The sequence below is a fragment of the Atractosteus spatula genome, chromosome 27, assembly GCF_055471065.1.
Source record: "Atractosteus spatula isolate fAtrSpa1 chromosome 27, fAtrSpa1.hap1, whole genome shotgun sequence".
NCBI classification, from domain to species: Eukaryota; Metazoa; Chordata; class Actinopteri; order Semionotiformes; family Lepisosteidae; genus Atractosteus; species Atractosteus spatula.
Genome location: NC_142732.1, coordinates 13,201,505 through 13,267,717, shown reverse-complemented (window position 1 = coordinate 13,267,717; position 66,213 = coordinate 13,201,505). Strand labels below are relative to the sequence as shown.

The following is a 66,213-nucleotide window of genomic DNA, read 5'->3' as shown; positions in this document are numbered from 1 at the left end:
TCAATCACAGACCATGTGACAAGGGAGTCAGGAAACTACTCTAACACACAGCGCCACCGGATTTAATAACGCAATAAAAACGCTATAAAATAATGTGACTAGGCACAGAAAAAGTTTACAGCACAGTACAATAATAAATGCTGACCATGACTTTAGAAGCATAAATTACCTTACACTCAATTTAAACACAAGCTGTCTTTCTGTATGAACCTCTAAGCTGGTTCATACAGAAAATGTAGAAATGCATTAGCCTGATTATGATTAAAAAACACATAATTAAACACGCGTTTGCGATTTAAATCAGAACACGATTTAAATCAATATAAATGTTTATATTGTAACGCATACTGTCCAGCCTCCATTTCTCTATAAAAATTTACTCTGTTGCACACACACACACAATAGAAGGAGGAACCGCTGTCAGAAGGGAAGATATGTTCAAAATATCGCAAATATCGTTCATGTTGCGATATTTTGAAATATAAAAGTCAATTTATTGTCCATAATATCGCTATTCTATTTTTTCGAAGAAATGTTTGTTAAAAGAAAAGTCCGGCACCAGCTGGATTCGATCACACAACCTCCCAGTTGCTAGTCACGCACCTAGACCAGTCGGCTAGAAGACAGCTCGCATGAACAGGCAGGCGAAAAAGCCCTACACAGCCCTGTCGCAGCACACGAATACCGTTATTAAATTCTTTAGATACGCGATTCCATATTATATTCCCTTTTAATCAAATTCTAAAAGTATGCTTGTTGACTCCGGTATCATGTTAGTTAAAGACTTCAAAGCTTAAAATGTTTAGGGAGAAATGGAATACTGGTGTGTATTTTTTTCTTTAAAGTACCAAGACCAGCTACAGTATATACTGTATGTTTATGTTCCAAAATTAATATCGTTTATGGCCTTCACACGCGTTACAGTATGCTCCTATTCTTTTTATGCTCAGCTACTAAGATTTCCCTTCAGTGGTAAAATTCAATATCTACAACGGGCACAGCAAAGACGTTTTTACTGTAAGTCTTTCTACGACAGACCAACGGACCACGAGTGCCCCTGTCGGTCAACCAATCACGTACTGCGGTGCCACGCGTCATCTTGCGTCATACTGAGCGACGTCACCTGCGGTACGTGTCTGTGACGCGCACTTTGAATGGCTGCATCTGTAGCTGATGCTGATCCACAGAGCCAGCATCTTAAGATGTTTATATTTAGAGGCAATTTGATTAAATAACTAACTAGTTATGGATACTGATGTGCAAGACAGACGGAAAGGCTGTTTCCTTAAGCCAGCACTATAAAATAATTTATCCTCAGTGAGATGCTTGCATGCATCTCATAGTGGGTTTCTAACACTGTGTATAGTTACACAGTGCCTTTAGTTCCATCCCTTTTCTAAACTCTTTATCCAGTACAGAGGATTTGGAGCCTATCCCAGCAAGCAAGTGAGGCAAGTCAGAATACACCCTGGACATAGAGGGTGAAAGAAAATTATTTATGTTGTTTAATTTTAAACACGAAGTTATAAATGCAGATGCAATGGGTGCCATTCGCACTCTGCGCTAGAGAACACTCATTGTTTATTGCTCCTTCTCCCTCTCTTGGTTCTGCCTCCTTCTCTGACGGAGCGCAGTGGGTGGTGCACTATATTTCCAGCCTCTGATTGGAAAAAAAGACCTGCTGATCTGCTTGACAGCACAGGAAGAGAAAAGAATGTGATTTTTCTGTATGAGACGCGTGTATTGTTTATGAAATTCAAGTATTTTAAATGTTTAATTAAAAAGTAAAAAATTTCCAGCTTACACAAAGATTCTAAGCTGAAGAAAATTTACCCATTTACATAGTTAAAAAAATTGTTTTTTAACTATGTAAAAAAATTGTTTTTTAACTATGTAAACCCATTTTTTTTATAGCTTTTAAAGTCATGCAATATCTAAGTTAGGCATGAACAGGTCATTGTATCTTATTTCGATTTATTTTTTAAAAATAAAAATGCTTGCCCAGCATACTTTCGGTGGTGCACCTATAGAAGTTGGTCAGGAAATGTGATGGCATGCTGAACTTTTTCAGTCTGCGAAGAAAGAATAGGCGCTGCAGTGCTGTCTTGGCTACGCAGCTGGTGTGGTGGGACCAGGTTAGGTCTTCTGTGATGTTAGCACCTAGGAATTTAAAACTTCTGACCCTCTCCACTGCAGACCTGCTGATGTAAATGGGTGCATGGTCTGCTCTCAGGTTTTCTGTTGTCCACAATCAAATCCTTGGTCTTACTGGTGTTCAGAGAGAGGTTGTTGTCCTGGCACCATGCTGTCAGGATTTCAACATCCTGCCTGTACGTAGTCTCATCGCCGTTTGTGAGCAAGCCGATGACCGTCTGCAAACTTAATGGTGGGGGTTGTTTTGTTCTTGGCAACACAATTGTGAGTGAATAAGGAGTAGGGGAGAGGGCTTGTCACTAACTGCACACAGGCACGCAGACACCGTCGCATTCCCATGAGCACCCGATCACTCACTAATTAACTTCACTCACCTTGTCTATTTAAACTCCCACTCTGCAACTTGTCCTTGCTCACTATTGAGGTTTCCTCAGCCAGTGCTATGTTTCCAGTTCGTGACTTTGTCCGACCTCTTGTTTTTCTTGTAACCCTCTGGATTTCTGACCCTTTGCTCCTGATCTCTGACCTCGCTCTAGCTTGACAATTTGGATTACGTTCACCTTAGGAATTCAGTTTTGTCGCCCTCTGACTCTGCACAGGGTCTATTTCCCTACCTTTTCACTCGGCACACAGCCTTGGGGGGCACTGATGTTCAGAGTCAGGGTGGAGGATGAATTGGCGCCTAACCTTACCACCTGCGGACAACCCGTCAGAAATTTCAGGATCCAATTGCAGAGAGGGGAGCTTAGTTCTAGGACCTGGAGCTTGGTGACAAGCCTTAAGGGTAAAATGGTGTTGAATGCTGAGCTGTAATCAACAAACAGCATTCTCACATAAGTTCGTTTTTTGTCTAGGTGTGAGAGGGGGGTAGTGTGTAGAGCAGTGGCGATGGCATCCTCAGCTGATCTGTTCTGTCGGTATGCAAACTGCAGTGCGTCCAAGGTGTCAGGCAGTGAAGAGGTGATGTGTGCTTTGATCAGCGGCTCGAAGCACTTCATGACGACTGATGTGAGTGCAACGGGGCAGTAATCGGCTAACTCTGGTTTTCCTGGGGATCGGAACAATGTTGGTTTTCTTGAAGCAAAATGGGACTGTGTATTGAGTAAGGGAAAGATTGAATATGTCCATGAAGACGTCTGCCAGCTGGTCTGTGTAAGCCTTTAGAACTTGGCCAGGGATAGTGTCAGAGCCAGGAGCTTTGCGTGGATTTGTCTTCCTAAAAACTTGATACACATCAGCTCTGGAGACAGACAGTTGGTATTCCCCCTGGTTTACGGGGATTTTCTTAGCTGGTTCTGTGGTATGGACTCGAACCGAGCATATAATGAGTTTAGTTCATCAGGGAGAAAGGTGGTTTATGTCGTATTGCTGTGTTGCGCTTCATCGTCTGTGATGGTGCAAATTCTGTTCCACATATTCTGGGTGTCTCAGGCAACATTCTGGTTTCGCTCTATAGTTATGTTAAGCTCTTTTGATGGCTTTTCTGAGGTCAGATCTGGATTTTATGTACATGTTCATGTCTCCGGAGTTGAAAGCGATTGTTCTTGCTTTGAGCTTAGCACGTATTTCAACATTTACCCATGGTTTTTGATTTGGGTATGTGCGAACTGTAATCCTGGTGGCAACATCTTCTATGCATTTAGTGATATAGCTAGTAGCATATTCCGCGTACAGGTTAATGTCATTCTGGGCAGCGGCCGCTTTCCTCCAGGAACAGGTACAAGACTCCATAGTCCAGTGTAGCGGCAATGCTTGTTAATAAGACAGAATTAAGTGTTGCTGTGCAGCCACAGAGAAGCTATTCATGCAGGCTGATTTAAAGATGTTTTCTTTTGATAAGGTACAGCTCCCAAATGGGGATGCACTTAGCTAAGCCTGGCTATCATGATCAATGGTCATCCATTGGGGCCTAAAGGTCTGCAAGATTCCAAGGGAGAGCCTCATCCAAGTGGTTTACAACCCCAAGTTCAGAGGGCATGGTTACTCATCATCAGCCAATCAGGAACTGGTAGGGCCGAGTAACCCACGTGGGTCTCTGATGCCCATGAAACTTTCAGCCAATGAACAACCTGAAGTTCCTCCAGGTAAAAACAGGCAACACAGAGAGCCTGAAAGGGAATTCCAGAGAAGGAGAATTCCAGGGGTGCGAGACAATTCCAGGGCAGGCCAGAGAGTAACCAAAAGATCCACCCGAGGTTAGCATCAGCAGCAAGCCTCGTGAACAGGTCGGAACTGTGGACAGCTGAATCAGTATTCAGAACTAGCGCTTCATCAGGAACGAACCGGTCTTCTTCCTGACCTGCTGGGACCCACAGTCACTATTCTCCTGTGCACAAACTTCGCTAGTTAAAGCCAACACTAACTAGCAGGTCTTCAGAGAGCATCAGCAGCGCACCGTCGCAAGCCGCACAGCACAGCCTGGCATGGAGCCAGAGAGCGCGGATTAAACAGCAACAAGCCTGCAACTGTTTCTTTGCTTGTGCCCGCAGGAGATCAGTATCCCCAGAGATTGGATGAGTTTTCAACTTCACTGCATTACTGCTCAAGAATTCAATTTTTATCCCAACCAGTTGATATCAATTTAATTCCTAAGAGTTATGTACTTGTTTGAGTATCTAAGGTAGAAGTTGTAACCAAGTTCAATTACGAAACGGTCTAAATGAATGATATACCGAACGTATGTCCTCTTGATATGTGTAACTCTTTGTAACTGAATGAATATATATCTTTTGTATTCTGATAACCCTCACGATAAGATCTGTTAGGTTTACATGCATATTCTATGTATTAATAAATGTATCCTCGTGTATTAGTACCTGTGTGTGTGCGTTGTTTGAGTTATATCGCATGGTTGGATTCTAAGGCCATTAAAAGAATCAATTTTGTGATTTCCTGCCACAATTAATAATTGTCCCAGTAAATGCCCAAACCCCTACAGAACTGGTGCCTCGTGAGAGCACACTACACCAGGTAGTCTAGGTAATCCATCATTATTTTTCGTGCAAATCTAATTGTGCCGATAGACGATCTTATGTCCATTTGCATTTGTCGGTCATAGCTGATCACCCAACAAGCGGTATGTACAGTTAGCAGTACGGAAAACAACATAAAGTAGAGAAATAGAATAACAGCAACACTGAGCCCTCAGCACCATACTGAGCACACGTCCATCTGCTCTCCAGCTTTGTTTCGTTGCAATTCAGCACAGAGCTGAAGATTATCTCTAGATAGAACCGTGTTAAATAGTCTGCAGACCAGTAGCAATTTTTAAAGTTAATTGCAATTGACCACAGGTGTTTTTCTATAGCTGTCAGGTGCAGTTCATTTACATGAAGGAAATCTCTTACCGAGTAAGATTACAGTGCATTAAGTAGTAGAGGATACTTACTGAGTAACCTGATGCGTTTAAAAGCAGCACAACTGGGCAGGAGTCAAACTTGCAACCTTCTGGTTTGTAGTCAGATGTGTTATCCATTGTACCACTGGCGTGATGCTGTTGAACTGTAACACAGTGAGCTTAGTGCTGCTACTAGCAATGCGTTACCCTGGTCCATTATTTTCCAAAAGTGAGAAACACTTGTTTTCTAAGTTTTGTCTGTTTTAAAACATCATCTCTCAAACCAAGAGTTTATCCTTTGCCCTGCAAGTCCGATTCATTTGGATTTCAAAGAAAAAAAATGTTTTCTTCCAAAACATCATAAAATCGTCACTTCATCCAGACTCTACCTCTCTCTTGAAGTGGTACAGCAGACCTTTCCAGGTGAGCAGATCACAGAGTCCGAAATGAGCTTCCTCCATCAAGCAAAGTACCTGAACTTGACTCTGTCATCATAAAAGCACCCCTGTAATAAAGCAATTAAATCCGAAATCAAGAGGGGAATTACCTACTGAAGTTCAAGAAGTCATCAATTTTAACCTAGCAAACACATTAAAGGCTGCATCTATACAAGTACGATTCTAGAAATGCTCACCAGATTATGTTTTAAGAAGGAGCTGCGGCTCAGGTTCCACCGAGATATAAACTCAGATGGCTGGATTCAGAATGCAGACTGATGGCATATAGATCCCTCGGTGATCTTCTGCATGTTCAAACCACCAGCATGTGACGACTCTGTGTCACCGAGCCCGACTCATGGTAAAGTGAAAAAAAAATGCCCTCAACATTGCTGACATTTTTTTGCCAGCTGGGAATATTTCTTCAGCATTGATAAGCAAGGTTTGTATTTCATCTTTCGCAAGTTTTATCAATTTCAAGAAAAACAAGTTGTTCAAGAAAGGAAATTAATATATGCATTCAACTACAGTGGTGTGAAAAAGTGTTTGCCCCCTTCCTGATTTCTTATTTTTTTGCATGTTTGTCACACTGAAATGTTTCAGATCATCAAACAAATTGAAATATTAGACAAAGATAACACAAGTAAACACAAAATGCAGTTTTTAAATGAAGGTTTTTATTATTAAGAGAAAAAAAAAAATCCAAACCTACATGGCCCTGTGTGAAAAAGTGATTGCCCCCTAAACCTAATAACTGGTTGGGCCACCCTTAGCAGCAACAACAGCAATCAAGCATTTGCGATAACTGGCAATGAGTCTTTTACAGCGCTGTGGAGGAATTTTGGCCCACTCATCTTTGCAGAACTGTTGTAATTCAGCCACATTGGAGGGTTTTCGAGCCTTAACCGCTTTTTAAGGTCATGCCACAACATCTCAATTGGATTCAGGTCAGGACTTTGACTAGGCCACTCCAAAGTCTTCATTTTGTTTTTCTTAAGCCATTAAGAGGTGGACTTGCTGGTGTGTTTTGGATCATTGTCCTGCTGCAGAACCCAAGTGCGCTTCAGCTTGAGGTCACGAACAGATTGCCGGACATTCTCCTTCAGGATTTTTTGGTAGACAGCAGAATTCATGGTTCCATTTACCACAGCAAGTCTTCCAGGTCCTGAAGCAGCAAAACAGCCCCAGACCATCACACTACCACCACCATATTTTACTGTTGGTATGATGTTCCTTTTCTGAAATGCTGTGTTACTTTTACACCAGATGTAATGGGACACACACCTTCCAAAAAGTTCAACTTTTGTCTCGTCAGTCCACAGAGTATTTTCCCAAAAGTCTTGGGGATCATCAAGATGTTTTCTGGCTAAACTGAGACGAGCCTTTTTTGTTCTTTTTGCTCAGCAGTGGTTTTTGTCTTGGAACTCTGCCATGCAGGCCATTTTTGCCCAGTCTCTTTCTTATGGTGAAGTCATGAACACTGACCTTAACTGAGGCAAGTGAAGCCTGCAGTTCTTTGGATGTTGTTGTGGGGCTTTTTCTGACCTCTTGGATGAGTCGTCGCTGTGCTCTTGGGGTAATTTTGGTCGGCCGGCCACTCCTGGGAAGGTTCACCACTGTTCCATGTTTTCGCCATTTGTGGATAATGGCTCTCACTGTGGTTCGCTGGAGTACCAAAGCTTTATAAATGGCTTTATAACCTTTTCCAGACTGATAAATCTCAATTACTCTGTTTCTCATTTGTTCCTGAATTTCTTTGGATCGCAGCATGATGTCTAGCTTTTGAGGATCTTTAGGTCTACTTCACTTTGTCAGACAGGTCCTATTTAAGTGATTTCTTCATTGAGAACAAGTGTGGCAGTAATCAGGCCTGGGTGTGGCTAGAGAAATTGAACTCAGCTTTCCAAAGATGTGATAAACCACAGTTGATTTATGTTTTAACAGGGGGGGCAATCACTTTTTCACACAGGGCCATGTAGGTTTGGATTTTTTTTTTCCCTTAATAATAAAAACCTTCATTTAAAAACTGCATTTTGTGTTTACTTGTGTTATCTTTGTCTAATATTTCAATTTGTTTGATGATCTGAAACATTTCAGTGTGACAAACATGCAAAAAAATAAGAAATCAGGAAGGGGGCAAACACTTTTTCACACCACTGTATATCAAGCCGTAGGTGGTTGTCCATAATGATCAATTCTATACAACAAGACAGGAAGAAATGCATTGCTGGAAATTGGACCCATAATCTCCTGTTTATTAGACAGGTGCTTTAACCAAGTAAGCCACAGCACCAACAGAGCACTCCACTTTTACAGCCACTTGGACTTATCGTTCTGAGACATCTGCATTCAGTGTGTGCTGAGCGTGCTCGCTGAGTAAGTTGCCACCTTTACATGCAATTGCAGCAACGGCACCAAGAGAAAGGATGAGAAATGGCTTTTATCTGGAACTTTTCATGTCCAAGGAGCTCAATGTGTTTTCCATATACAGCAGGGTGTCCTTTACACTGGCCACTGAAGCACAGCGTAGGCTTGGTGGTTTGACATCTCCCAAGGAAAATTTTGAAATCGCATGCGGAACAGGAAAATTCCCCTCGATGATCTGCTTATCTGTTGTGTTCTTCATGCATGGGTTCAAATCCCATACTTGTCAATCTCAACATCTGACACATGTGCCATTTCTAAGTTGAGCTTGTGTTCTTTTGTTCTTTTGCTCTGGTACAGCAAAAGAGCAATAATATTTCTAGCGGTGGCTGAACATGGTATAGTAGGCTAACATCAGTATCAAGCAGTGACAGTATCAGTATCAGATGAGGCTGCAGTACTTTGGTTTAGGAGCAGCAATATCTTTCTTGTGGAAAGAGGTATGACTGCAGTAATACAGCTCTTTGGAGCGAAAAAGTATCAACTATGGACATAAAGTCAACAGTTACGTTTAGAAGCTAAAGACATAGGCGCCAATGCTCCAGGTAAAACTGGAGCTCACAATCTCTGCATGACTCCATTGTGCACTGCTGTATACATACCACACACTAACTGACTGTGCTATTGGAGCTGCACAACCTGCTCTCCTCACACAGACTGGCACTGCACAAACACAGGGTGAAATGTACCCTTGCTGAAGAACCACACCCTGAGAGAGGAAACACCTCAGAAAATGGAGGTGCAGTCCGAAATGGAAATCTAATGGGTAAATTGATTCTTAGATGTAACTGCTGTGCTGCGTGCAGGTTGTCAGAAGACAGTTTGTTAAGACAGGACATAACTCTCTAAATTACCAAATTAGCCAAGTGCAATTGCTAAACTTTGCAGAATATGTATTGGCGCTTCTTCTTTCGTTTCTATGTTGTAATCTTTCTTGTCCTAAGGAAAGGGGAAGTATTAGAAAAGGGACTAAGTGCTGTATTTTTCCACTGCATCCAACATCTTTATAAAAAGCCTGTACTGTCTGTAGCAAGTGGAGTCTCTGATGCACTCTGCAGAGTGACAGCAGGGCTCCCAATATTGCAATATTGAAATAAAGACCTTACTCAGGTGAGAACTCTCTCTTGTGGCTTCCTTGATAGGTATATTTCCATGACAATTTGGCGACGAGGATGGGATCACAAACCTGAGTGTGGACGGCTGCTGAAACTCCATCCGGACCCGGACAATTTTAGTAAATTGGACAAACCTCATGGAATAAACTGCTTATCTTTTCCAGAGCGTCAGGATAATTCACGGCCGCCTGACGTCAGTAAGTGATCCTTTTAAAGAACCTTTTGTTTTAGACTGTAGAAGTAATCTTACTATAAGCCTGGGGCTTCAGTAAGCAGGTCTGGGACCTGGTGAGTCTGGGACTCAAGTAAAAAGAAGGTTGACAATATTTCCTGTGGTTTTGTTGCAGAGAAATAGGAGGCCGGTGAGGGTGTTCTCACACGGGTTTGATGAGTCTGGGACTCATATAAAGAACTTATATTAACACAGACATGTGGTTAGTGCTATGTGGGGTAGTTAATGTGGTAAAGTTCTAAGTAAGGCACCGATCGGTAAAATGGGGAATGAAAATTCAAAGATGAAAACGGGACCAAGTGGTCCAGCAAAATACATGTATGATAAGTTTGGAGAAATGGGAATAAAGTAAGTTAGGTTTTCCAGAAAAAGGTAGTTTTAGTACCAGACAGATACAACAACTAGAAGAACAGTTAAAAGAAAAGGAGAAAAAGGGAAATAAGAAAGTCGACTGGAAGTGTTTTGAGCCGTGGAAAACTGAGGCGCAAGTTAGAGAAAGATGAAGTAAACTGGGCAATAGTGGGAAGCAAACTGAAACACCCATGAACATAGTGGGAAGAGAATATGGATTAATATACTGTCAACCTTTTACTGATAATATGTCAGGGTGGACAAGTGAACGATGGCCCCGTGACGGTAGTTTTCAGCCATGGGCCATACGATTAATACACGAAATGACAGATTTGCCTAACCCAGGGGGAGATCCTTTGTGGGATTATGAGTATATGTGTAAATGTGTAAGTGTGTGGGATGAATGTGCTAAAAGGTATGAGCCACGATGGGGTAAGAAACCTGAACAGATGATGTTGAGCACTACTAAAGTGTACCCCGAATTGGATTGTTTTGCAGTAGCTACTGCTCCTGTAATTGACCCTCCGTCACCTCCACCATATGGGGGAGATAGGCGACCGACCTCGCCATATAATAGAATACGGAAAGGGGGACAGGGTGACCCTAGAGGGGCGCTCTCGCCATCCCGCACCAGAAGAGGGGTGCGGTATGATGGGGGTCCCTCCACCAACCCTTCCGCTGTTCTGCATCCCCTGTCCAGGGATGGGGAGGAGGTGGTGCCCCATATGCCAATGATTGAATGTCCTAATCCCCGCACTGGTGAGGATGAAGAACCTACTGTCCTCGTTTTCCGCCCATGGAAATTAACTGAGTTGGCGGCAGTTTTTGGGGAGCTGCCAAACCCCAAAACCAATGGGCGCAAGTACACGACAGCCCTGAGACGGCTGGTAGCGCAGTGCAGACCCACGAGCGGAGAGCTAGAGACTATTTTTCAAAAGACTTTGAAGCTTGATTACGGCGACATAAGGGGAGACGGTCAAAATGAGTTTAGCCCTGACCACCCATACAGCAGCATGCTGGCAGTGACTATCAGACCCAGCTTAATGCCATATGTCGCAGAATAGAGAAAAAATACCCGGGGAAAGTGGATTGGGTGGTGCTGAGGTAAATTAAGCAGAAACCCGGAGAAACCTGCAATTACTTTTTGGAGAGACTGACTCCTCTCTTCAGTAATCTTAGTGGCCTGCCTGAATCCCCAGCAGGAGGGGAAGGGTCAGTTTATGAAACCCAACTCACTTAACTTTTTGTAGAGGGACTGCTTTCAGAAATAGGCGGCATGGTAAAAACTACCTGTATCGGCTGGGACACCACCTGATTAGCAGAAGTATGTCGCCATGCTTATCATGCTGAATGACAGCTCACAGACAAAAGGGAGCGGAAAGCCCGAAAGGACAGTCATCAGCTTTACCAACTGCAAATGGCTCAGCTGCAGTTTTACCAGGGTAACCACAGTAGAGGCCGAGGGCAAGGGCAGCGCGGCCGTGGAGGATGGAGAGGAAGAGGCAGAGGCCCGAGAGGGGACTCCCAGGCTTGCTTCAAGTGTGGACGGAAGGGACACTGGGCTCGTGACTGCCCTGAACAAAACACAGCAGAAGGCAGAGACGACGGTGACAACTGGGATCCACCACCACCCCCTCCAGCCGAGGTAACCATGAGCTCACCCTGGCAAAGGGAGCAATGGGACTGACTTTCATCGCAAGCTGAGGTAGGGATACCGGAGCCACACACTCGTTACTCAGGGATAATATCCATAGGTTCAACCCTACCTCAAAGTCCATTTTAACAGTAGGAGTAACGGGACATCCGACAAAATCTTATTTTTCTGCACCCCTCACAGTAGAATGCCAACAGCATGGGTTTGGGCCGGGTAATCACTCGTTCCTTCTTTCTAAAGGGTGCCCTGTTAATTTGTGTGGCAGAGATTTACTCTGCAAAATGGGCCTCACCATCGTCTGTTCAGAACAGGGGCTTGAGCTAATCTGCAATGAAGACTGCTTGCCACGCACCATGTTAGTACAACACTCATCCATGATCCCTGACTGCTATTACAGTTGGGACTTAGTGCAGGATGAGGAACAAACACCACAACTCCTTTTACAGGAGGTTAAAAGACTGTGGCCAGGCCATGGTGATTTTCAGGATGGGAGTAATTTACATTGTACTGCAGAGGTTAGTTTTGGAGGTCCAGCTGAGGAATTTGAGACGGCGTGGTTCGGTGATGGACAGTGTAGTGACCCTAACCCTAACCCTAACCCCTAACTGGCAATGGGTATTTAATTTCGGCAGACTTTGCAGCACTAGCTATAACCTTAACAGAAAAGCAGAAAACACTTTATCGAGCGGGAATGCACCCTCATGTTTCCCTTGCTAAAGCATCAGGTTTTCTCTGGCAGGACGTGGGTGTCTTTGTCCGGCGGTGTGTTGAAAGCTGCTCGTGGTCAGCTCCGGATTCAAAGGGAGTTAGATACAATGCCACACTCCAGGCTAGTTGGTACCCATGCTCAGTGATCCTTCAAACCTGGAGGACCATGCACCTTACAGCTCCAGATGACCAAATGGGTGCATTATTTGTGTCTACCCCTGTTGATACTTCCCATCCTGCCCTAGAGGGGGTGCCTAGTTCCCTCTGGGCAGCCCACAAATATGATGTGGGACTAATGAAAGGCGCTTCCCCGCTCGAAGTGAAACCCAAGTCCACCTATAGGCCGAATAAGCCCCAGTATCCGCTCAGGCCAGATGCTGAAGTTGGGCTCCAACCCGTGGTTAACCAGTTGGTCACTGCAGGAATCTTGATTCCCTGCCCAACATCTCCCTGTAACACCCCACTGTTCCCCATTAAAAAAGCTGATGGGGAATCCTGGCGCCCGGTCCAAGACCTAAGAGCAGTAAATGCAGCTATATATGCTCGAGCTCCTGTAGTTCCAAATCCAACCACCATTTTGTCATCTATCCCCGGGGACTCAAAAGTTTTTTCTGTAATAGATTTGGCAAATGCATTCTTTAGTATCCCAGTATCCCAGAGTCTCAGTTTTGGTTTGCTTTCACATTTCAAGGGAAAAAGTATACTTGGACTTGTATGCCTCAGGGGTATACCGAGGCTCCTACTATCTTTTCCTCTGCATTGCAGGACTGTCTCTCAGGGTTTGGTTTTAAAAACGGTAGTACATTAGTGCAGTATGTTGACGATTTGTTGGTTTGCTCTCCAACCGAAAGCGCTTGCATTCAGGATACTAAAGATCTTCTAAATTATCTTGGCAGAACTGGAAATAAGGTTTCGCTATCAAAGCTGCAGCTTGTAAAAAAGAACGTATGTTATCTGGGTCATGACATCTCTGCAAATTCACGCTCAATTGGCACGGAGCGAATAACTGCTATCCAAAAAATTCCAAAACCCCGCACCAAGAAGGAAATTATGTCCTTCTTAGACTGCACAGGTTACTGTAGGGCGTGGATACCAGGGTATGCAAAAATTGCACAGCCATTGTCTGACATGGCACACGCCTCAGGCTGGAATATGACCGACAGACTGACTTGGACTGAAGAAGGGGAAAACGCTTTTGTTGAACTCAAGACTGCTCTTATGTCTGCCCCTGCGTTGGGCATTCCTGACATGACTAAGGGGTTCACTTTATGTGTTGACGAGAAGTCTGGTTTCTACAGTGCTGTCCTTTTACAAGAACACTGAGACCGTCTTAAACCAGTTGCTTATTATTCTCAGCGACTTACCTCTGTAGCCAGAGGCCTTCCAGCCTGCCTACGTGCTGTAGTGGCAGCAGCTGCAGCCGTCATGGCTTCTGTCTCCCTGGTTTGTTATCGTCCTCTTAAACTCTTAGTTCCACATGCTGTGGCCTCTATCCTCCTTCAAAGTAAAACGTCACATTTTTCTTCTGCATCTACTCTTCACTACCATCATGTCCTTTTATCTTTGCCGCATGTTACTGTTGAGCGATGCACAGTGTTAAACCCTGCAACCTTGCTACCTACTCAGGACAAGGAGGAGCCACATAATTGCCTGGCGGCCATCACCTCTCAGGTAACCCCCAGGCAAGATCTCTTTTTTTCTCCCATCCCTAACTCTGAGTTGCTCTTCTAAGTTGATGGGTCAGCTCACAAAGACCCGACCACCGGATTGAGTCATGTGGGGAATGCAGTGGTTTCTGACCACTCCACTGTTGAGGCCGCTCGCCTCCCTTCGCATTTATCTGCCCAGACAGCCGAACTTTTTGCTTTATCAAGGGCTTGCGTCCTGGCAACCCGAAAATCAGTTACTATTTACACTGATAGTAGATACGCTTTTGGGGTTGTGCATGACTTCAGTACTCTCTGGAAAAACAGGAGGTTTCTCACATCACAAGGCACGTCGATCCAACACTCCCTCTTGGTAAGCAACTTGCTTGAGGCTATTTTGTTGCCCAGCTCCGTTGCTGTGTGCAAGTGCGCAGCACACACCCGTTCGCCTGATGAGGTCTCAAGAGGCAACTCCAGGGCCGATGTTGCAGCAAAGGCAGCTGCGGCATCCCTTTCTTCCTCTGCACTTTTACTTCCCCTTCTCAGCTCAGAGTCCGAAATGGCCTCACTAGCTAACGTGCAGGCCCTGGCCACTCCGGCTGAAAAGGCAATCTGGAGAAGGTCTGGCTTGTTTTCTAATGGGGTCTGGCTAGGCCCGACGGGGAAACCAAGTCTTCCCCGACATTTTTTCCCCTACATTGCTAAAATGACACATGGATGAGACCATGTGTCAAAAGAAGGGATGGTAAGTATGGTGAGTATGCAATGGGACACGAGGGGATTCACAAATTTTGCAGAGAAATTTTGTAATAAATGTCTCATTTGTGCACAAAACAATGTAGGGCAAGGCACTAAAACTCAGGCCTCAGCGCCCCCCATCCCAGATGATCCGTTTGATCACATTATGATGGATTTTATTGAACTAACACCATGTAAGGGATACAAGTACTGCCTGGTGATTGTAGACATGTTTTCTAGATGGGTAGAAGTTTTTCCCTGTAAGCATTTTGATGCCAAAAGTGTGGCTAAGCATCTACTCCAGGATGTCATTCCCTGATGGGGAATCCCAGGGAAACTTAGTTCAGATAACGGTACCCACTTTGTGAACAGTGTCATTACCTTTCTGGCAGATCGCCTGGGCATTAATTTAAAACAATTGTTCGTACCACCCTCAAAGTGGTGGTGCAGTGGAACGAGTAAATGGGACCATAAAAAATAAACTGACCAAAATGATGGCTGAAACAGGAATAAATTGGATGACCTGCCTACCATTGGTGCTGATGTATTTAAGGGCTAGGCCACATTCCACCACGGGGCTCTCGCCACACAAGGTTCTTACTGGACGCCACATGAGAATAGGGCTCCCAGTAATGAAGGGGGAGGCCACAGACCTCACCCAGTTAGATGAGTGTTTGGTAGCATATTGCCGGAAAATGTCTAAACTTGTTAGTGATATTCATAAACAGGTTAAAGCTGCGCTGCCTGCACCAGGCCAGGACCTCTGCCACACACTCCATCCAGGAGACTGGATTCTGGTGAAAGACTTCAGGAGGAAGAAGTGGTGTTCACCCAGGGGGAGGGGACCTTACCAGGTGTTGCTGACCACTGCCACCGCTGTGAAGGTCGTGGAGAGGGTGCCCTGGATTCACGCATCCCACTGTAAAAAGGTCACGAGCGAACTGAGCGAAACACTGAAGTGATGTCTCCACTAGAATGGATGGGGATTTCCTGCTTGGGACTGCTGTGCACAGCCTTCTTCATTTTTATGTGGAAGCCTGTCACCACTCCGAATGAAGAAGAATCTAAACGCGAAGTCTCTTCGTGTAAAGACTGGCTGAATAAGGCTGATAATGAGGGGGATATTAATAATTTGTGGTATAAATCTGTGAATCATACTGCTAAATCACAGAAATTGAATGTATCTTGTTACGTATGCACTATAATGCCTCCTTCTACAGCCTCACCCATGCGACTTTTTCCCCAACCGGTTAGTAGTCCTATCTCTGAATGTATAAGTTTAGTGGCAGGATTTCCAAAGCCAAACCCAAAATATTTTCCCACCTTCACCATAATGTCTTTAAATTACTCCAAGGGTGTCCAAATTCCGATGACCCGACTGATATGAATAGGAATACTACAGTAGCATTAAGCTTTGTTTCACCCTCCGATCCAGGAGGACTTTCTTCTATTCGCTTCAATGTTGCCAGTAAAAGATCAGAATGCCCTCCTTTGTGGGATTACCTAAAAAATCATATTACCTGGACTAATTCTCCTGTTAAAATAGTAGTCTACCTGCCCTCGATGGTTTATCACTCTTATTGCTATGAAAATAATGGCCATGGCCTCTCATTAGGAAGAACAGGAGGCTGTAACACTACGGTTACGAGCCATACTTTATCCAACAGAACTATGGTTTTAAAGGATTGGTATTGGCAATGTGGTGCGAAAATTTATGATAGCCTTCCTCCCCAGTGGAGAGGAGTGTGTGCCCTAGTCACTTTACACCACTCCATTCTTGTGGTCCCAGTGAACTCTCATTTGATAAATTCAGTCAAGCCCCTTCAGAGGAAGCTAAGGGTCAAATGCGCTCTCAGTTGGGCTGACAGATATGGCCCGGATATGTCTAATATACCAAATAACTATAGACTATTTACTGCAGCTGAAATGATTTATTCCTCAGGACTGAGTATTCAGGCTATAGCTAATGCCCGGTGGTTACAAATTACTCGCTATGAAATGTACTCCTTTATTAATATCACGCTAGAAGGCTTAGACGCTATCAAACAAGAATTAAGGGGAGTCCGATTAATGACACTTCAGAACAGGTTCGTGCTAGACCTCCAAAATGCAGTCTCTGGAGGAGTCTGTGCTTTAATAGGAGACTCCTGTTGTACATATATTCCAGCTAATGACGATGATCACGGGAATCTTACACTCGCTATTCATCATTTGAAGCAACTAAAAGACAGGGTGAATAAAGAAAGAGGCATTAAAGATACACCCGCTTCCTTCTCCTGGTTAGAATCACTGTTTGGGCCATGGGGAATGTTTTTCTTTAAGTTACTAACACCGGTTATACTTGTCTTTCTCTTATTATGTTGCTGTATGACACGTATTATTCCAACGCTTCGCAATATGGTAATGAATATGTTTACGCATCAGTATATTTTGTTAAGAACACAAGAATCCGAAGCATGGGAACCTCCTGGGAATCCATATGAAGGATCTAGCTTTTAAACATTTTAAGAAAAAAAAGGAGGGAATTGAAATGGAAATCTAATGGGTAAATTGATTCTTAAAATGTTAAAGAACTTTAGAAAAATATATGACAATGATGTAACTGCTGTGCTGCGTGCAGGTTGTCAGAAGACAGTTTGTCAAGACAGGACATAACTCTCTAAATTACCAAATTAGCCAAGTGCAATTGCTAAACTTTGCAGAATATGTATTGGCGCTTCTTCTTTCGTTTCTATGTTGTAATCTTTCTTGTCCTAAGGAAAGGGGAAGTATTAGAAAAGGGACTAAGTGCTGTATTTTTCCACTGCATCCAACATCTTTATAAAAAACCTGTACTGCCACTGTACTGCAAGTGGAGTCTCTGATGCACTCTGCAGAGTGACAGCAGGGCTCCAAATATTGCAATATTGAAATAAAGTTCCAGATTTCACCTGACCAGGGTGGCCAAGAATGTGGCGCTGGGCGCCATGTGGCCTGAAGGATTTTGTGCGTAATGTAGCTCGGTTATTTGATGTTGGTCGGTCGCCATACGTTTCAGGTGGAGGTGATGTGGTGCCCTTGCCTGGCGTTGTGGTCGAAGAGAGTCCAACCCCTTCGCGGCAAGGGGAAAGTTAGGAATAGCATGTCGAACTTGATTTCAATGAACAGGAATACGTCATTACTACAATACTACTCAGATGTATGTCTGAGAAAAGCTGTATGTTGAATTTCTTCAATATCTCAGTTGGTAGATTGGAGGATTGTGGTGGGAATCCTTAGGTCACTGGTTCGAATCCGGCTCGAAGGAAGGCACAATTTGTGTCCTTCAATCAAAATGTAAAAATAGCAAATTGCATTCACTTAGATGTTGATCGAAAGCTCAATGAACGATGAAGCAGAGACTCCTGTTCTGAATTCTCCACTCCTTGGAGTGTCCTGTTTTCACCAAGATCAAACTAAATCAGTACGAGGGATTCTAACATATTCTAATGATTCAAAGACTTTGTAACTGCGTATTTATAACATATTCATGCCTGTGCTCTAAAAGAAGAAATATAACAAATATAACCTCTGTGGTGTCACTGGTAAAAACATCAACACTTTTGGTTGAAGATCCAGGTTTGCTTCTGGTTTTTCATGGCATCATCGCTTCAGCATCTCCAGTGTGTTTCTTTGAAAGATACTGTTTTTTCCAACTTCATTACCTACAGCTTTCTTTGAGCAAAGGTAGGTCGTTATAGAAAGAAAAGTTTTAATAAAATGTTATTTTTAAGGACTTTCTGAATTGAGTTTAATAAGTGTCAGTATGTTGTATTACTGTTATTTAGTATCAAATATTTATTTTTTATTATTAGGATTTGTGTACAGAAGGATGCGATGAAAAGAAAAACGTTCAGTTCCATACTGTTGGGTATAATACTCTTCCGTGTCAGAACACTATCGGAGTCTCTGCCCGCCCCATTAAGCTGAACTGACCCCTGAAACCTCACCCTATCACCTTTTGCCTTTCTTTTCCTTTTCACATCCCATGTAAGAATGTCACAGTAAGGTGAACCCTTTGGGTGAGGAATGTTCCTGCCTCGTGTACGACTACGCCACCTAGCAATACAAACGGGGTGCTAGGACCCCTCTACATAGCCACAGGTTCTGTTTATCTCCCAGAATCACCAATGCACACACAGACCAGCAACAAGCATTCATATTGCATAAGTGCCCTTTTATTTTCCAACTACATTCACATTCACTATCACCCAAAGATGCAACAAAAACAGCATTTCCAGCAAGAAAAAGGCCCTTCCTGGGGTCATCCAGGTCATCCAGAGAAATACACAATAGAAATCCTCTATTCCCCTCAGTTTGAATCGGCTAGCTGGGTCGGTTTCTTTGTTCCTTGTCTTCAGGTGTTAAAAGTCTCTGTACAGTACCTCTGTTCCAATGCCAATATCTACCGTGGTCGTCAGTAACTGAACCAATAGTTCCTTGCCTCCAGGTATTTGAAGTCTCTGCACAGTACCTCTGTAGTCTCGCGCTCTGCAGCTTCCCTTGTGCTGCCTGTGTCATCTCCAGGTTCCCTAAGGAATCGGTAGCCCCCTCTGTTCTGTCTCAGGTGTTTTTATCCCACTCCTTAGCCAATCCCTTTCAGAGGGTTTTCCACTGTCCCTGTTAGAATCGGGTTTGCCCAGTATTATTCCAGGAGGAAGCTTGTGTTGTTTGAGGGGTGTGGGAGTGCCAAGCTAGGTGTTGTGGGACCTTATCACTTCATTGTTCACTCTCTGGCTCTCCCTCTTCCTTCCTTGGTCTGGCTAAAACTGGCTCAGTGACTCCTCACACCTCCAAGTATCGATACCTAATTGCTTCCTGAACGACTTGGGTGTGACTGTTGTTACTGACTGTTCCAAGCTAATAATTCATTGGGACAACTGCAGTCGCCACCTGGCAACATTGACACCATCCTGGAAATCAACATAACCTAATCAATCCCAGCCTGCTACTGCCTCAGTGGCCCACATCCTGCGACAAGAACAATTCTAGTAGTTGGACATATGGCGGTATTGCAATTAATGCACAAAGTATATTATCAGTAGAAATGTAGAAATTTGATGTTGAACTACACTGCATCAGGCTGTATGTGTGAGAAAAGCTGTACCTTCCGCCCTTCGACTGGAGATTGTTATGATCGATATTGAACTATCTAAGAAAACCAAGCATAATCAGACACACAGGCAGATTTTCAAAAAGCATTTAGGAGTTGACAGGGTCAACTGTATCAGTGGTACAGCCCAGGCGTATTTAGACAACATGTCTATATATGTTAACATGTAACAGAAACCGTCGTTGAACTCTCTGTACACGCTTACGTCCACCAAGTCAGTCTGCAACTGCCAGTCCATATCAGGCACCAGCGTCCTGTTTCTATGAGCAAGCTAATCGTACAGCCATTCTAACACATGTCCGCGGCTTGTGCTCACACCCCGGGAACTTGCAGCCCTCACCAGACTCCCCACACTGCCGTAACTCTCCGATTCCTTAGGGGTATAATATAGCGCACTCAAACCCACTGCAGTCATGATCGCCAATTGATGCCAATACGCACTTTTATACATATATTTATAAAAGAGTTTGACGAAAGCTGTTGCTTCCCACTACTATCATTTTACATGGCCATAACTTTATTGAACAAATGGTTTAAATGATCAAGGTCATTGATGGAAAAAGTATGTGAACCCTTATATTTAGGAGCTAGTGGAACCTCCTTTATTGGCAATAACGTCAACCAAATGCTTTCTGGAGCCTTTTTTTGTCAAAAATGACAAAATATAAAACCCATTCAATGATACAGAAATGTTATAACAGTCTTAAGAAAATACATCCATCCTCAAATTCAACACAATAAACAGAAAACCACAAAACAATATTAAACATTTGTACTACAACTTCTTCTTCCTCATTCAGAATACTTCACTAATTCTTTCCCACTCTATTCACTATTGTCCATGCATACAGCCCTTGCTTTCAGAGCAATATCTGAATCAAAGTCCAAAGCGGTAAGAAAGCTGAATTACGCAAAACTCATAAGGCACTGGGCATCACTGTAAGCCATCATGTTCTACTTGCATGGTCCTACTAGAAGAATATCACCTGTTAGTCTTTGTTGCGTGTAAGAAAACCGGTTCAGGGACGCCAAATATGTAACGTTTCATAGCCGTTCAGGGACGCCAAATATGTAATCATAGCCGGCCAAAATGTAAATGTAGTGGCTCTCTGAAGGCACCAGTTCTGTAGGGTTTGGGCATTTACTGAGACAATTATTAATTGTAGCAGTAAATCACAAAGTTGATTCTTTTGATGGCTTTAGAATCCAACCATGCGACATAACTCAAACAACGCACACACACAGGTACTAATACACGAGGATACATTTATTAATACATAAAATATGCATATAAACCTAACAGATCTTATCGAGAGGGTTATCAGAATACAAAAGGTATAGATTCAATCAGTTACGAAGTGTTACACATATCAAGAGGACATACGTTCAGTATATCATTCATTAAGACCGTTTCGTACATGAACTTGGTTATAACTTCTACATTAGATACTCAAAACAAGTACATAACTCTTAGGAATTAAATTGATATCAACTGGTTGGGATAACAATTGAATTCTCGAGCTGTAATGCAGTGAAGTTGAATACTCATCCAATTTCTGGGGATTCATATCTCCTGCAGGCACAAAGAATCAGCTGCAGGCTTGTTGCTGTCCAATCCGCGCTCTCTGGCTCCGTGCCAGGCTGTGCTGTGCGGCTTGCGACGGTGCGCTGCTGATGTTCACTGACCGGCTAGTTAGTGTTGGCTTTAACTAGCAAAGTTTGTGCACAGGAGAAAAGATGACTGTGAGTCCCAGCAAGTCAGGAAGAGGACCGGTTCGTTCCTGATGAAGAGCTAGTTCTGAATAGTGATTCAGCTGTCCACAGTTCTGACCTGTTCACGAGGCCTGCTGCTGGTTACTCTCTGGCAACCTCCACTCTAGACTCTTAGAACAAAGGAAAGTTCTGGCACTCGGACACACTGGCCGTTCCGTGGTTGTCCGGGCTGAGTCTCAGGATGGACAGGAGGCGCGCTGCGAGAATGTCCTGCCCTTGGGAGCCTTCTGCTCCTGGGCTGTCCTGCCCTGGAATTCTCCTTTGAATTCCCTTTAGAACAGTCCACAGAATCCTCTCCAGAATCTTACTGAAACTTATTGAATCTCCCGAATCTTGTTGAATCTCTCAGGCTCTCTGTGTTGCCTGTTTTTACCTGGAGGAACTTCAGCTCGCTGATTGGCTGAAAGTTCCATGGGCATCAGAGTCCCACGTGGGTTACTCGGCCCTACCAGTCCCTGATTGGTTGATCAAGGTGAGATATGAGTCACTTACTCCTGACACTTAGTAATGCAGTCCAGATGTCCAACTGGCCCTCCCTAGACAGATAGGCGCCAATGGATGACCATTGATCATGATAGCCAGGCTTAGCTAAGTGCATCCCCCTTTGGGAGCTGTCCTGAGAAACCTTAAATCACCCTGCACTAATGGTCTCTCTGTGGCTGCACCACAGAGATGAACAGAGAAATGGGGCCTCATTTGGGAAGCTCAGAAACACTTAATTCTGCCTTATTATTAAGCCTCGCCGCTACATGCGCATCAAGCAAAGTACCTGAACTTGACTCTGGAATGGTAAAACTGTACAATAAATGGATGAAAGCGGAAATCATGAGCAGAATTTCACACTTAAGTTGAAAAATTAATCGATTTTAAGAAGAAGAGACAGGTATGTTTTGTGACTCACAATGATCCTCTTCTCGATCCAAAAAAGATTCATATTATGGTGCCCTCGCCTGGCGGTGGAAGGGAAGGCCTGCCAGACTGCTGGATGTCCCCAGTGACCAGCACTACAGCTACTTGGCGTTGGCATCGGCCCTCCTGACGTGTTTCGGCAGAGGAGAGGAGGTGTACAGATTGCTGCGGACAAAGCTGGCCCAACAACTGCACCTATCGGGAAAGCCCCTGGTGCCGGTTGCTGCAGACCTGGCCTACTTAACCGCCAGGTTACCCAAACCCTCTCAGAAGTGGCTCACCAGGAGATAGCACTCCAGGTGTTCCTCCGGGCCTTGGCGCTGACAGAGTTGTAGCACCATGTGATGCTGGTTGCGCTGGTCTCCTTGGAGCAGGGTTTTGTGCTGGATGAGCAAGCCGATGCTGTGTTTGAGAAGGGCGCTCCTTGCCGGGCAGTGGAGGCCACATCAGAGGAATCGGGAGAGGAGGAGGAGATGACCAGTGTGGCAACACCAGCGGAGCAGCGACAGCTGGTCACCTGCTACCTTCCACCTGCTAGGGAGAACTTCACCCAGGAGTGCCAGGCACCAGAGCCCCAGGGCTGCTGGAAGCCATTGGGAAACGGGATTGGGACAACCTTAAGGGTGGCAGGCCACTCTTGAATCATGCTACCCTGCTCCGGAGAGCCCAGAGGAGTGCTACACCCCACCTGCCACAGTGGGCAGGCACTGTCAGGCCCTGGTCAACACCGGCTCGACCATCACCCTGCTCCAGACCCCCAGGATGGGTGACCACCAGCCTGCACCTGAGGACGGTGATGGGACAGTGCGCAGACTGTGCAGTTTTGGGCCACAAGGGTGAAACACCCCTTTTATCTCGCCCCAATCCGTGAGGACTACATCCTGGGGTTGGACTGGGTGCAGCAGGTGAGTGGCTGCCTAGACTTGAGCCGGCGGGAGTCGGTGGGTCAGGAGGAATGGATCCGTCTCGCAGGGGGGCGGGGTGGAGGGTGTCCGGGGCATGCAGGCTGACTGGAGCGGGAAGGGTGGGTGGCTTCCGGGCCACCCAGGCGGGCGGTTGGCAGGGTGGCTGCTGGGGGGAGCGCGGGGGCCAAGCACAGGGAGGAGACAAGGCATGCTGTAGGGGAGTTGCTGTGGCGTAGCAGTGAGGGCCTCACCCAAGACCAGCAGCGGTCTCTCCTCACCGAAAACAAAATTTTATTAGCTGCAAGGGATGAGGACTGCATCCGCACTGCTCTCGCACAGCACAAAATTGACACCGGGGATGCACGGCCTATTCGCATTCCACCCCAGCGGATGGTCCACGTTAAGCGGGAGTGATCGAGCCCTCCGTGTGCCCGTGGTCCTCTCCAGTTGTCCGGATCTGGAAGACAGACGGCTTGTGGAGGTTTTGTCTACTACAAAAAGCTGAACGAGGTAACCCGGAAGGAGTCCTATCCGCTTCTGCGGAAAGATGATGCCCTGGACTATGTTTCAGGGTCAACCTGGTTCAGCTTGCTCGACCTCTGCTGTGGCAACTGGCAGGTTCCACTCGCTCCCGAGACTAGCCCAAAGACGGCTTTCTTCATCGGCCAGGGGCTCTGGCAATTCACGGTCATGCTGTTTGGACTGTGTATTGCCCCGGCGACGTTTGAGTGGTTGATAGAGCGAGTGCTGGCATCAGTCCCCCGGAGCAAGTGTGTTGTGTATTTAAATGACCTACTCGTGCATGCCCGGGGTTTCGAGCAGGCTCTGGCGAACCTTCGATTAGTGTTGGGCTGCATTCGGCGGGCCGGGTTGAAGCTCAACCCCAGGAAATGTGAACTCGTGAGATGGGTGGTTACTTTCCTGGGGCATGTGGTCAGCCTGCAAAGGGTGGCCACAGACCCGGTGAAGGTCCCTGCGGTGCACGACTGACTGATGCCCTGCACTGTGGCAGAGCTCCGTAGGTTCCTGGGGTTGGCGTCTTACTACTGGAGGTTTGTTTGGGACTTCGCCAGCCTCACCGCTCCGCTGCACTACCTCATGGAGAAGGGGTGCCATTTCATGTGGGACGTGGAGTGTGAGGAGGCCTTCTGGGGTTTTCGGGAGGCGCTAGTGGGGGATCCTGTCCTGGCCTTCCAGGATCCGACGCTGCCCTATGTGCTCGATACTGACGCTAGTGACACGGGAGTGGGAGCAGTACTAGCACAGGAGGGTCCGGACGGGGAAAGAGTTGTCGCGTATTTTAGCCAGACACTCAGCAAGGCCATGAGAAATTATTGTGTCACTTGGAGGGAGTTGCTGGCTGTGGTCTGCGGTCTGCCATTTCAAGCCCTACCTGTTCGGGACTCATCCCTCATGTGTCCCTCACCTGCCTGCTGAATTTCAAGGAGCAAGAGGGCCAAATGGCTAGGTTGATTGAGTTTTTGCAGGAGTACGACTTCAAGGTTGTGCACCATACGGGGTCTCACCACTGAAATGCAGAGGCTCTCTTGCAGCACCCCTCCGAGGCAGCGGACTGGCGGTACTGTGCCTAGCGGGAGCAGCATAAGGAGGCCAGGCCACGTCCTTGAGCGGTGTTCGGTGTCGCGGCAGCAGGAGGAGCTCTGCTTGTGCTCCACTGGAAGGCAGTGGGGACCCAGCCCACGCAGGAGGAGCTCGCCCCTCACTCCAAGACTGTGAAGGCTCGCTGTGCTCTGTGGGAAGCCTTGGAGGTGAGGGATGGGGTGCTGTGCTGGGGGTGGCGGGTACCCTCCAGCGGTGAGGTCAGGTGTGCAGTCTGTGTGGCCCAGAAGGGCCCTCCCGAGCTCATCCGGGCGCCCCTCCATCAGCACTAGGTGGGGGCGCCCATGGAGTGAGTTGGGGTGGACACACTGGGCCCATTTCCATGCACCAAGGTGGGCAACTGCTACGTCCTGGTGACAGTGGATTATTTTACGAAGTGGCACGAGGCTTACGCCCTCCTGGATCAGAGCACGATCACTGTGGCCGAGGCCCTGTTGGATGGAATGTTCGCCAAGCTGGGGGTGTCGGAGGAGCTCCACAGTGACCAGGGGTGGAACTTCGAGTCCCAGGTGTTCACGGGGGTGTGCCAGCACCTGGGGATTAAGAAAACGAGGACCACCCCACTGCACCCCCAGAGCCACGGGTTGGTGGAGCTTTTCAATTGGATGCTCTCCACTCAACTGGCCACCTTGGTCTCGCAGCACCAGCAGGACTGAAACCGCCACTTACCCCTCGCAGTCTGGGCGTACTGGACTGCTGTGCAGGAGTCCACTGGGTGCACCCCGGCCTCACTCATACTGGGCCAGGAGCTACGTACTCCAGTGGATCTGGCATTTGATTCACCACTGGGAGGAGAGCCAGCCAGGCCAGATTACAAGTGGGACCTGCGAATACACACTTCAGCTGAACACTACATTGTCTTGTATGTGTGAGAAAATCTGCATGTTTGTTCCTTGGATAGATCAGTTGGTAGAGCAGAGGACTGTAGCGGAAAGAGGTGGGGATCTTTAGGTTTAGGTTTTTAATTTGAGGCTTTTTATATATCGTGTATGCCTCAGCTAGGAGTATATGACCACAATCTGCATAGTGTACAAAGTAAATTATTTTCACAGTATGTAATTTATTTACACATCTTTGCATACAGGGGTTTTTCTGAGGAGTTCCTGACCCACCTGCCTGAAAATAAATAGTAAAATTTTGATCGTTTGAATGCCTGTAGATTTTCTATTTTTATCTTCTTATTAAGGAAGCCAATTTCCTTGACATCCCCCCCCCCCAACTTTATATTTCCTAGTCCTTATAATACCTTACATACAACAGTCACCGTTTCCTTACTAACTGCATGCATTAAAATTGTCTGTAAGTGCACATCAGCACGTAGTAGGGGGCACGCTAAACCAGCCATTGTGTCAAAGCACTATCTATCCCAATAGAGGAAGCGCAGTGCAGAGCTAAATGCTCTTGCAGAATCCAGCAGTGATGATCAAAATGAAAGTTTTCATGAAGATGACACTAAGAATGAAGATGTGGAACAATCATCTGGTGATATGGGTGCTAGTGTCAATGATGACATTATACATCAGAGCTCAAATGTCTATGGGTACACTAAAGATGTTCTTTCTTCTGAAGAAGAAATCTTGAACAAGGAGCAGATTTTTGACTCTGATGAATCCGAGGTAACTAACCCCAGTCCTGAATCTATTGACCTTGTAGATTAGGCACAGACTGACCCAGCAGGGCCAAATCTATTTACTGAACTTGTAGCTTGGTCAGCTAAGCATGGTTGTAAAAGAGAGTGTTTCAATGATTTATTGGAGATATTGCGACATCAGGGGCACAAGCTTCCAAAGGACTCTCTTACAAACACCTAAGAAAGAGCAAGTCAGTGATAAATTTAGTGGCCAGTACATTTACTTTGGATTAAGGTTACTACAACTTTGGAACTTTGTTTTCTAAGGCTGAGCAAGTACTGCATAAAAGTGCAGTTAATACGTGAACATGTGTTTGTTACATTGAATGGTCGTGTGTAATGTGTATGTCTGATTAGTTGATTAATGAAGATCTAGTAGTAAAAATAGCGTCCATATTATTTCCAGATAAACCAACTTTGGAGAGTACCGAAGAGTGCCAGAGAGTGTGAAATTATTGATTATTGATTTTTTAATTTCATTTTTACATGAAATTTTTACTTTGATCAAGTACACAAAATATCTATCCACAAAATATAATTTATAGATACTTATGTACTAACCCCTGAATTTGCAAGGTGTAAAACTGCAAAATTGTCTTTTAAAATATGACTACAGTCCTACATTTGATCCTAAACATCTGAGTAAATAAACGTTGAGTGGGAACTCACTTGAAAAATATTTAAGCTCAGTGATAATTTGGTTTTCAGACTGATTTTCATGACAAATGAACTGATGATAGAATTCAAGAAAAGAGGGGCCTGGGAGACACAAATCTTTGTATAGTAATTAAAGGTACTCTTATTCTATATTGTACTTTCAAACTTTAGGTACTGTTTAATTAGGACAGACTTCATTACTCAATTACTATAATGCAAGTCAAATTTTATACATTGACTAACCTTTGATCTTAGTAAATCTTAATGGTTCTTTTTTTAGATTATGTTCAAGAAGAGATTAGTCATCATTTCTTTTAGTATTAATTAACTAAAATTTTCTCCTAGCTGCAGTGCTGAAGTCCCACCCAACAGCAACAGAAAAAGAAATAAAGGAGCACATAATGCATTATTTGAAGAATGTGTATGCAAGGCAGGGGGCCAGGAAGTCTGGACACTGAAAATAAGTTGCTGTTAGGACAATTAGACAGGGCTTTGCAAATGGTGGACAGTAAAAATCTTCTTAACTTCACATTGCAATAATATTTTCTCAGAAATACAGAAGTTGTACATTTTAAAACTTACATTTGGATCGAAATGTGGTTTTAAGTTTGATATTAAACTCTCATTCAATTAGCGTGTGGCTTGTCATTGTCGATATCAATTACAGTTAGCGTGTTCATGTAATTAGCAATTAGAGTTCAAATCAGCAATGTAACTATTATTTTTAATATTTATCAACAAAGGGTACTCAAATCACATTCTATTTGGACTAAATTGTGCAATTTACCATATACGTGAACCCACAATTGCATCTTTAATATGGTAAATAGCCCTTGCTCTGTCATTAGAGTTTGTAGTTTTGATGCAGGTATAGCAATTATTGAACACTAGTTGCTTTTGATGATTGACCATGTGTTTGTCATTACTATATGTATATATTTTGCCATGTTACTAGAATTTGTAGCTGAAGTTTAAGATTAGTTGGGTTTTTTTGATGATGATGATTGGCCATATGTTAATTACAATATTTTTGCTATGTCAGTTTTTAGATGGAAAAAAATATAAAATTGTTCAGTACAACATGTCAAGTTGAGTAATAGCTGAAGGCTACGTAATGAAACTTTTTTATGATTGGCCATATATTTGAAACGTTTCATGAGTACTTCTGTTATTAGTTACTTCTAGTATTAGACCTTGCAAGTGTATTGTGCTGAGTGGTATGTGAAAAATGTTTCTGGTATCATTTAAACTACATATTTTCCAGGTGCAAATGATTGTATATTTTCAGAATACATTGCTAAACCAAATGATTGGCATGATTTACTAGTTTCTGCACCTATAAAACCAATCTTTGATGTATAATAGACCTCTAACCATATATGTATAATAGTCCTCTAAAGTTATCTATATAATAGAACTCCAACCATATATGTGTAATGGACATATAATCATAGATGTATAACTGACGTATAACAATATACGTATATTTGAATTTCGATATAGACGTAGTACGGACCACATTTATACATCTAAGGTATGTGTTTAATAGAAGTACATTCTACATCTTTTGCCCACTGGGGATGTAGGTATAAATCCAGCCATTCAAAATGAGTGAGGTATGCTGCATTAAAAGGCGGTGGACGTAGCACAACATACCGCATGTTTTTTTAAATAGGATAATAGTATTCTGAAGCCCCTTTGTAAAACCACCAAGTGGAGCTAATAAAGCTTAATGTTTCATGTACAGCATTTGAGCCGTCGCCAGAAAATGGTCGGTTTCAAATCCCAGTTACTGCTGAGGGACAATCTTTTTCCAATTAAGAATTTATGTTGTATACTGTTTAGACTTTTAATAATTTTAAACTGTGTATTATAGCATGTTAAACATTAAACATTAAAAAGTCAGTGTATTTTATAAAAGCCAGATTGCTCATTTGGTCAAAAGTACACAACCTCTCTCGGCTAGCGGTTGCCCAGTGAAACCGGCACATTCTCACAAGGGCTGAAGGTTTTCCAAGGCTTGTCTCATAAATCAGATCCCCTTCAGGTGATCTTTATTAAATGACCAATTATTCCAATCTTTACTCAATTACTCAATTAAAGCTGGAGCCCAGCATCAATGGCGCTTTGTCATTGATTTTTTCATCTCCTTTTAGTTTTAGGTCTGCACTTTTTTCTCCTCCATTCTGTTTTATTTTTCCACCATCCTGTCTGTTCTTGCCTGCTCTCCAGTTCCTTGTGCAGATGCCTCAGAAGCCTGTCCAGGTGGTCGTCTCCCTCTGGATCCCAAAACCTGTCTGCACCCCCTCTGTGGTTCTTGACGGCAGGATTCCACTCCAAAGTCAAATACCCCTTCTCCCTCGGTGCTCGGCAACAGAACCCTGTTCCAAGCCAGAGATACCCAAGCATCCTCCTTTTCTTCCTGGGAGGTTGGCACATGATGCCACTACATAGCCGAAGACGCTGACCACCAATCTCTTGCTGCTGAGGCAGTCTGCTCAGGCTCCGGTCCAGTTCACTCCAGTTCCAGGATTCACTCATCACCGCAGCAGCTTCCGCCATCCAGGACCGCAGACCTCTCCCCGTCCAGCCCTGCAGCTCTGCTCCAACTCTGACTGCTCTGTGTCTCCTGGCCTCTGCTCCTGGGAATACCGGACTTTTCCCAGCTGGTCTTCTTCTCCGGCGGTTCCTTTCCACATCCAGGTCCCCATGATGTCTGTGCCACCAAGGGGGTGGGCCTTTCCCCACGGCCCAGTCTTCTTCCACTTGTTCTTTTCTCTGGCCTCTTTCTGGCCACCCTTCCAGCTCCTCTCTGCGGAGCATTCTTCTCTGGTTCAGGGCTCTTTTCTTTTCCAACCTTGCCTGCCTCTTGGGCTGTCTGGGTTCTGTTCTTTCTTTTTTGCCCTCAGTCTCCTTCCAGTGTCCCAGCCGATCCTCCTGTTGCATCCTGGGGAGACAGGCATCCTTGTCCATTCTGTCTGGAGAGCATTTCCTTGTTCGCCTGGGCTCTGACTGGGACTGCTCCCTGCAGCTGTGCTGACTCAGGGCTCTGAGAGCTGAGAGGGATCTCAGGACAGGTCCTTGCCTCCTGTCCTTCGCAGATGTCTCCAACAGTGGGTCCAGAGGAGACCTCCAGGGATGTGCAGCTTGAATAACAAGCTCAGTGAGAGAGAGCCCTCATCTCAGTAAAGCCCCTGGGGCAAAGCACAGCTGCACCCTGAGGAGACTCCCTTTCCTGTACTGCACATAGGCCTGTTGGTTTTGCTGGGGGTTTGAGAAGGGATGTGAGAACAGATTTTGAGAACCAAAGGGCGGAGCTGCAGTAAAACTGTAGTATAGAAGTTATGAACCTCTGTTATAAAGCATTGTTGTGTGAACAATTTACTGCTGATAATAACCTTATTTTCTATTTAACCTTATTTTCTATTTAATAGTCTTCCTTTATTTGAGACTTGGCAAAATAGGAGCATGACCCAATCCATTTATTTTTTCATTAAAATGTTATTGGAAGTGCAGTATCAGACAAATACTCTGCCTGTAAATCATTCAGGAGCAAGTGTGTTTAATTGCATTATAAAGCTACATGATAGGTATGCAGCTGATGGGTTTTGTACTCCTGTAATGCAATCAAACTGAACTTTGGCAGATAAATGGAAAAGGAAACTCATCTTGAGTAAATATGAGAGTCCATTAAATACATACAGTGTACCCCAAAAACGGCAGTTTGTGAAGTCTAGTTAGAGGGATTTTAATTATAAATTTGGATAATTTCATATAAAAATGTAGCACTTGTTTTTTATTGAGAAAGGAGGATCATACAAGGGCTGTGATCATGTCATCGTTCTCACTTTGACTTCAGTGTCTGCATTTTGTGGCTGAAGAAAATACAATGAAAGACAAAGCACATCCTGCAAACCTCAAGCAGACATTAAGAATCTTGAAAAGAAAACCTCAATCAGAGCCACAGCAGAGCTGAACAGAGCAGACGAGCCAGCTGTGGAGCTCAGACACTCAAGAAATTCAAGAGATTCTACTCCTCCTGTCACACATAACACTATACAACAAGAGGAAAATAACAGTAATTCTACAGTAAAAAACACACTGTTAATACATATACAACTGAGTTTCAAATTATTTTAGAGTAAACAGGGGTTAAACCCACATTTTTGCTTTGAAAGTACTCAGTTTTAAAGACTGAACCACTGGTTGATAATATTTATAGGCAAAAAGGTAAACATGTTTAGATGTTCATGAGTAACTGCTTGCAATTTAAATAAAAAAAACATTTGAAGTGTATCTTTCCATAATGATAATATACAGTGGTGTGAAAAAGTGTTTGCCCCCTTCCTGATTTCTTATTTTTTTGCATGTTTGTCACACTGAAATGTTTCAGATCATCAAACAAATTGAGATATTAGACAAAGATAACACAAGTAAACACAAAATGCAGTTTTTAAATGAAGGTTTTTTATTATTAAGGGAAAAAAAAATCCAAACCTACATGGCCCTATGTGAAAAAGTGATTGCCCCCTAAACCTAATAACTGGTTGGGCCACCCTTAGCAGCAACAACTGCAATCAAGCGTTTGCGATAACTGCCAATGAGTCTTTTACAGCGCTGTGGAGGAATTTTGGCCCACTCATCTTTGCAGAAGTGTTGTAATTCACCCACATTAGAGGGTTTTCGAGCCTTAACCGCTTTTTTAAGGTCATGCCACAACATCTCAATCGGATTCAGGTCAGGACTTTGACTAGGCCACTCCAAAGTCTTCATTTTGTTTTTCTTAAGCCATTCAGAGGTGAACTTGCTGGTGTGTTTTGGATCATTGTCCTGCCGCAGAACCCAAGTGCGCTTCAGCTTGAGGTCACGAACAGATGGCCGGACATTCTCCTTCAGGATTTTTTGGTAGACAGCAGAATTCATGGTTCCATTTACCACAGGAAGTCTTCCAGGTCCTGAAGCAGCAAAACAGCCCCAGACCATCACACTACCACCACCATGTTTTACTGTTGGTATGATGTCCCTTTTCTGAAATGCTGTGTTACTTTTACGCCAGATGTAATGGGACACACGCCTTCCAAAAAGTTCAACTTTTGTCTCGTCAGTCCACTGAGTATTTTCCCAAAAGTCTTGGGGATCATCAAGATGTTTTCTGGCAAAACTGAGACGAGCCTTTATGTTCTTTTTGCCCAGCAGTGGTTTTCGTCTTGGAACTCTGCCATGCAGGCCATTTTTGCCCAGTCTCTTTCTTATGGTGGAGTCACGAACACTGACCTTAACTGAGGCAAGTGAAGCCTGCAGTTCTTTGGATGTTGTTGTGGGGTTTTTTGTGACCTCTTGGATGAGTCGTCGCTGCGCTCTTGGGGTAATTTTGGTCGGCCAGCCACTCCTGGGAAGGTTCACCACTGTTCCATGTTTTCGCCATTTGTGGATAATGGCTCTCACTGTGGATCGCTGGAGTCCCAAAGCTTTAGAAATGGCTTTATAACCTTTTCCATACTGATAAATCTCAATTACTCTGTTTCTCATTTGTTCCTGAATTTGTTTGGATCGCAGCATGATGTCTAGCTTTTGAGGATCTTTTGGTCTACTTCACTTTGTCAGGCAGGTCCTATTTAAGTGATTTCTTGATTGAGAACAGGTGTGGCAGTAATCAGGCCTGGGTGTGGCTAGAGAAATTGAACTCAGCTTTCCAAAGATGTGATAAACCACAGTTGATTAATGTTTTAACAGGGGAGGCAATCACTTTTTCACACAGGGCCATGTAGGTTTGGATTTCTTTTCCCTTAATAATAAAAACCTTCATTTAAAAACTGCATTTTGTGTTTACTTGTGTTATCTTTGTCTAATATTTCAATTTGTTTGATGATCTGAAACATTTCAGATCAAACATGCATAAAAATAAGAAATCAGGAAGGGGGCAAACACTTTTTCACAACACTGTACAAAGTTGAATGTCTTTACACGATCTGCTGAAGTTTTCAGTGGGCGGGCTTTGTCAAATGGCTTGGAAAAACGCACTGTGTTTCGGCTCGGGAAACATCCTGCATGTTTTCTGTGTGTATAGCTGTCTTCTAACACATACAGAATTCATTCGAAATCATTGATTTCTTCAATTAACAGGGGGCCCTTTTTGAACCTGCGAGAAGCAGTCTTTCAATGTAACAGATTTACTCCGGGGAAAGGCAGCATGACATTGAGAGTTGCTCAAGCTTTCAGCACCCGGATCGGACTGCGTGTAAGCAGACATCGCTCAGAATCCCCTGTAAGATTCTTGTAGCGGCGCCCGGCTTTTGTCTGTCAAACGTTAGGTTGGGCTTCTTCATGCTGCATCGTCGGCATGAGTGGAGCTTTTTAAACGTCTGTACTTACTGCGCCCCATAAGAAATGATTTGTCCTCGTTCAAAAGAAATTGTGCAATGTCCTGCAGCGTTCGCAAAGCAAGCCTTTGACAGTTTGAAAAGAGGAATTTATTCTGCTTCCTGTGCTTGCAGTAGTTTCAAAGTTGAACGTCTTTACACGATCTGCTGCAGTTTTCAGTGGGCGGGCTTTGTCAAATGGCTTGGAAAAACGCACTGTGTTTCGGCTCGGGAAACATCCTGCATGTTTTCTTTGTGTATAGCTGTCTTTTAACACATACAGAATTCATGCGAAATCATTGATTTCTCCAATTAACAGGGGGCCCTTTTTGAACCTGCGAGAAGCAGTCTTTCAATGTAACAGATTTACTCCGGGGAAAGGCAGCATGACATTCAGAGTTGCTCAAGCTTTCAGCACCCGTATCGGACTGCGTGTATGCAGACAACGCTCAGAATCCCCTGTGAGATTATCCCCCAATTCTGTTTTGCAGCCTCTTTCAAAAGGCTTTGCTAGTCACATTCCTAGGCTCATGACAGCATTTAAAAACATTTACCACTGCGTTGGCCGGGAATCGAACCCAGGTCAACTGCTTGGAAGGCAGCTCTGCTCACCACTATACCACCAACTCACCGCTCACTGCAGGACACCACCAGAGCATGCTCACGATATCGGACGCTGTCTCCGGGACGTGCTGATTCCACACATTGTGAATAAATCATGATATTGTTAGTTACTGTAGCTAGACGTTCAAATGAGTTTCATGGCCAGATGGACTGTTTCCTCCAGCGGTATAGTATTGCAGTGAGACAGCACGATGCCTGCAAGACTATGTCACGCTAAACGCCACAGATTGTGTTTGTCCGTTCGTGTCAGTCGTCCTGCAGCTATGGGGAGTGGGACACAAACATGCTGCAATGCTTTCAGGACGTTAGGATTTGTTTGTGCAACATCCGAGAAGAGTACTTGTGGCTTGAATGTGAACTGTACGTGCCCGCCCCCTTTCCTCTGTAGTGCATGAGTTCCTCCCGGCATGCCCTTCGTCATTGTTCTGTCATCTTGTATTTAAAGGGTTGTATTTCTGCTGCTGAAAATAAGCAACGGTTTTCTCACAACGCCCTTTGTTCCCGACGGAGACCTTGTCTGTCATGAAATTCTTCAAAACCTCAAGCTATAAGAAGAAGACGACAAATATGAAGCGTTACAGCAACGACATGCCATGAGACGATTGATAACGATTTCCATAGGATCTCCGCGGTTGCCTGACAACTGTCAGCTTTGCGCAGTGGCAGCATCGTAGCCTGTGAGGTTTAGCCGAGGCGCGATTATTGCTAGTTGAAAACTTTTCCCAATACCCCGCTTCTGCCGGTTTGCAATACAATCGGCGAAAGCAATTTTTGACAGTCTTGTCAGAGACTGAGCAAGGTGTTTAAAGACAGATTTTGTCATGGTGACATCATAGTAGAAAGAAACGAGCTTGTTTCTTCTCAACAGAAACGCTCTTTAGCTTTTTCAGTGTTATGCAGGGAATAGCGTCTGTCGAGATCACTTTTGAGTCAGCGCGAAACGCCGTGTGCTGTCAGTTTGATTTCATATTGCTCGTAGCGACGCCCGGCTTTTGGCTGTCAAACGTTAGGTTGCGCTTCTTCATGCTACATCGTCGGCATGAGTGGAGCTTTTTAAACGTCTGTTCTAACTGCACCCCGTAAGAAATCATTTGTCCCCGTTCAAAAGAGATTGTGCGATGTCCTGCAGCGTTCGCAAAGCAAACCTATGACAGTTTGAAAAGCGGAATTTATTCTGCTTCCTGTGCTTGCAGTAATTACAAAGTTGAACGTCTTTACACGATCTGCTGCAGTTTTCAGTGGGCGGGCTTTGTCAAACGGCTTGCAAAAACGCACTGTGTTTCGGCTCGGGAAACATCAAGCATTTTTTCTGTATGTATAGCTGTCTTTTAACGCATACAGAATTCATTCGAAATCATTGATTTCTCCAATTAACAGGGGGCTCTTTTTGAACCTGCAAGAAGCAGTCTTTCAATGTAACAGATTTATTCCGGGGAAATGCAGCATGATATTGAGAGTTGCTCAAGCTTTCAGCACCCGTATCGGACTGCGTGTATGCAGACATCGCTCAGAATCCCCTGTGAGATTCTCCCCCAATTCCGTTTTGCAGTGCTTTAGCTCTGTCAAAAGGCTTTGCTTTGCTAGTCACATTCCTAGGCTCATGACAGCATTTGAAAACATTCGCCACTGCGTTGGCCAGGAATCGTACCCCGGTCAACTGCTTGGAAGGTAGCTATGCTCACCACTACACCACCAACGCACGCCCGCTGGAGCTCGGCAGGACACCACCAGAGAATGCTCACGATATCGGAAGCTGTCTCCGGGATGTGCTGATTCCACACATCATGAATAAATCATGATATTGTAAGTTACTGTAGCTAGACGTTCAAATGAGTTTATGGCCAGATGGACTGTTAATAGTATAAAGCGACACCTTTCGTCAAACTTTTGACAGGTACCAGGCCCCCTTTTTCCAGCCAATGGGAGTCCGCTGTGGGTTGATGTCCCGCCCCCTTGCCAGCCAATGGCTTGTTTTTATGTGTGCATGTCCCGCCCCCTCAGGAGCCAATGGTGTGTCGTTAAGGGTCGGAACTCCCGCCTTCACCCCCGGCCGGTCTGTCCGGAGCCTCAGGGTCCAAAAGCCCCAAGGCAGCGCATCCCTCGCTTTAGTTGTGTGAAAGTGTGTATTGGTTTGGAAGGGGACCATGTCTGCAGCGGGGTTGAGTGCGCTCTATTATAACCCTAGGGAATCGGGTAGTTACGGCGGCGCGGGGAGTCTGGTGAGGGCCGCGAGATCCCGGGGTGTGAGCGGCGCCAGCCGCAGCCGGGTGGCTGAGTGGTTGTCCGGCCAGGCTGCACAAGCCGGCGCGCATACGTTTTGAGAGAAACAGGACGTTGGTGTCCGAAATGGACTGGCAGTGGCAGGCCCACTTGGTGGACATGAGAGAACACCACGAGTTCAACAACGGTTTCTGTTACATCTTTACGTGTATAGACATGCTGTCTAAATATGCTTGGGCCGTGTTGCTGAAAACCAAGTCTGGAGGGGCCGTGACAGGCGCCTTCCGAAATATACTACAAGAGGGGCGTGCTCCTAAAAAGCTACAAACGGATGAGGGTAAAGAATTTCTTAACAGGACCTTCCAAAATTTTCTCAAACGTGAGAATATTGAACATTTCGTTATGGCCAGCGATGTGAAGGCTAGCGTGGTCGAGAGGTTTAACAAAACTATTAAAACAAAAATGTGGAGGTACCTGACACACAAAAACACCTTTTGATATGTCGACGTCCTATCAGATCTTATTTACGCTTATAACTATAGTTACCACACGACTATTAAACGAACCCTGGCTTCTGTTACGTCTGACAACTCCCTTGAGGTGTGGAGAACGGTCTATGATGAACACCACGTCAAAGTTTTCATTTAAAGTGGGTGATCACGTGCGGGTGTCCAAAATAAAGGGAGTGTTTGAGAAGGGATATGAACAGACCTTCACTGATGAAATTTTCATTGTCAAAGAGCAGACCTCGGCTCTGAGACCCTATTACAAACTGCAGGACTACGCAGGCGACGACATTAAGGGCTCCTTCTATGCAGAAGAGCTACAGAGGATAAACCCCGCTGTTGAGAACGTCTACTGCATCCAAAAGATTTTAGCAGCCAGGGGTCGTGGCAAAAACAAACAGCTTTTGGTAAAATGGCGCGGCTGGAGCGATAAATTCAAAGGTTGGGTAAAGGCTTCCGAGGTCCGAGACATATACAGGTGGTGAAAAATGAACCCCAATGGTTTCTATGTGACGCTGGCCAGTAATTCATCCTCAAAGATGTTTCCAAAGAACACCAAAGCGTGCTTCACAGAGCATCTGGCAAAGGCGATTGACCTGGACGGGAGCTGGGAAGTGGGCCTGGTCGAGCTGCACTATTCGCATACACTAAACACTTTTGATGAAGACGAAGTTTTTCTGTTCGTCAGCGATGAGCTCAAAACTATATGGACATGTACCTTACCGAGAGGGTACTACAGCAACATCGAGCAGCTCTTGCATGAAATGAAACGGGCTGTGGAAAAATCCAAGTTAACGGCCGTAAGTCTTAAATACAACCCCATTAGCCGGTTGGTAAGGATTGTTAGTGATAAACGATTTGTTATACAGGTGCATAACCGCCTGGAGAGGATGTTGGGTTTCAAATTGGGTGTCGGAAGTGTAAAATCACTGCACCCCGTCAATATGACTGGCGGATTTAACACCATGTATATATACACCGATATCATAGAACACCAGTTAATAGGCGATGTCTACGCACCGCTTTTGCGTTGTGTGCCCTTCAGAGGTGTGGATGGTGAATTCGTCACAGTATTGTACAACAAACCCCATTACGTGCCGGTGAGCATCGATCATTTTCACAACATCACTATTGAAATAAAGACGGATCAAAACGAGCACATGTCATTTGCATTTGGAAAGGTCATTGTCAAGCTGCATTTCAGACCTGTGAAAGCGACAAACATCTAAAAGGATGACGGTCATCAAGAGCTACGGGGATCCTTCTTTGTATACGCACTACTACAAACAACAGGCTGGTTATGGATTACCAGGATTTTCAGGGCTACCGGTTCAGTACGGCGTGGGTATCGGGGGTATTTTCAGAGCGCTATTTAGAAAAGCCGTGCCTTTTCTGAAACGAGGGTTTGAAATAGCTAAGCCGCACATGGCATCGGCGGCTAAAAACATCGCCAAAAACGTGGTCAGCAACGTTACAAGCACGGTCATGTCTAAGGTGGCTGCACATCAGCAGGAAGGTTCGGGTCTAGCATACATCCGCAGGGGTGTCAAGAGAAAAAGACAGACGTCATCATCTCACCGTCGGGGGCCTCCGAAACCTGATAAAAGAACGGCTAAGTGCAGACAGTCAACTCATAAAAGCTTCAGGTCGACCAAGAAGGGCGTGACACACCGCAATCAACGAGATACGAAACGAGACATATTTTAAATATGGCTTTTGTTCACAGCGGGTCTGCAGAATGCGCCAAGTCAGAGCTGGACATATTTCAATTAGCGCCTACCCAAACAAGCATCGAGAAAAGCTTTTACATTACATTTTACATAGTTCCACCCCTCACGGCCCTAACAGAAAACGCACCTCTGGAGTTCTACGTCGCAGGCAATGGAGAAGATTATTTAGATTTAAACAACACGCTGCTCTATTTGACCTGTAAAATAACGGAAGCAGACGGTCGGGACATTGATGCGGCAGCCCGTGTGAGTCTGGTGAATTACCCCATCGCTGCCATCTTCAGCCAGGTTGACATCACCGTAGGAGACCGATTGATCAGCCACAGCAACAACTGCTATCCTTACAGAGCCTTTATAGAGTGTCCTGAACTACAGTGAAGAGACGCTGAAGACGCAGTATTCAACAGGGCTCTTTTACAAAGACACAGCCGGGCAACACGAGTCCACAATTTTGGATGGCCCCAATCAGGGGTTCCGAAAAAGAGCATCATACACGACGCAAAGCCGAAAACTGGAGCTCCTGGGTCACATTCACGCAGACCTGTTTTTCAGGACAAACTACTACTGAATGGCGTAGACCTGAAAATAAAACAGAGATGCTTCCTGCTTAATGAACAATGTCGGAGAACACAAACTGAGCGTACTCTCTGCATCTTTGTTTGTGAAAAGAGTCAGAGTGTCACCCGGGGTCAGACTGGGACATGGCGAAGCACTCCTGACGGCCAACGCTAAATATCCCATAGACCGCGTGCAGATGAAAGTCTTCAGTCTGCCTGCAGGGAGCCGTGTGTGTGACCAAGAAAACCTCTTTCTCGGGCAGTTACCCAAAGTGGTAATTTTGGGGTTTGTGGACAACGCGGCATTCAGCGGCAGTTTTACACAAAACCCCTTCAATTTTAAACACTACAACGTTAACTTTCTGGCTCTCTACGCTGATGGTAAACAAATCCCCACTAAACCGCTTCAACCAGACTTCCAGACATTGCGTCCGTGAATATTTTAATCTGGTGGACCGCGAGGAGTACGCGCGCGGTTACACATTGTTCGCTTTCAATCTCAGCCCCGACGACGAGTGCACAGGTCATTATTCACTTATCAAAACAGGTAATCTGAGAGCTGAAATACGCTTCGCGCAACCGCTACCCACTACAGTTAACATGGCTGTGTACGCACTGTTCGACAACGTGATAGAGCTTGATATGAGACGTCAAGTCATTTACGACTTCAGCTAAAAAGCACGGGAGGCCACACAACCTGCACATAAAGATGAACACCAAACAGCTGGAAGACATTCTAACCCGAGACCGCTACACCTGAGACAGTTTTCTAGGCGTGTTCCCCAGTGATGCCCTACCGCGCGAGAGACTGGCACGGCGCCCTCTGAGTTTAATAGTTAATACTCACCCACACGACCGCCCCAGTGAACACTGGTTTGCTATTTACTTACCCGATGACGGGGAAGCAGAATTTTTCGACTCCTACGGATTTTCACCCGAAGCCTTTTTTCTTTCCCAAGAACATTATTGATTTCTTAAACAGAAATGCTAATTCAATATTTTACAACAACAGACAATTGCAAGATTCTTTTGCGGTGACCTGCGGTCTACATTGCGTCTTTTTTCTATACCATAGATGTAAAGGCTTATCTTTTAGAAACATTTTAGAACTTTATTCTACGAATGCAATCCAGAATGACCGCATGGTGGAAATGTTTCTGAAAAACAGACGCCGTGTGAGAAGGAGACCCCTGTACCCTTTTAAGCCATTTGAAAATACGAATGTTCAATTATGCGGGTGTTTACGACAATTTAAAACATGTCATAAATGTTAATCGACCGTCTAAAATAAAAATGAAATCGAACCATTTCATTGTCTGTGTGGTTATTATTTAAAAAAGAACACAAAACATGAATTAAAATCAATACAATATTTTTATTATACATTCGCGGTTATAGCGCTCAAGCTTTTTTTAATACGTTACATCCAAGCCACTTTATTACAAACATTTTTAACTATATTGCTCACGCTTTTTAATATATATTTCAAGTCATTTATCACAAACACACATACCCAGAGAAAAAATGTTACAAAGACAACCATGTGGGTCTAGGTATTAATGATTGTCTCCTTTCAGCGGTTATCTTAGAGACCGGGTCGACTGTCGACAACTCTACCAGTTGTTTTAAAGTTTTGACAGACGCTGCACACCCCAGCGGTGTAGCCTTGAGCTTTTCAAGTAGCTCTCGGTTACCAGCGTTGGCTAGCAGGGTGCCCGGCATGTTGATTTCTGCTATAGCCTCTATGAACACATCCCAACCTTTTGGCTTCTTACCGACCGCAACTGGTTGCTGCTGTGTGAGAGCCCTGACAAGATCAATCATGTGAGAGCCCTCAACAGGTGCCCCCTTGTACACAAATTTCCCTTTTTCTTTCCAGGCTATTAATGGTTCATTGCGGACCATGGTCTTTAACAATATCTCTGCATTTCTCCGGAACCGCTGAGACACGCTGTCCAAAATATACCCAAAGTCAGCATCGCTCGATGACGGCGGTTGTGCTAACGTGCGTGATAGCTCGGCGGGTGCATTTTCCGGTAGTACAGGGTTAGGGTTAGGGTCAGGGTTAGGGTTAGGGTACAGTTAAAGTCCCCTTTTCGGAAGTCTCCTGGCGTACTAATGTCAAATACCGTTGTAACACCTGACTGTACATTTTCACTTTTTCATATTCGGCCAGATGTGAGTTCTGAAGAATGTCTCTCATTTCATCATCCAACCGGCGGGTTGTTATTTTTCTCACATCGCTTTCGAGCCCAGACTGCTCTCAGAGTCGATCGAGCTGTTTCTGAGGTACCAGGTACATTTTTTCAGCGTGCTCCATTATTGACGTTGTAGAAGCCCCGTAATCAATTGTACTGCAATACTCAACAGGGTCCAGATAAAACCGCCGGACTGGTTCACCAAGAGTCTCTTTCTTTTAAGAGAAAGACCCTTTCGACTCAAAGTCTTTATAAGCTTACGCTTTCTCTTCAGGGTCCCAAACTGCTTAGCAGATAACGGTATGTTCCCTTTCAAGGCAGTCAAGGCGATTTCAGCTATGGCCTGTACAAGATCATTTGTAGCCCCGCAGAGAATAGCTTTCCGCTGACTGGGTGCGGCTTTTACCAGAAAATGTAAGAGAGTCAGGTTTCTCAGAATGCGTGAAGACATGACGACGCTCCGAACGTGTTTTTTCGACTGAGTCTGTGGTTGCGAGATCACAGACTTTTAGATTATTTAAATACATAAGCCGTGGGTACATCTGGGGGGAAAAGACCTGTTCGCAAGCGATAGTCATCTGGGGTGTCGGCATTTAAATCCACCAACCAGTAACTGAAAGGTTTTTTAGTAGCGTCATCGAACGCTTCCAAAAAAAATTTGGCTTTACCGGGGTACATCTGCCCCGGGACAGGGTTGTAATCTGTAGTTTATCTCTAGGGTTTTTAAACAGCACCATGTACTTTGTATTTAACGCTATGGTTCTACTTTTCCGGCCTTGACAAAACACATTTTGGACGATATACATGATGCTGAGGTTTTGGTGGTGTACGTATTTGGTAAAAGCTTTTTCTATCTCATTATTTTCACACGCAGACTCCATCAAATCATCAACTATAATCAAATTTACTCTACCCGGCGGCAGTAGCTGGTCGTCGGAAAACGACGTCGGTAGTCCTTCTATAAACTGAATGTATGGAAATTTCACAAGCAACTCAGCGTATAGAGGTTGCCAGCAGCTGTAACACCAGACTATGTTTTCGGGTTTACGAGTCATAACGGTATCACCATTCTCCAAGAGTTGTTTTACAAAATAACTTTTACCGCAATTCGAGGGTCCGGACAAAATGCATGAAAAAGGGTGTTTAAACCTGACATCCATCGTGTTAATATCCGTAGGGCAACGGTGTCAAATTTTCTTGCAGCACCTGCTTGTCGTACACCACCTTCTGGGTTTTCTTTAAGGTCTGGGTCTCAATGCGCCAATCCTTTTTAACACGCACGATCATCGGCTGTTGAATAGAAATGTGTTTAAATTCCCGGCACTCTGCATAAGGGTTAACACCATAGTCAAAAACCAAGTCCAGACTCTCAAAGTTAACTTTTTCACAATTGTTCACATTGAACGTAATGCCTTTCACCTTTAAACAGGCTTTCCCGCCAGGCAGCTTGTACCCGTACGACTTGGGTCCTGTTGACACAAACTCGGTGATGTGTTGTCCAGCATCGATTTCACTGGTCAGCTCACCCAAATAGTCACCCAGCCCCGGATTCCACTCACCCTCCCGGCTCACAAAGATAACGGAATCTGTGTCGTGGTACAGACAGCGGCCTTGCAAAGCATTTAGCAGGTTGTATAACTCCAAGTGGGCACAGGCGGTTGTAAAGCTAGCGATGAAAATGTTAGTGTTTGAATGGCCTGTATAGTGGTGTTGAGTGTGTTTCCACGTAACACAGGCTGTGTTTTCATCGATAAACTCGCAGGCTGACACCTCATGATATGGCGTAAATAAGTACCTGAACAATTCATCGGGGTTTCTCACAATGGTGGTCTGTGGTAAATTGTCTCTTTGCCCATACATGCCCCACAAACGGTTCGAGGCAAGTTTTCAAAGCTGTCTTTTGGCCGGATTCTTTTTAATGTTGCCGGGGTCCAGCCGGACACCCTCTTTTTCATAATATTCGCTGATATATCTTTGTTGTTTCGTGACATCTGTACACCACTCTGGATACCCCGAATCTTCCTATTTCCCTTCAGATGCAGTTTGATGTAGTCGGAAAAAAGATTGTGTGAGGCCTTTTCGAAATGCCAAATTTAGTAAATTTTACACACTCTATACCCCAGATCTAAGGCCATCTGTAATTCAGGGGCGCACCAGACACCAGTCAAGGCGCGATCTTCATCACTGTGCTCTCAGGGAGTGGTCTGTTTTGTTTCAGCACACGTACGACACAGTGTGAAAAACAGTTTTTTGTCAATTTTGGTTGGAAGAACTGGAAAGTACAAACGTCTGGGTGGGTAAACTTTCACCTTCGCTAAACCGAAATACTGTTTTAAATCTCCAAAGTTGTTATATATTATTTGGGGGTGCCCCAGTGGGTATTTTTTAGTTTTGTTCACAAACGGATAAAGACTGGTGAAATCATAGTAATGAATTTTTTCACCGGGCTGCGCTGTGTAATGCAAACAAATAGCATTTGTTCTCCCCCCAAAAAGCGAATCGCGCGGTTGCAGAGGCTCTGGTAACTGAGCAGCTGTTAGAAATTTACCCAAGTCTCCATTTTCAACAAGCATGTCTCTGAACTCGTGCTCCCACAAAACACGCACGTTAAAACCTCTCATTTTGAGAAAATTAATTTTCACCATCGTCTTTCTGTACAACCAACCAAAAGTAGTGTTTGTCAGCGGATTAAAATCGTTTTCACAATAACAAACGCTACAACCGTGAAAAAAGCAACCGTTGAACTCAAAGGCTGTCTGCACTCCGTCAATTACAGCATAACCATCCAGAAAATATGGTCCAACCTTGAACTCACCGGCCGTGATTAACGCGTGTTGGATTTTAACGGGCTCTGTGTGTTCGATGTACATAAGCCACTGAATGCTGCGTGTAGAAAATCGTTTTTGCTGGCGGTGGTAATTGTCATGGGGTAGCAACGCTATCGTCTCTTCCTGTAAGAACATAAGTCTGAACATGGCCATGCAGACACTAGCGATGGTCACAAACTGAAAGGGGTCGATGCACACAACGCAGGCGGCCCCTGACTCAGTCACGCGTGTCTGTCTGGTCATATTCATGACCTTGTCCCGAAACCTGACACAGCCTTCTCTTAGAATTGCCACATCCAACTGGCAGTAGCGTTTCAACTCTCTCTGTAAGTTAAAGACACTTCCCTTGCATTCTTCATACCAAACCAAAAACTCTGCTTTCTCGCTCGGCAGCATGTAGTTAACACCGTAAAGTTCTGGCGGCGGCGTCGGGCCGACATAATTTTGGTTTTCGGAAGTGTTCATCAAGTGTAGAAAATGACCCTTACCCCCAGGGAACCCCATGGCTGCCGGAAGTTTGCTTAATTTCATAGGTAGAAAGCTTGGAGAATCGATAAATCTGATGTTCAGAGCTTTTACGGTCATACACATTATCTTACCACCCTGATTAATTAGTTCAACGTCCATCTTTTCATCTAACAACTGTCTGATTACTAGTTAATTGTCATATCCCTTGCCATTGTGCGATATGAACGTATGGTTTTTGAAATGTCTATCGATACATTTACACACAAAATCCTTTAGACAAGTTTCACCATAGAATTCCCAGCTTCGTTTATTGTCAATATGAAGGGCGTGGACGTAATTTGGTATGTGTGTCCCCGTTTCTTGCATGCATTCAAAGTCGAAAAAAATGTACTTGTTTGAAATTTTGGGGTTGTCCAAAGGCGGTATGTAGCACAAATGTGTGGCAGGGGTGTCGATCACGTTGTTACAACGTGAGCACAGTTTCTCTTTACATTTGTGACTTGCGAGGTTATAAACCCCACATTTCTCACAAAAGACCCAGCGCTCACACTTACTAACACCCGTCGCCGCATTCTGAAAGTGTCTCGCCAAACACTGAGAGCTACGACAAAAGACCTTACAGGCCAGGCAATTCTGAATTTCTGCATCAATTTCGCAACACTGGGGATTTAAACAGGTTTTACAAGCTTTAACACAGGCGTGTGTGTTCTTGTGGCTATACGCCGCATGGCAGTTAGTGCAAAAATACGCCGCCCCCACAAAAGCTTTAATATTTAAAACCCCGTAAAAATGCTCTTCATGCAGTAGAACAAAAAGTATTTTAGAATTTGGTGGTGTGGGCCCCGTTGTAAAATATTTCCAATCACCCTGGTTGTGGTACAAAATTTTAATGACCACTTTTAAATGTTTTTCAAAAGCGGTAATGTCTGACAAACTAATTTTCCGATTCTCTGGAAAACCCAACTCTTTGTGCATTCGTTTAGCGCCCTGTAACATTTCCCCATCGGTACATCCTTCATTCATGTTTGGAGAAAGTTCATCCAATATTCTCTGGACTGCACCATGCACAGCGTCTATAGCCTGTACATACGAGGCTATTCTGTCAAGATTAACTAAACGAAATTCTTCATGGTGCTCTGTTGCTCTAAAATTATTATAAGACCTGTTATAACTGCGTATACGCTCCAGGAAAACTAAGGGGTCTCTATTCGCCCCTGCACCGCCACCAACCTGATTCAGATCGTTCAGCACAACCGGTTCTCGGTTTTCAAAGTTACCGACATCCTGTTCTGCTACAGCAGCCCCGGGCATTAAGTTATTTTCTACCACTGCATTCTCATTGCGTGGTTCTGGCGGCCCTTGGGAAATCTGATGCCTCTCTCTGAATCTTTTGCGACGCAACAAACATGCTTTTGACAGTTTAATTCTTTTATTAATGTACAAACGCTTGATGTTGGCAAGCGGTCGGTCTTTTAAACACTTTTTAGACCGCATGTTTAGTCATTTATCCCTGTGGGTCTTCGCCAATGAACCATGAAATAGCATTATCAGGTAATGAAATCCAGAGTTTAGAGTGGCATCCTCTTTAGAAAATACGTCTAAGAGTCTAGTGGCGTAAACCTTATTGGCTTTGGAAACACGGAATGTACACGTGCTAAAGCGGCTCTTAGATTCTCTAAATCCCGCTTTTTATCCACCTCATTAGTGCCCACCGTTGATACTAACTGTGTAATATACCGCACTGAGTCTCGCACATCACCAAACACCAAGTCTCTAATTGCATTATTATTTCGCTCCAAAGGCTTGACACGTTTGGTTTTGGGCAGAGTATTAATAGCCGCCTTCGATGCAGTCACCCCCTTAAGGTCCGACGTTTCCGCCACATTTGTTTCGCCGCTCGTCGATACAGCTGCTGAGTGAATAAATAAAAGACTTTTTAATAACACGCCAATGCTCTATATCTCAAAATCAGAAAACTACACTGTGATAAAAATAAAAGACTTTTCAACACAACAATCAATGAGTTCTAAACGGTCAAATTCAGAAAACTACGATAACTATGATAAAAACGCCACACATGTGGTGCATCCTTACACAAAGGGCTGCGGGTGAATGGAACAAGTTACCCAGACATGTTGTTACACCAGTTTCCTTTAAGACTGTGGTGGCGCTACTGGGTCAAGCGGCATGGTTAACGGCATATAGACCCATGGCACAGACCAGTCGCTTTTAACTTTAAAGGCTAAGCAGTTTTAAAATAAGGCTTTTTAACACCCCCAAACAAAAAACTACGCGAACTAGGATCTTTCAATGAATTAACATTCTAACAAAAGAAGTAACGGTTGCTGTAAGTGGATCATAACAGATCTTGACCATCCTTAAATTATATTAACCTTTGGTTGTTGATTTGAGATGTTTTGAGCTCGTTGACCCCGTTAACGTGTTAGCGCGGCATCGCAGTTTATTTTTTGAAGGTTCGGGTTCTGCACAGAGAGGGAAAATACCATTAGTGAAAGAACTCAACGCCGCAAATTACCAAAAAATAGAAAAACGGAGGGAATTTTTATTATAGACACGTTTAAATGGGCATGCTAAAAGAATGTTTTATATAATACCGACCTCTTCTCCCAGGCGATTTGATAATATGCTCCGCACCCTCTGGTATAACGTGAACATCTGCATGTGTCTCCACAAGGTTTTGTGGTGGTATTGTAAACCGAAACGAGGTTTTTTAAACGTGTAGCGACTTGTCCCTTCGCCCGCGTCTGTGGAATAGACACATACGTGTATTGGTGTGGAGAAAGTACCCCTGTGTCTTTAAGACTCACATGGTCGTAAAGCGTTATTCAAAGCATTGTCGTAATTACTCACCAGTGTTGGGTTGTGCCGTAACTGGTCTTTTTAGAGCTGTTGTTTTCGGGGCTAATGGAAATGAATGGATACACACAGTCACGAACACATTACGGAACAACTCCCTGGTAATTCCATTATAATAATTCAATATTGCCTAGTATACAAATATTATACAACGTTTTGCAACTATAGCTAACATGAGACATGCACCGTGATGTTGTAATTTTCTCACAATAAGCCAGATATACATACCGCTGAAATTCGTGGAGTCCTCGTCTTCATTTATCAAATCGAACAGTGTTAAGTCTATAAATAGACTATCTTCAGACTGTTGTAATTGATCGGTGTGATCCATTCTGACGAGTTAGTCGATAACGCGAGACTGTAAGAATTGGAATCCATCGAAAACTTCGCCTGTTACACCGCTGGTACTTATACCCCAAACCGATAAACATTCTCTTCTAAGAAACACACAAGGCCCCCCCATAAAACCATTAATCTTAGGTATCATTGGATGTGCACGTACTGGTCTGTAGAAATTATTTTAAGAAACATTTTAGAAAACGTTTTACACCGTTATAATGTTAAAATCTATATTATTTTAAGACATACAACAGTGTCTAAATTTCATATCGGTTAAAACGTGGTGAAAATGTGCCTCGGTGTCTGTGTTTGATTCACCAACAGACCACTAAGAATATTATTAAGCAAAATGTTTTTTATTAACGGTAACGCTATAAGAAAATGTATCTATTCTTTATAGCGACGTGTTCACAAACCAAACTTGACGTTTTGAGGTTTTATTTTTTTGGGATGCGATGTTAAGAACATTTTTGCGTGAAATACATGTGGTGATTGTAAATTAGAAAACTTTACATGAATATAAAATGTATATACAAAACAGCCTTTAGAACAAATGAAAAACTATAACTCCTATATCCGTCCGTTTATTGTCACTGTTAATTGTACCCGCTTAAAATTTAAAAATTTTATAAACTTTCACGCTGAGGTCAATTTTAACCCCCCACCCCCACTCTGCATTCCAGAGCCTTTAACTACCGTGACGCCGACCCCCCACCAAAAATATCTCTAATACGTGATTTTAAAACTTTAAGATCAATCCGTTAAAGTATAAAGAACAACACCCCATCATTTGTTGCCTGTTAATACCTTAAAGACTTTTACGCTTGCGGTGTGTGGAAATTTATTTCAAACTTTCAAAAAGAGCTGTCGCGAATGTGTTATTAAAAATAAGTTGTGTCTTATTACATTATTTTAAAAACTTTAAGACCAACCCCGCGTGTTTAAAATTTCTTTTCTGGGCAAACACATCATTTGTGTTTGTGTTGTGTGTTAATACTTTTAAAGTTTAAAACTTATAAACTGATAAGTGAATATAGATCGTTATTATGTTAAAATCTATATTATTTTAAGACATATAACGGTGTCTAAATTTCATAGTGGTTAAAACGTGGTGAAAATGTGCCTCGGTGTCTGTGTTTGATTCACCACCAGACCACTAAGAATATTATTAAGCAAAATGTTTTTATTAACGGTATAGCTATAAGAAAATGTATCTATTCTTTATAGCGACGTGTTCACAAACCAAGCTTGACGTTTTGAGGTTTTATTTTTTCGCGATGCGATGTTAAGAACATTTTTGCGTGAAATACATGTGGTGATTATAAATTAGAAAACTTTACCTGAATATAAAATGTATATACAAAACAGCATTTAAAACAAATGAAAAACTATAACTCCTATATCCATCCGTTTATTGTCACTGTTAATTGTACCCGCTTAAAATTTAAAAATGTTATAAACTTTCCCTGAGGTCAATTTTAGCCCCCCTCCCCCCCACTCTGCATTCCAGAGCTTTTAACTACCGTGACGCTGACCCCCCCCGCACCCGCACCACCGCACGTCTCCAAAATATCTCTAATACGTGATTTTAAAACTTTAAGATCAATCCGTTAAAGTATAAAGAACAACACCCATCATTTGTTGCCTGTTAATACCTTAAAGACTTTTACGCTTGCGGTGTGTGGAAATTTATTTCAAACTTTCGAAAAAAGCTGTCGCGAATGTGTTATTAAAAATAAGCTGTGTCTTATTACATTATTTTAAAAACTTTAAGACCAACCCCGCGTGTTCAAAATTTCTTGTCTGGTCAAACACATCATTTGTGTTTGTGTTGTGTGTTAATACTTTTAAAGTTTAAAACTTATAAACTGATAAGTGAATACTTTTCGCAGCGTGCCCCTGGAGCTGTCAGACACCGCCCGTTGTTGGGAGCTGCGAAGATGGCTTCTTTGTGTGGAGAAACACCGGGGTCCGCTGCTCTACAAAGTGAAGAGGTAGGTGGCTAAAATATTTTTTCTGATCGTGGAATTGTTGTATCGGCGCTTAGTGTATGTCATTTTAATACTTGGTCTTCTTTTTAGCAAAAACCCGACCCCGCCCTCTGTGACGTGTGACAGCGGCGGGCGTGTGAGTTCAGATGGGGTACCAGATATTGAAGAACTGCCGGGTGTTAGCGATAATACCTCGCTACAAATGGTAAATATTAACGAAAAACTTTAGCTCAAAAGTGCGTTAAATGCTCGATATTTTAGGTACAAAGCATTTCTATTTTGTTAAGCCTTCCTTTTCTTTTTCCTTTAATAGAATAAAGAGGAGGTCGACGGGTCAATCTTCAGACTACCAGCACAACTGAATGTTTCGTGTCTATGCTTGTGTGTTCGACCAAATGTTAATAAAGCTTATGCCCAACCAGGTTTAGCTAACGATGTCCCTAATGAGCCCGATGTTGTGGCCCAGATTGTGAAAGCAGTAGTTTATTGCATCTTCAAACACTGTTTAAAGGGGGTTCTGGTTGATGACTGCCCGGCCTGTTTGATTGACCATCCCGGTCAGCGGGGTCACACACCTGTCTGTCGGGTACACAGATGGGTTTGAAGATGTGACGGTTGCCGCTTTAGAAATTTATAAGTCTCTCAGTTTAGCCCGAATTTTATCGGCTGTTCTGTACACCACCAGGTGTCTGGGTTCGTACACCATTACAAATGACACTGAGCGGTTGCTGAAAAACATAATTGACGACCACTCCCCATACGCGCATGTACACACCATACTTGAACATCTGGATGAAAAATTAGTAGACGTGACTTTTGATGCGCTGCAAAAGAAACACTATTCTTATTTTTACAGACGCAAAAAAAAAGATCTATGTAAAATGTGAATATAGCTTTCACTCTGTTTTACAGACCCGGGTGTGCCATCGTCCGAAGAATGAAGAATTTCGAATGTATACATCTGAATTCTTACTAAGAGTGCTTTACACACTTCTCTCTATAAAGCTTGATATGCAAAACAAAGAGTCGAATGCTAATGTCCTTAAATTTGTTAAAGAGATAGATGTGTATGTCAAGAACTTGAATGAAATTATTGCGGATCTGATGTTTTCAGATCAGAAACAGAAGCCTGGGGGGTTCTACAGTGTGTATTCCAAAATACAGTGTGTTTTGCACAGAACCTGTGGTAACACCATCCCGCTGATTACGCAGGCAAATTTTTTTGCTCTGTTAGATCGGATCGCCCAGTGTGGTTCGCATGGCTTTAGACATGGGGAGCGGAAGGGGGTTATGAATGCTTTTTCAGATGCCTCAAAGTTTCTCAGCAATGTTGGGGTGGTGGTTACGCGTACTGAACTAATTTTCCGCACCAACATTTAATTGTTGAATGCAAACAGGAGCCGGTAACGCATTTGTACTGCAATGTTTCTGTGTTTGAAACCCACTGTTGAAATAAAGCGGTTCACATTTCACATACTTGCAAACAGGAGTCTGTAACTTGTGTAAAAAGTGTACTGCGCTGTTTCTGTGTTTGAAAACCCACTGTTGAAATAAAGCGGTTCACATTTCACATGGTGTTTGTCCTGCGAGTTATTTCCGTGAGACTTTACGCAGTCAGTGTGTGTGTGTGTGCTTACAAAATACCCTGATGCTTCTGAGACACGGCTTGTGCAGCGTATAAGCACCCCGGCCACCCGACCGCAGCTGGTGCCGCTCACACCCCGGGATCTCGCGGCCATCACCAGACTCCCCACGCCGCCGTAACTACCCGATTCCCTAGGGTTATAATAGAGCGCACTCAACCCCGCTGCAGACATGGTCCCCTTCCAAACCAATACACACTTTCACACACCTAAAGCGAGGGATGCGCCGCCTTGGGGCTTTTGGACCCTGAGGCTCCGGACCGACCGGCCGGGGGGGGGAGGGCGGGAGTTCTGACCCTTAACGACACACCATTGGCTCCTGAGGGGGCGTGACATGCACACATAACAACACGCCATTGGCTGGCAAGGGGGCGGGACATCCACCCACAGCGGACTCCCATTGGCTGGAAAAAGGGTGCGTGGTACTTGTCAAAAGTTTGACAAAAAATGTCGCTTTATACTACTACTACTGTTTCCTCCAGCGGTATAGTATTGCAGTGAGACAGCACGATGCCTGCAAGACTATGTCACGCTAAACGCCACAGATTGTGTTTGTCCGTTCGTGTCAGTCGTCCTGCAGCTACGGGGAGTGGGACACAAACATGCTGCAATGCATTCAGGAGGTTAGGATTTGTTTGTGCAACATCTGAGAAGAGTACTTGTAGCTTGAATGTGAACTGTACGTGCCCGCCCCCTTTCCTCTGTAGTGCATGAGTTCCTCCCGGCATGCCCTTCGTCATTGTTCTGTCATCTTGTATTTAAAGGGTTGTATTTCTGCTGCTGAAAATAAGCAACGGTTTTCTCACAACGCCCTTTGTTCCCTACGGAGACCTTGTCTGTCATGAAATTCTTCAAAACCTCAAGCTATAAGAAGAAGACGACAAATATGAAGCGTTACAGCAACGACATGCCATGAGACGATTGATAACGATTTCCATAGGATCCCCGCGGTTCCCTGGCAACCGTCAGCTTTGCGCAGTGGCAGTACCGTAGCATGTGAGGTTTAGCCGAGGCGTGATTATTGTTAGTTGAAAACTTTTCCCAATACCCCGCTTCCGCCGGTTTGCAATACAATCGGCGAAAGCAATTTTTGACAGTCTCGTCAGAGACTGAGCAAGGTGTTTAAAGACAGATTTTGTCATGGTGACATCATGGTAGAAAGAAACGAACTTGTTTCTTCTCAACAGAAACGCTCTTTAGCTGTTTCAGCGTTATGCAGGGAACAGCGTCTGTCGAGATTACTTTTGAGACAGCGCGAAACGCCGTGTGTCGTCAGTTTGATTTCATATTGCTCGTAGCGACGCCCGGCTTTTGTCTGTCAAACGTTAGGTTGGGCTTCTTCATGCTGCATCGTCGGCATGAGTGGAGCTTTTTAAACGTCTGTACTTACTGAGCCCCATAGGAAATCATTTGTCCCCGTTCAAGAGGTTGTGCGATGTCCTGCAGCGTTCGCAAAGCAGACCTTTTACAGTTTGAAAAGAGGAATTTATTCTGCTTCCTGTGCTTGCAGTAGTCACAAACAAAGTTGAACGTCTTTACACGATCTGCTGCAGTTTTCAGTGGGCGGGCTTTGTCAAATGGCTTGGAAAAACGCACTGTGTTTCAGCTCAGGAAACATCCTGCATGTTTTCTGTGTGTATAGCTGTCTTTTAACGCATACAGAATTCATTCGAAATCATTGATTTCTCCAATTAACAGGGGGCCCTTTTTGAACCTGCGAGAAGCAGTCTTTCAATGTAACAGATTTACTCCGGGGAAAGGCCCCAGTGGACAAAAGACGTATAATAAACGTCTATTAAACGCATACCTTATACGTCTAGATGTGGTCCGCAATTCGTCTAGAATGAAATTCTAATATACGTCTTTTGTTATACGTCAATTATACGTCTATGATTAGATGTTCATTATACATAAATGGTTGGAGTTCTATTATACGGATAAATTCAGAGGACTATTATACATGTAACTGGGTGGTTACGGAGTGGATATTTGAAATCTGACACTGAAATTGGTAGCTGTCGCTTTAAGACACGCATGTATGAGTGACGTCAGTGTGCCAGTAATTGTGGAAGTGGACATCGTAAAGTTGAGTGTGGTGTGTGGCTATGGGTGATGTGATATTCTGTGCGTCTTGGATTAGACGAGATTAAAGGAAATTGCCACTACCGTATTTTTTTCTTTGTCTTTGTTATATTAGTAGCACTTTGTGCAACCTGGTGTGTGTATATCTCCATGTATATCTATGTGAATCTTTCGGGTTAAAGGTTATACTGCATCCAATCTAAGTTCTGTTACAGAAAATAATACAACCATTCATTTTTATGATTTCATGCAGATCCAGAATAAAAAGAATCCCCATTTAAGTTTATTGTAGTACGGTGTGTTCTTTCCCAGGCTACATTAAAAACGTGTTTGCGTTTGTTTGGATGCGTTTGTTTGGGTGCTATATTATGTATTTTTCATATATAAGATATAATGATGTGTTCCTGCTTAGACATTGCACAACTTTAAAAGCTATTAAAACAGGTTTCGACAGTTAAAAACCACTTTTTATGCGCGAAACACGGGTGATTTTTCTTCTTCCTGATCAGCTTAGAAATCTGTGTACCCTGTAAGGCTTTTACTACTTAATTAAACGTTTAAAATACACGTTTCGAATAGAAAAAATCATATTCTGTTGGCTTCCTGGTATGTAGAACAAATCAGCAGGTCTTTTGTTCCCCAATCAGATGATCACCACAATTCACACTCAACCACATCACAGATCTGCCACACACACCTCGGGACAGTGACATCACTGTCTTTCATATGAATCCTTTCATATGGAAACATTTTGAGACTGCGCTTAACAATCTTAGGAAGATCACAAAACAAGCCTGTTAGCCTGGTTTTTGCCTCAAAAAATCACTCCTGAGAAAGTGAAGTACTGTAGCATTAACTAGCAAAGGTGTTTCGCAGACGTAGGCATAGTACGTAATTCAGGCTTTATGAACTCTAATAATTAATAACCCTAATTAATTGAATCCCAGGTGTGAGTTCATAAAGCCTGAATTACGTACTATGCCTATGTCTGCGAAACACCTGATCATCTACTCTAAAGACTTCAGTGCATTGTGTATATTCTAATCGCAGTGGGGGCAGGGTGTGTGGGGACAGGTTTGGTTGAAATTGCATTGGGGATCTGTGTTCTTCACACCTGAAACATTTTCTCTGAAAGCATTTTCTTCCCAGTTTAGCTGATCTTTTGCTGCCTACACATGCTTACACAGCTCCCTAGGTAAATGATCATACTTGACTGAGAAAGCTTTAGAGAACTTAACATTTTTATTATCAACAATATGTAAATACGACGTTTACATTGGCGTTATTAATTTTTCACTTGAGTGTATGGAGGAGTGTCAGCTGTCAATGAGAGCAGACCCCCCCCCCCCCCGCTCTTAGGCTGGGCAAACGATTTTTTTTAATTTTTAAAAAAGAAATAAAAATTAGATATAATGATATAAACATTTATTGCAATACATTTACTTTGGTGGGTAGCCTTGTCAGCTTGCAACATTTTGGCTGTGAATCCATCTTCAGATGTGAGGGTCTTCAGCTCAAAATTAAATGCTTGGAGTTTGTAATGTAGGGCGCGCTGAACAAGTTAAACTTTAATGCAGGGAAAATGTATTTCCCAGAATCTATACTTATTCTTATGGAAGCCCGTTTCCGCCAGGGAGTAAAAAAAAATTCGCTCTGGTATTCTCTCCGATGCAGTGCAGTTAAAAAAATATTTCTGATGCTGTTCCTAAATTAATATTGTTTATGACCATCAGAAGCTTTATGCTTCTTTTCTTTTTACCGATGGATTGAACAGGGAGAGACATTTCATAATGTACTTTTCACTGATGAAACAACAGTTGCTCTGGAACAGTTTTCAACCATGTTGTTTTATAAAAAGGGGAGATATGTGAACAAGCAGAACCCAAAACATCCACCGAAAGTTAGCCTATTCTTTTCTGAGAAGAGAAGATGGGATGGAAAGTGCCCGCGGTCATTTAATTAGTATTAAAATTTGCACTGATCCCCTTGCGAAGATATGGACATAAGAATATTTGTGCGTGGTCAAAAAAATGGCATAAAAACGACAAAGTGAAGGCTGTGAAAACATTCACAATGTACTTTATACACAAAGGAAGTGTTCTCTTACCTCTAGGAGGTTTCTTGAAAATGCTACAGGTGTACCAAAATTATTTTTGAACTTCAAGCTAACTTTACCCTGTTTTCATTCAGGTAAGGGTCAACTATATACACAATACTGCTGACAGCAGGAAAATTCCTATACAGATGCAGCCATTCAAAACGCGTGAGGTACACCACGGTACCATGCAGTGGGCGTGTCGCATCCTAACGCGGCATGACGCAGTATCACGCGTCATATGACGTCATATCGGAAAGTATCCGGAATCACGTTGTAAAACCGCCAGGAGGAGCCAATAAAGCTTAACCTCTCATGTACAGCATTTGAGCTTTTAAATTTAAACTGTGTATTACAGCATGTTAATCATCAGTCATAGCCTATCTGTCTAAGTTGGTATATTTTATGAAAGCATTATTGCTCAGTTGGGCAAAAGTGCACAACCTACCTTTATCATAAATATTTTAATTATGCAGAAATATTTTATGCATCAAAGCCTTTACCGAAGATATTACTAATAGTATTAATAATGAATGACCTTGGATAAGCATTACGCTTTTCCACATTAATTGTAGCCATCATTTTAAATGAAAAGACTTTATTTTTTCATCGACAAAAAGTAACACCACAGCATTTCGTTGATCTAACTAACAAGGATGGGACATTAGCTAGCCAATAGGATAAAGGAACAAATTACTTTTTTTGTTTATTTCTTTAGCACATTTATTTGAACATTTCCATCGATTGTACAAGCATTGAAAAACTGTCCAATCCCTAGTTCGTCTGGCATTTTCTTTTAGTATAACAGACATAAAAACTCCCTTGCTTTTAACAGAGCGTTTCATAATTTCTAACAACGAAAATTATTTAAACTGCGACACCTATCATTCAACCAGAGCTCAAAACATCACAAGGATCCTCAAGAGCACAACAAAGACTGTATTAAAAGATACTTGTATCAGATACATTAGAATCCAAGCTTTTTTATTTACGCTTTCTTATCTACGCTAAGAATTAGTCTTTAAAATTTATCACACAGTAAAAAGTCAAATTTCTGGGGCGTCCGTATACCAGAAATTATGGTACCGCTTCAGAAGGGTGTAAGCTAGTCAGATTCCAGGACTGGAATTATCTGTTTTATAATCAAGAATATGTAAAGAATATATCTAAATGTATCTAAAGAAATTAATAATGATATTAATTTAAGGATCTAAATATCTAAATCTATGTATCTATATAGCTGGTAGTATTACTGTATTTCACTTTCTTTGTAAACACGTTTTGTTAACACCCGAATCGCAGGTGGATTCTGTTTTTTGGTCTGTTATTGTCTGTAGCTCAAATCCTGCTTAACTAAAAATTAGACACAAGAAGAGTATTATTGGACAATGTTGTGAGGCTCTTGCGGAATTTCTCTGTAAGCTGAAGAGTTATAGACAGGTTGTGTATCGCTTCTTTTGATACTTGTAAAAAAACATTTTGTGTTGTGTTAATGCGACACGGAAGATAATGTGGTGTATTGGTTGTTAGTGAAGAGATTTTATCATTTAATCTCTTTACTGGGCACATTTTAATCCACTTTAATTTCAAAATAACACGTTCGTACTGTACTGTATGTACAGTACACAGCGGTACCGCAGGTTGAACTGTAGGGCACAAATCCACCCGAACCCAAAAGCCCAACATATTAATGTGCATTCGCCTGGCGCTGCGCGGTTTTCATCACTCTTTGCGGGAGTGCTGGCTGTGACTAATTAAACCGGTTTCACAGGTATTTTCAAAGTAGAAGGCAGCGAGTCTTCCAGCGAAAGACACCTCCCCCTCCTTCAAAACCCCTTTTTTGCTTGCACTAGTAGTTCTTAAGTACAGTACAGTACAGCGGCGAGGTCAGGTGGCAGTTTGTGGTGTCGCGGTCGCTCCGTGGGGCAGTTCTCCAAGCAGTGCATGGCCAGCCGGAGGCCGCCAAGCAGTGACCTAGCCGCTGGAGGGCACCTGCCACCCTCGGCACAGCACCCCGTCCCTCACCTCCAAGGCCTCCCACAGTGCACAGAGTGCCTTACAGGCCCAGGTGACGCCCGCCACTGCCACCTCCGCTTCCCGCTCCGGTCAACCCACACACCCCAGACACCTCCCGCTCCGCCCACCGCGAGACTGATTCATTCCCCCTGCCTCACCAACTCTCGCCGGCCCAAGTCAAGGCAACCACCCACCTGCTGCAACCAGTCCAACCCCAGGATACAGTCCTCGTGGACTGGGGCAAGGTAGAAGGGGTGTTTCACCCTCGCAGCCCCAAAGTGCATGGTGAGTGCCCTGGGGGTCCGGCTGCCTCGGTGCCTTGCAGGACACCAGGCCGCAGCAGGGTGATGGTCGAACCGGTGTCGACGAGGGCCTGGCAGGGTCTGCCCTCGATGAGGCAGGGAAGAAATAAGCCCTGGCTGTGGCCAACCCTTCCCACAACAGGCAGGGTGAAGCACTCCTTCTGGCTTTCCGGAGCGGGGGTAGCGTCACTCAAGGGCGGCCTTCCCCCCTTTAGGCTGCCCCGCTCCCATTTCCCGACGGCCTCCAGAGTCCCCAGGGCTCCTGCGCCTGGCACTCTTGGGCGATGTGCCCCCTCTCCCCACAGCGGTGGCAGATGACCCGCCATCGTCGCTCCCCCGGTGTCGCCGCACTGGCCGTCTCCTCCGCCCCATCTGATTCCCCGTGAGCCCCTCTGTTGGTGCCCACCAATCTCCTCGAATACAGCATCAACCTGCTCAGCCAGAGCCAGGGCCTGCTCCAAGAGGACCGGCGCGGCCAGCATCATGTGGCGCTGCACCTCAGAGTTATCTCCCGGTGGGCCTCCTCCGGGAGAGTAGGGTAACCCTGGCAGGCTAAGTAGGCCATGTCTGCAGCGACTGGACCCAGTGGCTCTCCCGCTAGGCAGCAGCGTTGGGTCAACCTTGCCCACAGCAGTCCCAGCGCCTCCCCTCTCCTGCCAAAACGCCTCCGGATGGCCGATGCCAACGCCGCGTAGTTGTACCGCTGGTCCCTGGGTACATCCAGCAACGCCTGGCTGGCCTTCCCCTCCAGGACGGCGGCGAGGTGGCCAACCATCTCCACCTGAGACCAGCCGTTTGCCCAGTCCGCCATCTGGATCTGGGCCTCAAACATCTGCTATGGGTTCTCCCCATTATAACGGCTCGGTCTCACCAGCGGAGGTTGGAGCTGGGGTGGCGGGCTGGACCCCGCTGGTCTGGCGTCTCCTTCCTGCCACACGGCCTGAGGCGACCTGGGAAAGGGCCCCCCTTCCGCTGAGTAGGTCACCGTGGGGTAGCCCTGATAAGGGCTGTGGCCACTGGCGGTGCTGAGGGGTCATCCTGGCCCCTGGCGGCTGCTGCTTGCCCCCAATAGGCGCATTGGGGGTCACTCGGCTGCTGGGTGAACCGGCGTTTCTCTGAGTCCGACATCATCGGCCGTTCACTGTCCATCCTCCCGCTTCTGACACCAATGTAATGAATTTGGGTTCGTTGAGGACGAACACAGAGACTCAAACTTGTGGAGTTTGCGCTTTATTTCTTCTCCGTCACCACCCGCCAGCAGCACTCCCGCGCCCAGATGAGAGAGAGACACAAGACAAGCCCGCCAAGAGCACGGGCCCGAGAGAGAGACAGAGAGAGAGACACCAAGGGGTGCGGAACCAGGGAACTATTTACATGGAAAAGGGGCGATATCCCCAGACTGTACACCCGTTTCACTGTTACCTGGATACCTCTTGGGGGATATCCTCTATATCCTCTTGGGGGGAATATCCTCTTGGGGCATATTCTAACAACAAGTGATTATAAGACGATCTGTCAAAGTGCGATGAAATACAATATGCTGGACAGTGTAGCGGCAAGGCTTATTAAAATACAGGAGTTAAGTTTTCTGCTCCCTTTCCCAAATGAGGCCCCATCTGTCTCTTCATCTTTGTGGTGCAGCCACAGAGAAACTATTCATGCAGGCTGATTTAAAGATGTTTTCTTTTGATAAGGGACAGCTCCCAAATGGGGGTGCACTTAGCTAAGCCTGGCTATCATGATTAATGGTCATCCATTGGCGCCTATCTGTCTAGGGAGTGCCAGATGGACATCTGGACTGCATTCCTAAGTGTCAGGAGTAAGTGACTCATATCTCACCTTGATCAACCAATCAGGGACTGGTAGGGCCGAGTAACCCACGTGGGTCTCTGATGCCCATGAAACTTTCAGCCAATGAACGAGCTGAAGTTCCTCCAGGTAAAAACAGGCAACACAGAGAAATTCAAGAGACTATTCTAAAGAGAATTCTAAGGAGAATTCCAGAGGTGCGAAAGAATTCCAGGGCAGGACGGCCCAGGAGCAGAAAGGCTCTCAAGGGGAGGACATTCTCGCAGCGCGCCTCCTGACCATCCTAAAACTCAGCCTGGACAACCACGGAATGGCCAGTGTGTCCGAGTGCCAGAACTTTCCTTTGTTCTAAGAGTCGAGAGCGGAGGTTGCCACAAGTAACCAGAGGATCCACCCGAGGTTAGCATCAGCAGCAAGCCTCGTGAACAGGTCAGAACTGTGGACAGCTGAATCAGTATTCAGAACTAGCGCTTCATCAGGAACGAACCGGTCCTCTTCCTGACTTGCTGGGACCCACAGTCATCTTTTCTCCTGTGCACAAACTTCACTAGTTAAAGCCAACACTAACCAGCTGGTGTTCAGAGCACATCGCAGGAACTTCTCGCAAGCCGCACAGCACAGCCTGGCACCGAGCCAGAGAGCGCGGATTGGACAGCAACAAGCCTGCAACTGTTTCTTTGTGCCTGCAGGAGATCTGAATCCCCAGAGATTGGATGAGTATTCAACTTCACTGCATTACAGCTCGAGAATTCAATTGTTATCCCAACCAGTTGATATCAATTTAATTCCTAAGGGTTATGTACTTGTTTTGAGTATCTAATGTAGAAGTTGTAACCAAGTTCAATCACGAAACGGTCTAAATGAATGATATACCGAACGTATGTCCTCTTGATATGTGTAACTCTTTGTAACTGAATGAATATATATCTTTTGTATTCTGATAACCCTCACGATAAGATCTGTTGGGTTTACATGCATATTCTATGTATTAATAAATGTATCCTCGTGTATTAGTACCTGTGTGTGTGCGTTGTTTGAGTTATATCGTATGGTTGAATTCTAAGGCCATTAAAAGAATCAATTTTGTGATTTACTGCCACAGTTAATAATTGTCCCAGTAAATGCCCAAACCCCTACAGAACTGGTGCCTCGTGAGAGCACACTACAACAGTATGCTTCTTAAAGTGCTTTACAGGATAACAACAATAACAACAACAATTTTACAAGTCCTGGGAGGAAGAATATCATCAATATTAATAATAATAAACTTTATTTTATATAGCGCCTTTAAAGGTGGCTTTTTTTAAAAAAAAAACTTTTTTTAAATGCATTTGCATTTGCACACAGAGCAGTGTTTACTTGAACATGGAGATGCCATACTGAATAATTCCTGCACACAACCATTGCAGCTGAATTTGCATCATTTGGAAGGGCTATGATTCATACAAGTGGTGGTGGATTTGGAGACAAAATGTATTTACATTGGGTTGCTGTAAGTGGAGCACTAATAAGCCCAAAGCTCTACTTATTATTTTATAAGAGAATGCACCTGACAAGCTGGACAGTATGCTTCTCAAAGCACTTTACAGGATAACAACAACAATAACAACAACAATTTACAAGTTCTGGGAGGAAAAATATGATCAATGTTAATAATAATAAACTTTATTTTATATAGCGCCTTTAAAGGTGACTCCTCAAAGCGCTTTACAGGATAACAACCGATGAAACAACAGTGGCTGGGGGTTGAAAATACCTGTGAAACTGGTTTGTTTACAATGTACTGCAGACACAGAGTGTTACACCAATGCATTAGCATGTTAAAGTGATTCCATTGAGGAGCCGGGCGCGATAATTGTTTTGTTCCTTGATATCTGATCTGCAAGGCCATTTGGCTGCAGCGAATGTGAATTCTGTCTGAAAAAATAAAAGTATTTTAATCAAGATTCCCTTATAAAATTAATGTGAAACAAAACAAAAACTACAAATAAGATACAATCTACAGACATTCACAACATAAACATATCTTAAAACATTGACATATATTGTTAAATTATTACTTTAAATATATACTTTAAGTTACTGAAACGGCCAGTTAATAAAATCGTTGCAATTTTGTTCTTGTTTGGAGGTGGGGATATTCTGACAACAATTGATTTAAAGACAATCTGTCAAAGTGCAATGAAATACAATATTACGGGGGTACCTTTAAAAATAAAGTTTATTATTAATTTACTGGACAGAGAGGTGAACATCATTATGCAGAAGACAAAGATAACGATTTACGTTGCATTGCCAGATTGTGAATCAATAAAAATATTAAATTAAACACGGGTTTGCGATTTAAATGGAAATGGGGGTGATGGGAACTCTTAATCTAAATAAAAATAAAATAAATAAAACAGGTTTCGATAGTTAATAACCACTTTTTATGTGCGAAACACGGGTGGTTTTTCTTCCTCCTGATCAGTTTAGAAATCTGTGTATGCTGTAAGGTTTTTACTTCCTAATTAAACTTTTAAAATACGCGTTTCCAATAGAAGCAGCATATGCTCAAGTCTTCCTGCTATGTAGAACAAATCAGCAAGTTTTTTTTCTCCAATCAGAGGGGTGTCAGATGGTGTCAGCCAATCACCATTCTGAAGCCTACCGTAATCTCTGGTATAGGGGTAGTCCAGAATGCTGTCGCATTTTCATTTTAGGAAATTATGAAACGCTCGGTTAAAAGCAGAGGAGATTGTCCGTTATAGTGGACATAAAAACAAGAGTTTGTTGCGGCGTTATTGGAAACCCAATTTTAACACAAATCGCCGGCATTATATCCTAGAAGACACAGAAAGAAAATGCAGATGAACTAGGGATTGGACAGTTTCCAAGTGCTTGTACAATCGATGGAAATGTTCGAATAACTATGCAAAAGAAATAAAAAAATCATTTATTCCTTTATCATATTGGCTAGCTAATGTCCTCTCTTTGCTAGTTACCTGTGGCTGTGTTTCTGCGTTGCGTAGCAACGAGTGACTATATTCTCAGGCGGAGGAACGTAAACAGCTTAATTTTTGTGTTAAATAATTTTTTTTAAATTAAAATTCAATCTATACAGCAATCGCATATTTGGGGACAGTTTCATAAAACTTTGATGCTTAAAATGTTTAGGGAGAAATGGAAAACTGGTGTGTATTTTTTCTTTAAACTACCAAGACCAGCCATATACAGTACAGTTTACATACAGTAATATGTTTATGTTCCTAAATTAATATCTTTTATGAGCAGTGAAAGGCATGGTGAATAGGAGATTCTCAAGAGTTACTTTGTATGATTGGAAATGAATGTGTAATTGGGTCAACGAAATGCTGTGGTGTTACTTTTTGCCAATGAAAAAATAAAGTATTTTCGTTTACAAAGACAGTTACAAAGAATGTGGACCGGGGTAATACTTTGAGTTTACAGCTTGTCCAAGGTCATTCATTATTAATACTATTAGTAATATCTTCGGTAAAGACTTTGATGCATAAAATATTTCTGCATAATTAAAATATTTATGATAAAGGTAGTAGGTTGTGTACTTTTGTCCAACTGAGCAATCTTGCTTTCATAAAATATACCAACTTTTTAATGTATAATGATTAAAATACTGCAATACACAGTTTAAATTTAAAAGTCTAAAGAGTATACAGTTTAAATTCTTAATTGAATAAAGATCGTCCCTCAGCAGTGATTGGGATTTGAAATGGAGTGTTTTCTGGTGACAGATCAAATGCTGTATATGAGAGGTTAAACTTTATTAGCTCCACCTGGCAATTTTGCAAGGTGTTTCTGGATACTATTAACATAATCTCATTTGCATACGGTACAGCTCGGTATGACGCAAAATGATGCGTTATGATGCGACACGCCCACAGCGTTGTACAGCAGCATACCCCGCTTGTTTTGAATGGCTGCGTCTGTAAAGCCCGATGTAGTGTAGTTTAACATCAAATTTCTACATTTCTACTGAAAACATACTCTGTGCGTTAATTCCAATACCGCCATGTGTCCAACTACTAGAATTGTTTTTACACAGGATGTGAAAAGGCAAAGAAAGGCAAAAGGTGATAGGGTGAGGTAGCAGGGATCAGTTCAGCGGAAATGGGTGGGACACTTCGGTAGTGTTCTGAATACGAACAGTGTTACACCCAACAGTATGGAACTGAATGCAATTATTTACGTTGCGTTCTTCTGTAGAGACATCAAAATACAAAAAAAAAACACCTGCTACTAAATAACAGTGAAACAAAACGTTCTGTCACTTATTCCACTAAATTCAGAAAGTCCTTAAAATAGCACTTTCTTTAGTTTTCTTTTACAACTTCCTTCATTTTTTCAAAGAAAGCTGTAGGAAATGTAGTAACAGACAAAGAACTTCTGGATCCCGAGATGAAGTTAAACAAATGAGTTTTATTGCATGCAAGGAACAATATAACCGAAGTATTGTTCAAAGTGCCGATACAAAACTTCCAGTTTATATAGCTCTCTTCTGCTGCTTCTGACGTAACTCATTATTATGGTAATTGCCCTTTTCTGCCTGTTCTGACGTAGCTCATTATTATGGTAATGGGGGGAGGTCACGGTGTTGGGACAGTTCACAGACTTTGGCCAAATGGTCAGTGTTAGGTTTCCTTCCTTGAGAAGGATCGCTGGATCCACGCATCGCACTGTGGAGAAGGAGGGCGTCTGGAATTTAGTTATCCCTCTTTCCTGCCATAACTCTAAGCCTGGAATGTCTGGTGTCACAAGAAGTCCAGTCCTTGTGCAGAAAGGAATCAGTTAACCCTTTCTTCACATCTTATATCTTTCTTCATTCCCCCCTTATAAAATACGGCATACGTCAGTGCTGCCTATTTTTATACACAAACAATGGCAGGGCAGATCTTTCCTTTCTAGGTGTACAGGCATGCATTACCATGACATTGTGAGTTCCACAGTTACAGCAAGATGTGATTAATGTCTTTGTACAAGTGATTACAATTACTGTATACATATAAGCAATACTAACCCTTCAAATAAATATTGTAATAAAGTTCCACCCCAGGACCCAAACGCAGACCTCAGCCACGTGGAGATCTATCATCAGGATCTTGGAAATGCAATATAGACCCAACTCTGATTATCATTTTTTGCTGATAGACATGACAACACCAGGAATGTATTGATACCATATTCCCCAGTAATGCTCCTCAGGCCTAACAAGCACACTGTTGGCCCACCTTAGGAAGCATCAGACACAGAAACAGTAACAACATCATTCTTTCTGTTTACTCAGTCTCCGGTGCGGTGGCTCGGTGACAGTGCGATGCGTGGATCCAGCGATCTCATCCTCTCAGTCAGATGGCAGAGTTGGTAATCAGTAGCACTTGATATGGTCCCTCCCCAGCAGGGTTGCAACGTCTGGCAGGGTATCTCTTCTTCACCCACACCTACTCACCAGGTATCAGGTCATGTCTTCCCTCTACTGGAGGTCCCCAAGCATCCAGCACCTGTTCACAAGCCCTGTGCACCATTTCAGCTAACAACCTACAGATGCAGCCATTCAAAACAAGCAGGCGATACTGCATTATTTTGCGGTGCACTTGACACGGTGTACCGCAAGTTACCGTATTAATACCGTAAATTCTCGCATGATACCACGTGGTACTGCAAATAAAATAATAGTTTTCGGAATTTCCGCAAGGTGGAGCTAATAAAGCTCAACCTCTCATGTTTGAGCTGTCGCCATCAAAGTCTTTACTGAAGATATTACTAATAGTATTTATAATGAATGACCTTGGACAAGCTGTAAACTCAAAGTATTGCCCTGGTCCACATGTCCACATGTCTTTACTGTGCCCGTTTAAGTATTGAATATTTATATGGAATTTTACCACTGAAGGGAAATCTTAGTAGCTGAGCATAAAAAGAATAGGAGCATAATGCATGTGAAGACCATAAACGATATTAATTTTGGAACATAAACATACAGTATTACAGCATGTAAACTGTATATGGCTGGTCTCGGTACTTTAAAGAAAAAATACACACCAGTATTCCATTTCTCCCTAAACATTTTAAGCATCGAAGTCTTTAACTAACATGTGAAATAACGTGTGTATAAAAAGTGGTAGTTTTAAAC

General features: G+C 43.8%; 2 non-coding genes and 1 pseudogene across 2 annotated transcripts; all 3 read left to right on the top strand.

Annotated features, from left to right (window-relative positions):
• Positions 1-9,961: 9,961 nt before the first annotated feature.
• Positions 9,962-11,737, top strand: LOC148814452 (uncharacterized; annotated as a pseudogene).
• A 23,315-nt stretch (positions 11,738-35,052) lies between these two features.
• LOC148814451 (U4 spliceosomal RNA) lies at positions 35,053-35,194 on the top strand. Its single transcript, XR_016086151.1, has one exon. It is a non-coding gene; the product is annotated as a U4 spliceosomal RNA (small nuclear RNA).
• A 17,534-nt stretch (positions 35,195-52,728) lies between these two features.
• LOC148814450 (U4 spliceosomal RNA) lies at positions 52,729-52,870 on the top strand. The gene has a single exon (XR_016086152.1). It is a non-coding gene; the product is annotated as a U4 spliceosomal RNA (small nuclear RNA).
• The last annotated feature ends 13,343 nt before the right edge of the window (positions 52,871-66,213 follow it).